This window comes from Arachis hypogaea, chromosome 1 (genome assembly GCF_003086295.3).
Source record: "Arachis hypogaea cultivar Tifrunner chromosome 1, arahy.Tifrunner.gnm2.J5K5, whole genome shotgun sequence".
Classification (NCBI taxonomy): Eukaryota; Viridiplantae; Streptophyta; class Magnoliopsida; order Fabales; family Fabaceae; genus Arachis; species Arachis hypogaea.
Window position 1 is genome coordinate 34,658,861 of NC_092036.1, and position 72,089 is coordinate 34,730,949.

General features: G+C 34.4%; 2 protein-coding genes and 1 non-coding gene across 5 annotated transcripts; 1 reads left to right on the forward strand and 2 right to left on the reverse strand.

Moving 5' to 3' along the window:
* Window positions 1–3,416: 3,416 nt before the first annotated feature.
* Window positions 3,417–3,524, reverse strand: LOC112711286 (small nucleolar RNA R71). Its single transcript, XR_003157400.1, has one exon. It is a non-coding gene; the product is annotated as a small nucleolar RNA R71 (small nucleolar RNA).
* Window positions 3,525–18,723: 15,199 nt separating this feature from the next.
* On the forward strand, window positions 18,724–19,954 carry LOC112801956 (uncharacterized). The gene is made up of 4 exons (XM_025844923.3): window positions 18,724–18,882; window positions 18,980–19,255; window positions 19,444–19,605; window positions 19,689–19,954. Exons 1-4 carry the CDS (start codon window positions 18,868–18,870, stop codon window positions 19,752–19,754), a joined length of 519 nt encoding a protein of 172 aa, XP_025700708.1. The 5' UTR covers window positions 18,724–18,867; the 3' UTR covers window positions 19,755–19,954.
* Window positions 19,955–20,014: 60 nt separating this feature from the next.
* On the reverse strand, window positions 20,015–43,618 carry LOC112801940 (uncharacterized). Of its 3 annotated transcripts, XM_025844897.3 has the most exons (35): window positions 43,084–43,618; window positions 42,561–42,654; window positions 42,252–42,346; window positions 41,591–42,108; window positions 41,283–41,493; window positions 40,881–41,192; window positions 40,282–40,432; window positions 39,968–40,105; window positions 39,466–39,547; window positions 38,943–39,217; window positions 38,729–38,842; window positions 36,634–36,893; window positions 35,459–35,695; window positions 35,215–35,370; window positions 34,812–34,949; window positions 34,472–34,711; window positions 34,156–34,283; window positions 33,759–33,882; window positions 32,989–33,150; window positions 32,753–32,900; window positions 32,542–32,642; window positions 32,156–32,317; window positions 31,948–31,995; window positions 31,467–31,574; window positions 30,569–30,643; window positions 30,163–30,213; window positions 29,400–29,543; window positions 29,177–29,307; window positions 28,544–28,631; window positions 28,034–28,093; window positions 27,693–27,933; window positions 26,428–26,579; window positions 26,232–26,302; window positions 25,093–25,249; window positions 20,015–20,408 (listed from the first exon to the last, which is right to left on the reverse strand). In XM_025844897.3, the coding sequence occupies exons 1-35, from the start codon at window positions 43,267–43,269 to the stop codon at window positions 20,244–20,246; spliced, it is 5,523 nt and encodes a 1,840-aa protein (XP_025700682.1). In that variant the 5' UTR covers window positions 43,270–43,618; the 3' UTR covers window positions 20,015–20,243. The 3 variants fall into 3 exon arrangements, with proteins under 3 accessions (XP_025700682.1, XP_029153962.1, XP_025700687.1); XM_029298129.2 differs by lacking the exon at window positions 31,467–31,574 and having other exon boundaries at window positions 43,084–43,576; XM_025844902.3 differs by lacking the exons at window positions 20,015–20,408; window positions 25,093–25,249; window positions 26,232–26,302; window positions 26,428–26,579 and adding an exon at window positions 27,157–27,530 and having other exon boundaries at window positions 43,084–43,576.
* Between the last annotated feature and the right edge of the window lie 28,471 nt (window positions 43,619–72,089).

The following is a 72,089-nucleotide window of genomic DNA, read 5'->3' on the forward strand; positions in this document are numbered from 1 at the left end:
CCAGCAATATATGATAGTCCATACTTTGCCCAAGATTTGATGGCCCAAATCGGCGTTCAAAGTCACCCTCAGGATTTCCAGCGTTAAACGCCGGAACTGGCACAAGAATGGGAGTTAAACGCCCAAACTGGCATAAAAGCTGGCGTTTAACTCCAAGAAGAGTCTCTACACGAAAATGCTTCAATGCTCAGCCCAAGCACACACCAAGTGGGCCCGGAAGTGGATTTTTATGTCATTTACTCATCTCTGTACACCCTAGGCTACTAGTTCTCTATAAGTAGGACCTTTTACTATTGTATTTTCATCTTTGGATCATTTTAGAGCTTTTGATCATGTTTTTATGATTGAACCCTCTTTGGGAGGCTGGCCATTCGGCCATGCCTAGACCTTGTTCTTATGTATTTTCAACGGTGGAGTTTCTACACACCATAGATTAAGGTGTGGAGCTCTGCTGTACCTCAAGTATTAATGCAATTACTATTGTTCTTCTATTCAATTCTGCTTGTTCTTGTTCCAAGATATCACTTGTTCTTCAACTTGATGAATGTGATGATCCGTGACACTCATCATCATTCTCACCTATGAACGTGTGCCTGACAACCACCTCCGTTCTACCTTAGATTGGGTGAATATCTCTTGGATTCCTGATACACGATGCATGGTTGATCGCCTGACAACCGAGTGCTCGCCTGACAACCGAGCCAGCCATTCCGTGAGATCAGAGTCTTCGTGGTATAGGCTAGAACTGATAGCGGCATTCAAGAGAATCCGGAAGGTCTAACCTTGTCTGTGGTATTCTGAGTAGGATTCAATGATTGAATGACTGTGACGAGCTTCAAACTCCTGAAGGCGGGGCGTTAGTGACAGACGCAAAAGAATCACTGGATTCTATTCCGGCCTGATTGAGAACCGACAGATGGATAGCCGTGCCGTGACAGGGTGCGTTGAACATTTCCACTGAGAGGATGGGAGGTAGCCACTGACAACGGTGAAACCCTTGCATAAGCTTGCCATGGAAAGGAGTAAGAATGATTGGATGAAGACAGTAGGAAAGCAGAGAGACGGAAGGGACAAGCATCTTCATACGCTTATCTGAAATTCCTACCAATGAATTACATAAGTATCTCTATCTTTATCTTTATGTTTTATTCGTATATCATCATTCATATCTATTTGAGTCTGCCTGACTAAGATTTACAAGATGACCATAGCTTGCTTCATACCAACAATCTCTGTGGGATCGACCCTTACTCGCGTAAGGTTTATTACTTGGACGACCCAGTACACTTGCTGGTTAGTTGTGCGAAGTTGTGTTTATGCCATGGTATTGAACACCAAGTTTTTGGATTCATTACCGGGGATTATTTGATTTGTGAAAAGTATTGATCACAATTTCGCGCTACCAAGTTTTTGGCGCCGTTGCCGGGGATTGTTCGAGTATGGACAACTGACGGTTCATCTTGTTGCTTAGATTAGGTATTTTTCTTCAGAGTTCTTAAGAATGAATCCTAGTGTTTCAAGGTGATGTTCTTATCATCACCAAAGCTGATTGATCTTCATCAATTTAGCTCTTGAATGCAATGTTCTGCTGAAGCTTGGCTAGCCATGTCTAATTCCTTTAGACTGAAGCTTTAGACTAAACATTGCATGATTCCTGGAATTCTCATTAAGAATTTTGATATCTTTATTTTCTTTTTCCACTTTATTTTCGAAAAATCCAAAAAAAAATTTTAAAATCATAAAATCCAAAAATATTTCTTGTTTAAGTCTAGTGTCTCATTTTAAGTTTGGTGTCAATTGCATACATTCATTCATGTGTCTTAAGGATCTTCAAGTAATTCTTGATGATTTCTTACTATGGTCTTTGAATTCTCTTGACTTGAGTGTCTATGTGTCTCATATGCATTAGTGTCAGTAGTATACAAACTGCTAAGTTTGGTGTCTTGCATGCATTGATATTTGATTTTAGTTGCATTTTGATTATTCTTCATTAGTAAAAATCCAAAAATATTTTTAATTTGTGTCTTTTCAAGTCAATAATACAGAGAATTGAAGATTCAGAACATACAGCAGAGGAATTATACAGAAAAAGCTGGGCGTTCAAAACGCCCAGTGAAGAAGGACAGACTGGCATTTAAACGCCAGCCAGGGTACCTGGTTGGGCGTTTAACGCCCAAAAGTGTAGAGTTTTGGGCGTTAAACGCCAGAATATTTTCAATGCAAATTTTTTTCAAGTTTTTCAAAATCTTTTCAAAATCAAATCTTTTTCAAATCAAATCTTTTCAATCAAATCTTTTTCAAAATCAATTTCTTTCTATTTTCAAAAATACTTGCTCTCAATTAATGATTTGATTCAACATATCAAGTATGTTGCCTTTTCTGTTGAGAAAGGTTTAATGTTTGAATCATATCTTTTCTTGTTGGGCAAGTCATTACTTTTCAAAATCAAATCTTTTTAAATGTTTTTCAAATCATATCTTCTCAATCACATTTTTTTAAAACCAATCATATCTTCTTAACCACATCTTTTTCAAAATAACTTTCAATCAAATCTTTTTGATTTCTAATTTCAAAATCCTTTTTCCAAAAATCACTTGATTTCTTTTCCACCCTTGATTTTCGAAAATCACTTAAGGTTTTTCAAAATGTTTTCAAAATCTTTTACTTAATTTTCGAAAATTGCTTCCCTTCTTCTCACATCCTTCTATTTATGGACTAACACTATTCCTTAATGCAAAATTCGAACTCCATCTTCTTTGATAAGTTCGAATTTTCTACTTATTCCTTCCATTTTTCTTTTCCTCTGACACCTCAAGGAATCTCTATACTGTGACATAGAGGATTCCATATTTTCTTGTTTTCTTCTCTTTCTTATGAGCAGGAGCAAAGACAAAAGCATTCTTGTTGAGGCTGATCCTGAACCTGAAAGGACCTTGAAGCGAAAGCTAAGAGAAGCTAAGGCACAACTCTCTGTAGAGGACCTAACCGAATTCTTCAAAGAAGAAGAACACATGGCAGCCGAAAACAACAACAATGCCAACAATGTAAGGAAGGTGCTGGGTGACTTTACTGCACCTACTCCCGACTTCTATGGGAGAAGCATCTCTATCCCTGCCATTGGAGCAAACAACTTTGAGCTTAAGCCTCAATTAGTTTCTCTAATGCAACAGAATTGCAAGTTCCATGGACTTCCATTGGAAGATCCTCATCAGTTTTTAGCTGAATTCTTGCAAATCTGTGACACTGTCAAGACTAATGGGGTTGACCCTGAGGTCTACAGACTTATGCTATTCCCTTTTGCTGTAAGAGACAGAGCTAGGACATGGTTGGACTCACAACCTAAAGAAAGCCTGAACTCTTGGGAAAAGCTAGTCAATGCCTTCTTGGCAAAGTTCTTTCCACCTCAAAAATTGAGTAAGCTTAGAGTGGAAGTCCAAACCTTCAGACAGAAGGAAGGAGAATCCCTCTATGAAGCTTGGGAAAGATACAAATAGTTAATCAGAAAGTGCCCCACTGATATGCTTTCTGAATGGAGCATCATAGGTATTTTCTATGATGGTCTCTCTGAACTGTCCAAGATGTCTTTGGATAGCTCTGCTGGAGGATCTCTTCATCTGAAGAAGACGCCTACAGAAGCTCAAGAGCTGATTGAAATGGTTGCAAATAACCAATTCATGTACACTTCTGAAAGGAATCCTGTGAACAATGGGACTAGTCAGAAGAAAGGTGTTCTTGAGATTGACACTCTGAATGCCATATTGGCTCAGAATAAAATATTGACTCAGCAAGTCAATTTGATTTCTCAAAGTCTGTCTGGGATGCAAAATGCACCAAGCAGTACTAAGGAAGCTTCATCTGAGGGAGAAGTTTATTATCCTGAGAACCCTTCAATGGAAGAGGTGAATTACATGGGAGAACCCTATGGAAACACATACAATCCTTCATGGAGAAATCATCCAAATCTCTCATGGAAGGATCAACAGAGACCTCAACAAGGTTTCAACAATAATAATGGTGGAAGAAACAGGTTTAGCAATAGCAAGCCTTTTCCATCATCTTCTCAGCAACAGACAGAGAGTTCTAAGCAGAATAACTCTGACTTAGCAACCATGGTCTCTGATCTAATCAAAACCACTCAAAGTTTCATGACTGAAACAAGGTCCTCCATTAGAAATTTGGAGGCACAAGTGGGTCAGCTGAGCAAGAAAATTACTGAACTCCCTCCTAGTACTCTTCCAAGCAATACAGAAGAAAATCCAAAAGGAGAGTGCAAAGCCATCAACATGGCCGAATTTTGGGAGGAAGAAAAGGCAGTGAACGCCACTGAGGAGGACCTCAATGGACGTCCACTGGCCTCCAATGAGTTCCCAAATGAGGAACCATGGGAATCTGAGGCTCAAAATGAGACCATAAAGATTCCATTGAACTTACTTCTGCCATTCATGAGCTCTGATGAGTATTCTTCCTCTGAAGAGGATGAGTATGTCACTGAAGAGCAAGTTGCTAAATACCTTGGAGCAATCATGAAGCTAAATGACAAGTTATTTGGAAATGAGACTTGGGAGGATGAACCCCCTTTGCTCACCAAAGAATTGGATGACTTGTCTAGGCAGAAACTGCCTCAAAAGAGACAGGATCCTGGGAAGTTTTCAATACCTTGTACCATAGGCACCATGACCTTCAAGAAGGCCTTGTGTGACTTAGGGTCAAGTGTAAACCTCATGCCTCTCTCTGTAATGGAGAAGTTAGGGATCTTTGAGGTGCAAGCTGCAAAAATCTCACTAGAAATGGCAGACAATTCAAGAAAACAAGCCTATGGACTTGTAGAGGATGTTCTGGTAAAAGTTGAAGACCATTACATCCCTGCTGATTTCATAGTCCTAGAGACTGGGAAGTGCATGGATGAATCCATCATCCTTGGCAAACCCTTCCTAGCCACAGCAAAGGCTGTGATTGATGTTGATAGAGGAGAGTTGATCATTCAAGTGAATGAAGAATCCTTGGTGTTTAAGGCTCAAGGATATCCCTATGTCACCATGGAGAGGAAGCATGAAGAGCTTCTCTCAAAACAGAGCCAAACAGAGCCCCCACAGTCAAACTCTAAGTTTGGTGTTGGGAGGCCACAACCAAACTCTAAGTTTGGTGTTGAACCCCCACATTCAAACTCTAAGTTTGGTGTTGGGAGGTTCCAACATTGCTCTAAGTATCTGTGAGGCTCCATGAGAGCCCTCTGTCAAGCTACTGACATTAAAGAAGCGCTTGTTGGGAGGCAACCCAATGTTATATTTTATCTATTCTCTTTTGTTATTTTATGTCTTTTGTAGGTTGATGATCATGAGAAGTCACAAAATCAATGAAAAAAGCAAAAACAGAATGAAAAACAGAAAGAAAAACAGCACACCCTGGAGGAGAGCTTGCTGGCATTTAAACGCCAGTGAGGCTAGCTGTTGGGCGTTTAACGCCCAGTCTGGCACCATTCTGGGCGTTTAACGCCAGAAAGGGGCACCAGACTGCCGTTAAACGCCAGAAAAGGGCAAGAACTTGGCGTTAAACGCCAGAAATGGGCACCAGCCCGGCGTTTAACGCCAGAATTGGCTCAAAACGCAATTTTGCTTGCCATTTGGTGCAGGGATGACTTTTTCTTGACACCTCAGGATCTGTGGACCCCATAGGATCCCCACCTACCCCACCACTCTCTCTCTTCTTCACCCATTCACCAATCACCTCAACACCTCTTCCCCAAAAACCCTTCACCTATCAAATCCCTTCTTTCTCTACACCACTCACATCCATCCTTCATAAAACCCCACCTACCTTACCATTCAACTTCAAACCACTTTCCCACCCAAACCCTCCCTCACTTGACCGAACCCTACCCATCCCCCACTCCTATATAAACCCTTCTTCACTCTTTCATTTTCACACAACCTAAACACCACTTCTCCCCCTTTTGGCCGAACACAAAGCCACTCCCTTCTTCCTCATTTCTTCTCCTTCTACTCTCTTCTTTCTTCTTTTGCTCGAGGACGAGCAAACCTTTTAAGTTTGGTGTGGTAAAAGCATTGCTTTTTGTTTTTCCATAACCATTTATGGCATCCAAGGCCAGAGAAACCTCTAGAAAGAGGAAAGGGAAGGCAAAAGCTTCCACCTTCGAGTCATGGGAGATGGAAAGATTCATCTCAAGGGTGCATCAAGACCACTTCTATGAAGTTGTGGCCTTGAAGAAGGTGATCCCCGAGGTCCCTTTTTCACTCAAAAAGAGTGAATATCCGGAGATCCGACATGAGATCCGAAGAAGAGGTTGGGAAGTCCTTACCAACCCCATTCAACAAGTCGGAATCTTGATGGTTCAAGAGTTCTATGCCAATGCATGGATCACCAAGAACCATGACCAAAGTGTGAACCCGGATCCAAAGAATTGGCTTACTATGGTTCGGGGGAAATACTTGGTTTTTAGTCCGGAAAATGTAAGGTTGGCATTCAACTTGCCCATGATGCAAGGAGATGAACATCCTTACACTAGAAGGGTCAACTTTGATCAAAGGTTGGACCAAGTCCTCACAGTCATTTGTGAAGAGGGCGCCCAATGGAAGAGAGATTCAAGAGGGAAGCCGGTTCAATTGAGAAGGCATGACCTCAAACCCGTGGCTAGAGGATGGTTGGAGTTTATCCAACGCTCAATCATTCCCACTAGCAACCGGTCCGAAGTTACTATAGACCGGGCTATCATGATTCATAGCATCATGATTGGAGAAGAAATAGAAGTTCATGAGGTTATAGCTCAAGAACTCTATAAGGTGGCGGACAAGTCCTCTACCTTGGCAAGGTTAGCCTTTCCTCATCTCATTTGTCACCTCTGTTATTCAGTTGGAGTTGACATAGAGGGAGACATCCCCATTGATGAGGACAAGCCCATCACTAAGAAGAGGATGGAGCAAACAAGAGACCCATCTCATCATCAAATCCCTGAGATGCCTCAAGGGATGCACTTTCCTCCACAAAACTATTGGGAGCAACTAAACACCTCCCTAGGAGAATTGAGTTCCAACATGGGACAACTAAGGGTGGAGCACCAAGAACACTCCATCATCCTCCATGAAATTAGAGAAGATCAAAGAATCATGAGAGAGGAGCAACAAAGACAAGGAAGAGACATTGAGGAGCTCAAGCACTCCATAGGATCTTCAAGAGGAAGAACAAGCCGCCATCACTAAGGTGGACCCGTTCTTTAATTTCCTTGTTCTTTATTTTCCTGTTTTTCGAAAATTATGCTTATGTTTATCTATGTTTGTGTCTTGTGATCATTAGTGTCTTAGTGTCTATGCCTTAAAGCTATGAATGTCCTATGAATCCATCACCTTTCTTAAATAAAAAAAATGTGCTTAATTGAAAAAGAAAAGAATTGCATGAATTTTGAATTTTATAACAGTTTGATTATTTTGATGTGGTGGCAATACTTTTGTTTTCTGAATGTATGCTTAAACAGTGCATATGTCTTTTGAATTTGTGGTTCATGAATGTTGTCTCTTGAAAGAATGATGAAAAAGGAGACATGTTACTGAGGATCTGAAAAATCATAAAAATGACTCTTGAAGCAAGAAAAAGCAATGAAAAAAAAATCGAAAAAAAAAAGAGAGAAGGAAAAAACGAAAAAAAGAGAGAAAGAAAAAGAAAAAAGAAAAAGAGAAGAAAGAAAGAAATAAAGTTGTGATCCAAGGCAAAAAGAGTGTGCTTAAGAACCCTGGACACCTCTAATTGGGGACTCTAGCAAAGCTGAGTCACAATCTGAAAAGGTTCACTCAATTATGTGTCTGTGGCATGTATGTATCCGGTGGTTATACTGGAAGACAGAGTGCTTTGGGCCACGGCCAAGACTCAATAAGTAGCTATGTTCAAGAATCATCATACTTAACTAGGAGAATCAATAACACTATCTGGATTCTGAGTTCCTAAAGAAGCCAATCATTCTGAATTTCAAAGGATAGAGTGAGATGCCAAAACTGTTCAGAGGCAAAAAGCTAAAAGCCCCGCTCATCTAATTAATACTGATCTTCATATATGTTTTTGGAATTCATTGCATATTCTCTTCTTTTTATCTTATTTGATTTTCAGTTGCTTGAGGACAAGCAACAATTTAAGTTTGGTGTTGTGATGAGCGGATAATTTGTACGCTTTTTGGCATTGTTTTTAGTATGTTTTTAGTATGATCTAGTTAGTTTTTAGTATATTTTTATTAGTTTTTAGTTAAAATTCACTTTTCTGGACTTTACTATGAGTTTGTGTGTTTTTCTGTGATTTCAGGTATTTTCTGGCTGAAATTGAGGGACCTGAGCAAAAATCTGATTCAGAGACTAAAAAGGACTGCAGATGCTGTTGGATTCTGACCTCCCTGCACTCGAAGCGGATTTTCTGGAGCTACAGAAGCCCAATTGGCGCGCTCTCAACGGCGTTGGAAAGTAGACATCCTGGGCCTTCCAGAAATATATGATAGTCCATACTTTGCCCAAGATTTGATGGCCCAAACTGGCGTTCAAAGTCACCCTCAGGATTTCCAGCGTTAAACGCCGGAACTGGCACAAGAATGGGAGTTAAACGCCCAAACTGGCATAAAAGCTGGCGTTTAACTCCAAGAAGAGTCTCAACATGAAAATGCTTCAATGCTCAGCCCAAGCACACACCAAGTGGGCCCGAAAGTGGATTTTTATGTCATTTACTCATCTCTGTACACCCTAGGCTACTAGTTCTCTATAAGTATGACCTTTTACTATTGTATTTTCATCTTTGGATCATTTTAGAGCTTTTGATCATGTTTTTATGATTGAACCCTCTTTGGGAGGCTGGCCATTCGGCCATGCCTAGACCTTGTTCTTATGTATTTTCAACGGTGGAGTTTTTACACACCATAGATTAAGGTGTGGAGCTCTGCTGTACCTCGAGTATTAATGCAATTACTATTGTTCTTCTATTCAATTCCGCTTGTTCTTGTTCCAAGATATCACTTGTTCTTCAACTTGATGAATGTGATGATCCGTGACACTCATCATCATTCTCACCTATGAACGTGTGCCTGACAACCACCTCCGTTCTACCTTAGATTGGGTGAATATCTCTTGGATTCCTGATACACGATGCATGGTTGATCGCCTGACAACCGAGTGCTCGCCTGACAACCGAGCCAGCCATTCCGTGAGATCAGAGTCTTCGTGGTATAGGCTAGAACTGATGGCGGCATTCAAGAGAATCCGGAAGGTCTAACCTTGTCTGTGGTATTCTGAGTAGGATTCAATGATTGAATGACTGTGACGAGCTTCAAACTCCTGAAGGCGGGGCGTTAGTGACAGACGCAAAAGAATCACTAGATTCTATTCCGGCCTGATTGAGAACCGACAGATGGATAGCCGTGCCGTGACAGGGTGCGTTGAACATTTTCACTGAGAGGATGGGAGGTGGCACTGACAACGGTGAAACCCTTGCATAAGCTTGCCATGGAAAGGAGTAAGAAGGATTGGATGAAGACAGTAGGAAAGCAGAGAGACGGAAGGGACAAGCATCTTCACACGCTTATCTGAAATTCCTACCAATGAATTACATAAGTATCTCTATCTTTATCTTTATGTTTTATTCGTATATCATCATTCATATCTATTTGAGTCTGCCTGACTAAGATTTACAAGATGACCATAGCTTGCTTCATACCAATAATCTCTGTGGGATCGACCCTTACTCGCGTAAGGTTTATTACTTGGACGACCCAGTACACTTGCTGGTTAGTTGTGCGAAGTTGTGTTTATGCCATGGTATTGAATACCAAGTTTTTGGATTCATTACCGGGGATTATTTGATTTGTGAAAAGTATTGATCACAATTTCGCGCTACCATGTACACTAACCATACTGGTCTTAAATATCTACTCACAAAGCAGAATTTAAAGCCCAGGCTCATAAGATGGGTGTTGCTTCTGCAAGAGTTTGATAAAGAAATAAGAGAAAGAAAAGGGACAGAAAATCAAGTAGCTGATCACTTGTCCCGGATAGAACCAGTAGCAGGAGCGTCCCTCCCTCCTACTGAGATCTCTGAAACTTTTTCGGATGAGCAATTGTTTGCTATTCAGGAAGCTCTGTGGTTTGCAGACATTGCAGACTAGATTAAAAGCTCAGTAATAGTCAGCTAAAGACAGTAAAGAAGTTCTTGCTAGGAGGCAACCCAGTCATGAGTTTATTTTATTTGTAATTTTAATTCTAAATTAGATAATACATTTCAGTGAATGATACAGAGAAATAAAGGTTCAGGATATAAAGCAGATGAATCATAGAGAAAAGGACATCACTAGCACAAAAATGCCAATAAGGAAGGTTTCTGGCATTTAACGCCAGAAAGAAGCAGCAAGTGGGCGTTAAACGCCCAAAAATAGCAAGGACTGGGCATTAAACGCCCAAAGGAAGCATCTCCTGGGCGTTTAATGCCAGGATTGTGGGGAGGGGGTAATTTCGTTTTCACTTCAAATTTTTTCCATTTTTCATGTTTTAATTTATGATTTCTTGCATAAACATGTTACAAATTCTCATCTTTCAACTTCAAAATGCAAAAAAAATCTTAATCCTAAAAATATTTCTTCATTCTTCTTCAATCTCTTTTCAAATCTTTTTCAAAACTCATCTATCTTTTTGAATTTTTTTCAAATCCTTTTAATTTCTTCTCAAATCTTTTTCAAACTCATCATATTATCTTTTTATATTCAAAGTTATCTTTTTCAAAATCTCATCATATCTTTTGAATTTTTGAAATTGCCTCTCCTTCTATTCCTCTCCTTTCCTTTTTTTGCTTGAGGATAAGCAAACCTCTAAGTTTGGTGTGTTTTTCCGTGATCACTGAGCTAAAACTCATCAAGATCATGGCACCTAAGGGAAAACAAACCACTTCAAGAGACAAGAAAGAGAATATTCCAAAACTACTTTGTAATCAAGAGAAGTTCTTAACCAAAGAACATGCAGACCAATACCACAAAATAATGGGTCTGAAATCAGTGATCCCGGAAGTTAAATTCGATCTGAAAGAAGACGAATATCCGGAGATACAGGAGCTAAAGTGCCAGAAGCTGTCTCTTGAAGGACCAGACACCCCACAGGTTGAAGGAGCACCCATCATCTCCCAAACTAAAAGTTGTTGAGTCCTAATCTTAACCTTAAATATGCGATACCTTTTATTTTTAGGAACCTATCTGATTATTAGTAATTAGGATCTTTATTTTTATCTCCAAATAAGTTATAATCTATTTCTCTCATCATCACTAAACATGAATAAAATAATGGATTTTTTAGAATAAAGGAAGCAATTTTTAGTATTTCGAATTCTTAATAAGAAAAATTAGAATTATTTATATGTGGTTGCAATTCTTTTTATTTTCTGAATGAATGCTTGAACAGTGCATATTTTTTATAGTAAAGTTTATGAATGTTAAAATTGTTGGATCTTGAAAGAATGATGATAAAGGAGAAATGTTATTGATAATCTGGAAAAATTATGAAATTGATTCTTGAAGCAAGAAAAAGCAGTGAAAAATAAAGCTTGCGAGAAAAAAATGCGAAAAAGAAAAAAAACAACAAAAGAAAAAGAAAAAGCAAGCAGAAAAAGCCAATAGCCCCTTAAACCAAAAGGCAAGGGTAAAAAGGATCCAAGGCTTTGAGCATCAATGGATAGAAGGGCCTAAAGGAATAAAATTCTGGCCTAAGCGGCTAAATCAAGCTATCCCTAATCATGTGCTTGTGTCATGAAGGTCCACGTGAAGAGCTTGAGACTGAGTGGTTAAAGTCGTGATCCAACACAAAAGAGTGTGCCTAAGAACTCTGGACACCTCTAACTGGGGACTTTAGCAAAGCTGAGTCACAATCTGAAAAGGTTCACCCAGTTATGTGTCTGTGGCATTTATGTATCTGGTGGTAATACTGGAAAACAAAATGCTTAGGGTCACAGCCAAGACTCATAAGTAACTGTGTTCAAGAATCAACATACTGAAATAGGAGAACCAATAACATTATCTGAATTTTGAGTTCCTATGGATGCCAATCATTCTGAATTTCAAAGGATAAAGTGAGATGCCAAAACTGTTCGGAATCAAAAAGCTACTAGTCCCGCTCATCTAATTAGAATATGAGCTTCACTTAAAACTCTGAGATATTATTGCTTCTTGATTTCTTTTTATCCTATTTTATTTATCTAGTTGCTTGGGGACAAGCAACAGTTTAAGTTTGGTGTTGTGATGAGCAGATATTTTATACGCTTTTTGGAGGTATTTTCATGTAGTTTTTAGTATGTTCTAGTTAGTTTTTAGTATATTTTTATTAATTTTTAGGCAAAATTCATATTTCTGGACTTTACTATGATTTTTTGTGTTTTTCTGTGATTTCAGATTTTTTCTGGCTGAAATTGAGGGATCTAAGCAAAAATCTAATTCAGGCTGAAAAAGGACTGTTGATGCTGTTGGATTCTGACCTCCCTGCACTCGAAATAGATTTTTTGGAGCTACAGAAGTCCAATTGGTGCGCTCTCAATTGGGTTGGAAAGTAGACATCCAGGGCTTTCCAGCAATATATAATATTCTATACTTTTCTCGAAGATAAACGACGTAAGTTGGTGTTTAACGCCAGTTCCATGTTCCATTCTGGCGTTAAACGCTAGAAACAGGTTACAACCTGGCGTTTAACTCCAAAAATAGCCTATGTACGTGTAAAGCTCAAAGCTCATCCCCAGCACACACCAAGTGAGCCCCAAAAGTGGATTTATGCACCATCTATCTCAATTTACTCATTTTCTGTAAACCTAGGTTACTAGTTTAGTATAAAAACAACTTTTAGAGGTTTACTGGGTACCTCATGACATTTTAGATCTAAACTTTGTATCTTTGATGGCATCAATCTCTAAACTCCATTGTTGGGGGTGAGGAGCTCTACTGTGTCTTGATGGATTAATGCAATTATTTCTGTTTTCTATTCAAACACGCATGTTTCTATCTAAGATATTCATTCGCACTTCAATATGATGAATGTGATGATCCGTGACACTCATCACCATTCTCAATCTATGAACGCGTGCCTGACAACCACCTCCACTCTACCTTAGATTGAATGAGTATCTCTTGGATTCCCTAATCAGAGTCTATGTGGTATAAGCTAGAATCCATTGGCAGCTTTCTTGAAAATCCGGAAAGTCTAAACCTTGTCTGTGGTATTCCGAGTAGGATTCAGGGATTGAATGACTGTGACAAGCTTCAAACTTACAAGGTTTGGGCGTAATGACAGACGCAAAAGGATCAATGGGTCCTATTCCAGCATGAGTGAGAACCGACAGATGATTAGCCGTGCGGTGACAGCGCACCTGGACCATTTTCACTGAGAGGACGGATGGTAGCCATTGACAACGGTGATCCACCAACACACAGCTTGCCATAGGAGGAACCTTGCGTGCATGAAGAAGAAGGCAGAGGGAAAGCAGAGATTCAGAAGACAAAGCATCTCCAAAACTCCAACATATTCTCCATTACTGCATAACAAGTACTAATTAATCCACGCTTTTTATTTACTACCAATTAAAACTGAGATTTATTATTATCCTGACTAAGAGTTACAAGATAACCATACCTTGCTTCAAGCCACAATCTCCGTGGGATTCGACCCTTACTCACGTAAGGTATTACTTGGACGACCCAGTGCACTTGCTGGTTAGTGGTACGAATTGTGAAAAGTGTGATTTACAATTTCGTGCACCATGTATCCTCTTCTCTTGAATTCTTGGCCCCTCAGCGCAAAGCTCTAGTTGTACTCCCTTCGGTAGGACCCTCAGCAATCACTCTCTGCCACAACAGCCTTCCTTGAACATTCTTCTGCAACTCTTCTCTTGTTTACCAACTCTGAGAAAATCGGACCTCCATAGGACCCACAATACTCAAGATATCACTCCGTAATCCACCCTTATACTTTATGCATTTCCATTCTTCGAAGTCCTATAGAGCACCCAGACAAACCTTAGAAAACTAACACAACTCCTCGAACTTACTGGTGTATTCTGCCACAGACATGGAGCCATGCATCAATTGTAGCAACTCTATCTCCTTTGACGTCCTGACTGAGTTAGGAAAGTATTTCTTATAGAATTTGGACTTAAAGGCATTCCAAGGTATCACAGCGTCTTCTCGTTGCAAAAGACGTTGGGTTCCCTACCACCAATACCGAGCTTCACCCATCAGCTGGTAAGTGGCGAACTCCACACACTGGTCCTCCGGCACTTGTTGCGCTTGAAGGCTCATTCCATTGCTCGAAACCCATTGTCAGCTTCCGTCAGATTTGTAATCCCTTTAAAGATCGGTGGATTTATTTTTAGGAAGGTCGCTAAAGTCATTTGTCCATTGCCACCATTTCTGCCATTACCATACCCAGCTTATTGACCAAGTACCTCAGTGGTAGCTTGTATAGCAGAAGCCATACTCTCTAGTGCAGCCATGAAGTTCACGGGATTATTTTCAGTCATTTCGGGTCCCTCACTGTCTCTCTGTCCTTTCCCTTGATCACGTCTGCATCCATGAATCGTCATTTGGTTCCTGTTCATACCAAACAAGTGATATCCAGGTGATCAGTCTCAATATCTCAAGTCTAGTACTTCAAAGTCTCAAATGCATGCTCATGAACAAATATGCCACATATATCTGTCAAATATCCTAATTAGCGTATACACACTCCCAAAGTATGCTCAGAAGCATAGTCAGTCCGTCTCTCAGGCTTTACAGAAATGAACTACTCTAATACCATAATGTAATGCCCTACCACACAACGATTTATGCCTAGGACGTAAATCAGAGGTGATGAGGCACTACGACCTCTAAGAGGCAAAAAATACGCATATAAACACGCATCACACCCATCCGAATAAGCGCTAAACGGATATACAAGATTGAAAGATAGGATAAACTATAAATATATAGAATAGAATTTCAAAAGATACAAATATCAAGCTCCAGACTGGACCTATGAAACAAAGGCCGGTCAGAGTATATATATACATATATATATATATATATATGTATATATATATATATATATATATATGTATATATATAACCCAAAAGATTAACTCAAACTCCAAAATAAATACCCATTTTTCCAAGTCAACCTCTAAGAGGGACAAAACATAATATATACAAAGTGGAGAATCTATTTACATATATATACATAAACAAAATACAACACAAAGTCCCAAGAGTTCTTCACTTCCAAAGAGTCTTCAGAATGCTCAATGAGTTGCCTCCATACCTGCACACACAAAAAACAATATATTTATGGAATGTGAATCGAGGGTTCTCAGCATAATAAAGGTGTCCGCATAGTTAATATAAAAGGTTCCGAGAAAGTCAGAGGCATTCCTAGAACTCCAGCACTCAAACTTAAACTTAAAGTATACTAAACAGAAATTAGGTAGGTTATCTAAGGTATTCAAGTTCTAAATCTAACTTCTTCACTTTCTGTCTCCCCCAACCCTCCGAATCACCGGTGGAACTACCCTCAGCGTCACCTTTGCCAGCATGAGGGATCTCTTAGTTGTATACACATACAAAGCATACAAGAAAAACACGATTTTAAAGTAGATACAATAGTTAAATCAGGTAGTAGACAAATACGGATAATCAATTAGGCAAACCAAAATATGCATACTCAAACAAATCACACAAATGCATATGATGCATGTCTGTCCTATGGCTGATGATATCATCTGTCGGTTATATAGTCAGCCCGACATATCGTAGTAGCTAACCTTGGACAAAAACACCCCATCGCGGAGCAAGTGGATCAGAGCCACAACCCCTCGCATTCTACCCGCTTGACTCGGAGCAAGTGGATTGAGCCACTACTACTGCGTACTATCCAGACGGGTGTTTACGAACTCATCCCAGAGCAAGTGGAATAAACCACTACTGCTACTACGGCCTAGGTGTCTCAATCACTGAGCCGGAACAAGTGCGATGAACCACTACTACTGACAAGGTATCTCATTCAAAAATTCGTTCTTATTATCATTACAATTCATTCATATTCATTCAAAATTCATAATTAAACTTAGTTCTCATTATTTTTCTTTCTCATAACCAACCTCATCATTAATCACACCTCAACTTGGTCACATTTCATTGCTATTATCATTATCTTCATCAATTACTTTTTATTCAACATTATCGACATATCATTATCTAGTTATCACTTCGCAAATCCGTCTCAATATTCCTTTAACTCATCTAATCTTTTTACCTTTGTTCTAAAGTTTAAAAACTTGCTAACAGACCCTAAACAGGTATTAAAGAGGTTTGAAAAATTAGAGAGTACGTTTCAAACTTAAAAATGCCACTTTTCTAAAACAGGGTGGTCATGCGTACGCATGCCACCCCATGCATACGCACGGACTTAGATCTTGCCAATCTCATGTACGCGAGCACTTTCCGCGTACATGGGTTCTCCAAACAGAGGTGGTGGCACACGTACGCATGAACACTGCCGCATACGTACACTTTCAAAACTTGGCCTTTCATGCGTACGCATCTACCTTATGCATACGCGAGTATATGAAACAGAGAAGATTCTCGCAAACGCATGCATGGGTCCGCATATGCATGCCTCAAATTTTCCAGAAAAGCTGTTAAGTCCGCAGAAATCAATTTTACACACCCAATTTCGAATGCGCATAACTTTTTTGTTAGAATCATTTTTAATCCATTTTTTAAACATTGTAAGCTTCACAAATCCAATTTTCATTCAAAACAAATTTTTTATAGTTTGGAAGTCCGAAAGCCAAGTTATGACCCGCCAAATTTAGTCAAAAATTAGCTTTTACCAAGTTTATCAAATCTCTACTTTTCCAAAATCCTCAATCCAAAAATCAATGGTTTCATCCTCAAATGTTTCTTCTTGTCATTGTTTCTCGTTGCTCTTCCATCCTTCCTTTCACAAGCCTTCGACTTTGTGAGCCAAACCATACTCACAAAGTTTTGGGAGCTTCTCCATCTCCTCTTTGTTGTAATTGTTGTTGCTCATGACTTGTTTAGTAGAAGACACAATGAAAAAGAGGAGGGAAAGGAGGAGGGGGAGAAAAAAGAAAAAAGAAGAAAAGGTAGATAAGGAGATTTTTAGTCCCTGCAACTATTTGGAAGTGACACTTAACACTGTTACCTAACTCCTCAATGGACAACTATTTGTCTTCTGGTAGTAGGAGTCGATCTATCCATTTTTTTAATGAGTGGGACTTGGATGAGGTTTAACAATGATTAAGGTATTTACCCGTGTTTGGGAACCCGTTTGAAAGGAAGAAGAACGTTTAAATTTTTTGAAAGCTTCAACTTTTGGTTTGGCAAATTTTTTTCTCATGAACGCAGAAGTGATTTTGCTGCCAAAATCACGTTTAAAGAAGCAACTATTTGTAGCTTCTGTGTTTTCTTAACTGGCTTTTAGCCATAGATACTAATAATTTATTTACCATTTACCAACTTTATCCTTTGTATATGTTATTGTATTATTTATAAAATTTTTGTTAGTTCTATTTATATGAGTTCTATTTTCTATTATTTATTATTTATATATTTTTTCAACTATTTGTTTGACATTATACACTTTTATAATTGTGATTTTTGTGTATTATGTTTGTTATTATCTTTTTATAATATAATTTATTAATTCTATTAGGTAAAGTAAATTAAACAAAAAAATAACTGTAAATTAAAATAATAATAATAATAATAAATTATAACATACTAAAAGATGAGTACCAAAAATACTAAAAATATATTATATAAAAAGATTATCAAAAACTTTTAGATTTGTTTCAATCACTATAAAGTAAATATTTAATTTTTTTATTATTTTTAGTATTCTCTTTTATAATTGTAATTCTTGTGTACTATGTTTTAGTATATTTTTTTATAATATAGATTATGATTCCATTAAAATTAGATAAAAAATTAATCATAGATAATAATAAAATCATAAACGTTGGATTCCAAATTAATATTAAGAATAAGATTATTGAGAGTACTAGAATAAGAGTACGATGTAAAAAATACTAAAGTAATATTTAATACTTAGAAAATGTAACATTTAATACTTATATATATATATAATTTATTTTTTATTTTTATTTAAAAATATATTTTATCTATTTTTATGTTATTTATAAAATGTATTTAAATATCTAAATTAAAATAATAGGATAATATAAAAAAAATTTAAGTGGATGTCCATTTTAGTAATTTTTTATCTAAAAGTGATTTTAAATGGTATAAGTCAAACAACATTTATTTTACTATAATCCATTTTGATACAAAAATTAACAAACATAAATCACTTTAATACAGACATACTTTTAATCAAAATCAAGTTTGCAAAATCAATTTTATGCAAACTTCCGTTTGCAAACTGAAATCCAAACACAAAATTATTGTTGTTGTTATTGATGATTGACTTCTTTTGCTCTATTCATGTAGTAACTAATTTTTATAAAGCTGATATTATGGTCCTCAAAAGTCATTTTTTTTTTTTTTACGATGGAAAACGTTATAATGTAAATAAAAAAGACAAATCAGCTGGCCAAGGGCATAAGAGATCCCGGGTTGTAGCTGAAGGGTCGTTGCCCCCAACATTGCCGATGACAATAGCTTGATTATTACATTATACTATTTATTTAAAACGAAGTATAGTTTGATTCCGATCCACACAAAGATGCATAAATTTGTAACCTTCTCTTTGCTCAACTCCAACAAGTCTTTGGACTGCATCATGCTAAAGCAAAACATATAGTAACTAAATTCTCAAAAACTTTGGCTTCCTTCCTTATTCCAAGATGCCAACCAAAATGGTAAATCTATATGTTATGTTGATCATCAATGCGTTGTGTGTTTTGCACACTTTTCAAGGATGGCATAAGGTCTTAATCCCATTAGATCATGTTGTAGGTGAGTTGCAGCAGAGGTAAGGCAGTGCTAGTAAGGGTGTATGCTGAGAAGCATGGGAAGAGGAGATCATCAATTCAACAGCATCGCCACCACCACCACGTCCATCAAACATTTAGACAAGAGGCACATAGTTCTGCAAGTAAGGGATATGATAGAAGAGCAGGGTTGCTTAACTACTCGCATCAATTACGCGCGTCCGCAAAAGGAACATCTGCATCTTCCACACCCTTACTCTCCATGTCTACTAACATCCATGTTCACACAGCTCCAACCAAGGTACCAGTGACATTATAAAAACAATAGATTCACATGATCAAATAAAAAAATTTTAATGGGCTATTAAAATACTCCTTCTGATGTTTTTGTAGGTTCTGGCTTTTGATCATTCTTGTAGGGTATGCTGAAATGTATGTTAAGAATATAATATGTAGTGAAGGAGTTTCCTCCGTGTTACCGTTTTGCAGATGACCTCTCCCAAGAAAAAGCCCAATTATACTGGAACACCAACTTGCTTTGGCAATTGGAAACTATTGATTCCAAGCTTCTTAAGATCATGGTGCAATGCCCCGAAAAAGAAGAAAAAGGTGCATAGCAGATTTTTAGGAAACCGCATGAAAATTTTCCAGGTATGTAGATTAAAATATAATATATAATGGTTACATACATGGTACTAATATATGCCCCGTTTTGATACCTGTTTTATTATCAGAAAAGGAGAGGAAGGAATTTCTTTTCCAATGTGTACTCAATCAGACGGACGCGTGCTTGTGTTTAGGATCAATTTTGTTGTGGCTTTTCACTTTTCTCAATGGTGCAATATCTCGATACAGCTAAGTTTTTGTCTTACCTAACTGCCAATTATTGATAAGCACATTCAAACTGCTTGAATTGCCTCTACATTGTCATTTATAGGTGTGCTGGACCAAGACTCCAATTTATATATCTAGAAATCTTATTCAGTATTTCATTGATTTATAGCTTGCATCTCAATATAAATAAATAAATAAAACACGTCTAATCACGTAAGAACTATCATGGTTAATGGCACTGTTCATTATAACCCGCTCTGTTTCACAATATCTGTCATATTCACCTTTTTTATATATTCATAGGTCAATGTAAGCCACAAAATTATGATAAGCATGACATTGTCAAACGAATTCAATGGGACCAATCCTATAACGCTTATCTAATAACACAACAATTATATTACATGTTACATTATAAAATATAATTCTTATAAAATTATGCTCACAAAGCATGGCTATTGAGACCTCTGTTGTCGAGTATACTCCCAGAGTGCAATAGCGCCACTGACATGAACATTGAGAGATCTAATAACTCCAAATTGGGGAATTTCAACGCAAGCATCCAATATATGAATTATATCCACAGGTATACCTTCTTTCTCTCTGCCAAGAACCAGGACCTAAGTATACAACCACATAGCAAAGCAGCAAGGTATGAAAATTGTGGCACCAAATAGGAAACTAAAAGAACAATGATGTGTATATGTTAAGTGTGGGATATCACACTGACTCGCATCTCACATACGAATATATTAGATTGGATGTGGACACCACTTAAGAGAATGGATCCACACCTTATTCAATGGAAAACAACAAAAAAGAAAAAGATAAATAGAAAGTTTCTTCCTGCTAATAACCTGAATCTATAAACACGGACTTACAAAATACGAAAAAGCAAGAGTACAACATTTTATTCCTATTTGTTTCTTTCCATCATTTCTAAGTTGTATACGTACATTTCAAAAGTAGTGAAACCTGTCTATACATGTAACAGACGGATTGAAGAATGTATTCCCACAAGGTATCATTCTAGGAGGCCGTTCATTGATCAACCATCCAAATCATCCGCTCTTATAAAATACATATTGGAATACAAAATATACATTGAAAATAAGTTAAACAACACATTATTTATTACAAATCTATTCACAAATCCATGATAACTAATTTTTTGTATGAACATAGCATTTTTGTTCATTATTATCATTTTCTTTGAGACGTCTACTCACAAATCTTGACATTGTATAGAAGTGCCTTATCAATAGTAGAGAAATCGGATAAAATATATTTTCTATTTCTAAAGTTTTTAAAGTTTTAAAAATATCTCTAACATTTTATTTGTCTTAGTTTTGTCTATAATGTTTCAAATGTGTCAATTAAATGGCCATGTTGGGAGAGAAGTGACTGGATATGGGAGTATTCACGGAGGCCATGGTTTCGGGGTGATCAATGCCGAGGGTAAAACTATTTTGGACTTCTCCTCAACTTTTGATCTTCTCATCGCAAATACATGTTTTAAAAAGAGAGACGAACATCTTATAACCTATAAGAGTGGCATGACAAGCTCTCAAATCGACTTCTTCTTGTTGAGGAGAGTCGACCGGAAATTTTGCATTAACTGTAAAATTATCCCGGGAGAGAGTTTGACAACACAACATAGGGTGCTCGTCATGGATTTTCGCGTTGAGCAAAAGTTGAAGAAAAGACATCATACGAAGAACCCAAGGACGAGGTGGTGGCGGATGAAAGGTGAGGAACAAAGAAGCTTCCTAAGACGGGTAGGAGAAGAGGCAAAGTGGGATGGGAATGGAAGCGCGGAAGAGATGTGGAGGGAGATGGCAGAAGTTATTAGAAGAACAGCAAAAGAAAGTTTTGGTGAATCTAAAGGAATAGGACCAAGAGACAAGGAGTCCTGGTGGTGGAATGCGAGTATACAAGAAAAGATAAAGATAAAAAGAGAATGCTTTAAAGACTGGTCTTTATGCTGCAATGCAGATAACTGGGAAAAATATAAGGCGGCTAAGAAAGAGACAAAAGTGGCTGTAAGTGAAGCAAGAACAAGAGCATATGAGGGTCTCTACCAGTCTTTGGGCACGAAAGAAGGAGAAAAAGGTATATATAAAATTGCAAAGAGCCGGGAGAGAAGAACGAGAGATTTGGATCAGGTTAAGTGCATAAAGGATAAGGATGGAGAGGTGTTGGCTCAAAAGGAGAAGATTAATGAAAGGTGGAAGAGCTACTTCTACGAGTTATTTAATGAGGGACAGAAGACTCTTCCGAGCCTTGGTCGATTATGCACAAGGGAAGAAGATCAAAACTTTGACTACTATCGAAGGATTCGAGACTTCGAGGTAAAAGAGGCTCTAAAGCAGATGAAAAATGGCAGGGGAGTAGGACCTGATAATATCCCGATTGAGGTTTGGAAGGGTCTTGGAGGAAAAGGCATCAACTGGTTAACCAAGCTTTTTAATGAGATTTTAAGGTCAAAGAAGATGCCTGATGAGTGGAGAAAGAGCACCTTGGTACCTATCTACAAGAATAAGGGGGATATACAAAGTTGCGGAAATTATAGAGGGATTAAGCTTATGAGTCATACTATGAAGTTATGGGAAAGGGTGATAGAACGGAGGTTGAGAAAAGAGACACAAGTAACAGAGAACCAATTTGGATTTATGCCAGGCAGATCTACCACTGAAGCGATATACCTATTAAGAAGGATGATGGAGAGGTATCGTAGTAATAAAAGGGATCTACACATGGTGTTTATTGATTTGGAAAAAGCGTATGATAGGGTACCAAGGGAGGTCTTATGGAAGGTTTTAGAAAAGAGGAGAGTAAGGATCGCATATATTCGGGCAATTAAAGACATGTATGATGGGGCCACAACTAGTGTGAAGACTCAAGGTGGTGTGACAGAGGAATTCCCTATTGGTATAGGATTACACCAGGGATCATCCTTAAGTCCATACCTTTTCACATTAGTCTTAGAAGTACTCACAGAGCACATCCAAGAGCCTGTGCCATGGTGCATGCTTTTTGCCGATGATATCGTTCTTATGGGAGAGTCAAGGGAAGACCTAAATAAGAAGTTGGAGTTATGGAGAGAAGCTCTAGAAGTGTATGGTCTGCGCATAAGCCGTAGCAAGACGGAATATATGGAATGTAAGTTCAGTCTGAGAAGGGAAAACTCCAATATAGAGGTGAAAATTGGAGAGAACACCCTACGAAAAGTTAAAAGTTTTAAGTATCTTGGGTGCATCATACAGGATAATGGAGAGATTGAACATGATGTAAATCATAGGATCCAAGCAGGTTGGTCAAAATGGCGGAGTGCATCTGGTTTTATATGCGACAAAAAAGTGCCTTTAAAACTTAAAGGTAAATTCTATCGCACCGCTATAAGACCGGCTATACTGTATGGTACGGAGTGTTGGGCGGCTAAAGGGGAGCACGAACATAAGCTGAGTGTGGCAGAGATGAAGATGTTGAGATGGATGAGTGGTCATACGCGATTGGATAAAATAAGGAATGAAGATATAAGGGAGAGAGTTGGAGTAGCACCTATTGTGGAAAAGATGGTTGAATCGCGTCTCAGGTGGTTTGGACATGTGAGAAGAAGACCGATAGAACATCCAGTCAGGAGGGTGGATGAGATGGAAGATGGACAAAGGGCGAAAGGCAGAGGAAGACCTAAGAAGACCATCCATGAGGTGGTCAAACGAGATCTACATGTAAACGGTCTCTCTGTAGACATGATACATGACAGAGCACAATGGCGTCGTTTGATTCATGTAGCCGACCCCACTTAGTGGGACAAGGCTTTGTTGTTGTTGTTGTTGTGTCAATTATACCCTTGAGAGTTACCACCATTATAAAATATGATAATATAGCAATTCAAAGCTGACATTGCAATTCTAAGCTGACAGGCAAGTGACACTGCAGTATACAATATGGTTGAATCGCGTCTCAAGTGGTTTAGACACGTGGGAAGAAGATCAACAAAACATCCGGTTAGGAGGATAGATGAAATGGAAGATGGACAGGTAGCGAATGGTAGAGAAAGACCTAAAAAGACCATATATGAAGTGGTCAAAGGAGATCTACGTGTCAACAGTCTCACTGTAGACATGATACATAATAGGGTGCAATGGGTCGTTTGATCACCCCACCTACTGGAATAAGGCTGCTGTTGTTGTTTACTCCTAACATTTTAATGTTTCAAATATACCGCCGGTAGACATTGACCCTCATCACATGGCAATCATCTGTTAACATGTCATTGATACGTTAGCCTAAGATTACCATTTGCCAGGTTGTCATGTTAATGTAATCATTAACAACTCTAAACTCTAAAGGATATATTTTAAACTTTTCGAAAACTCAAGCGACAAAAAACATACTTTATCCTAAAAAAGGATAAATTATCATTTCTATCCACGAACCCCCCCCCCCCCCTTTTTTTCTATCTTTAGTCATTAGATGAATAAATGGGTTCAACCATTTTGATTGGCATATGATGATGAACTAGAATCGGAGTTTCCTCATAATTATTGATTTATTCGCTACCTCCTATGTAATGTTAAGTTGTCTGGTAAACAAATCTTTATGTTGATATGATGTCAAAGAGAAGGAGTGAGTTTTAGGATTTCTGAAAGTTAATGAACAAGAACTCCAAAGAAAAAAACCAAATCCCTACATTATATAAAAGAATTTTCATTTTAAGAATGGATCGTACAATTCTAATAAACCTTTGTTAACATGAACTGGTTAAACCATCCTTTAAAGAAAAAGAGAAAGGGTTTATCTGGCTTAGGGTCTTCTCGTCTGCTATGGTAGCATCTAACCTTATTGACCAGCAATCTAGAGCCTAAATACAGTCAATCGTCTTAGTTGACTCACTTTGACATGAACATGTTAGAACTGGTGGTGGTGGTGGTGGTGGATTGGAGATTGGGGTTGGAGTAGGATTAGAATTAGGATTAGGTTAGAGACTAATTTGGAGATTTTTTGATAGTTTTTTAGTGTTTGGATATTTTGTCAAGAGAAATCCATCTTTTATGTGTACAAGGTTAGTTTTGTTTTTCTCGAAGATAGATTTGTCAGTGTCCTAAACATTTATGAGTAGAAATGGTAGTTTATCACCCTAAGAAATATAAGAAAATAGTTGGGAATAAGGAACCACAATAGAAATCAAAAGTAAATCAGGTTTAGGAGGACACTTGAGTTTGCAGTGGTTCCTGTTGAAATCCCCTCGATCATACAGCAAATTTAAAGCGGAGGGACAGAACTAAATGGACAACTTACAGTATTTTTTGGAAAGGAATACTTGTCCAAGGGTATGCTATTTGCAGTTTGTTCCAAACCCAAGATGGAAAATCCCTCCCTCTTCTTTTTCTGCAAGTAAGCCTTGATGCTATCAACTGGGACTTCTATGATTGGAACCCATTTTTCAGCTGTCACACTGTAAAAAAGCAACTTTTGGGAATGATTGACAAAATCATATTGCAAAATAAATTAAATATATTATATGATACTATATATTTAAGGATAATGCTGTAATTTCCCCCACTTTGCATTATCCATGAAAGACAGTAAATTCAACTTAAAAATGAATCTACTACTAATTAAATAAACAAAGAAAATATCGAAGCAATATACCTTGCATTATCAATACACTAAAGAACATAATATATAAGCACCAGAAGAGAATAGCCAATTTTAAGCAGACGCAAATTAACGATGTCGCATCTTGTGCAATTGTGAAACATTAAGTAGAAAACCTTAATGGGATTCTGCATAACTTGGAATTCCAATATGCATTTGAATTACATGTACATAAATCCCATTTTTTGAAAAATAAGATTGAGAAGTAGCCTGCCTCCAACTTTATCATTTCAAATTAGCTATGCAAATCAGTGAACTCCACATTTTTCAAATTACATGTACATAAATCCCATTTTTTGTAGATGCAAATTAGTGAATACATATCAAGAACAACAAAACTGACTTTCATTTGGAAATCTTTGGAATGATAATTCCATGCAAGTGAATAGTTACAGGCATATTAAAGTGCAAGAAGTTTGCGTGAGCTAAAATTAATTGTGGTTGTTGTTCCCTCAGAAAATGTTACATTGTTTCACTATATGCACAAAAGATGCTTATAAGAAATGTAATATCTTCAACTATTCTTACCCCTCCTTCTGCTCTGTTACACAGGTGCATATAAGCAGTCTAATACATCATCAAAAATCATGCTCTCTAAAGATTTGATCATTTTGAATTATTGGTTGTCTTAACAGTAATCCTATTTTTGAGCTCCAATAACCCAAGTAGCAAATCAAGTTTGTATGTGAAGTATGTGACACACATAAAACAGAAGTAAAAACAAAACAAAAAACAAAAAACAAAACAAAATAAAACAAAACATTATACTATCATGAAACCTGATCAACTGGAACTGCTTGTCGCTTATGATGTTTGCATCAGCAACAGCCAGCCCTGATGCTCTAAATACCTGCTTAAAACAAAAGCTTGTTTAAAGAACAAACCATTTTTTCCGAAATGCACAAAAGGAAAGAATGAGAAAATGAAATTGTAGGATAGATACTATGGAGAACGGGAGAAAAATTAGTTACTTACCTCGCAGGTCCGCGCCAGACCAGCAAGATTGGGTATGCGGTCAAGCAAGGATGCTACAAAGATAAAATGTTGTCGACTTTCAGTTAGTCGATTGAGAGAAGATCTTCTTGACTGCAGTAAATTGTCCAGAAGGAGATCATCCCTTTCCAATTCTGTTACATTGATATTCAAATTAAATTACGTTAGATCTAAAACATGAACTCGGCGCATTATCTGGTCAGTGTTTAGAAATTGAGGCCATGGCAGTGTCATGGCAAAATGGAGTGGCACACATTGGGCCCACCACCATTTGGGTGAGGCTGCGTTGCAGAAATAGTGATGGTCACCATAGTGACAGCCATCGTGGTCCGCAATGTGAATGGCGGGGCTGGGTGTAATTTTCTTTTTTTTATTGCATTTGAAGGTTGTTTCAGTCAACTAGAAACTCCTAAATCCTAATAGCTATTAGCTAATGTTAGTGAGGTCACATTACCCTAGTTACAGCCTCTTTTTCCCTCACCAACCCAACAATCTCTTTCCTCTCTGTTGAGCTCCCTCCCTCCCTCCCTCCCAGCATGCACAAAACCGTCACTAATTGCAGGCTCTAAAATGTCTCTAAGATAATTTAGTGAGCAAGGTGAAGAATAAGTGTGAACAGGTCTTTGCATGGTCAAATTTGACCAGAGGGATTTATTACCCTCGTAAAAGTAAATTTGACTCATTCATTACCTTATTTATTATTTATTTCCCTTTTTTTCATCTGGGCCCGCCTCACTAAATCATGATGAGTCGTGATTCTTGGGTTTTGCGAAACAAGTCGCAAAGTAGCCGAAAATCCAGTTTACCAGAAACCGGGTCCTTACACTAATCATTTTATAGTTTGAAAACATGATGAGACAATGTTTTTGGTGTTTCTTTTGGGGTTTTGGTATTTGAATATGCCATAGTTGACATTTGGACTCTAAGTCTTATACTTTTTGGTGTGTTATGACTTAATGTCCTGCATTTTATTTTATTTTACTTTTGCACATAGATATATTTTCAGTCCATCCACCATTTCTGCCATTTCCCATAATGCCATACACCATATGGCGGATTTCTCGGCCTCCACCATGAGCCACCATCTGCAATCAAAAGCTATGTATCTAGTACTCAGGGCGTCTACAACTATGCAGTCTAGAGTTGATCATTGAAACCCCCATTTGTCTTTATAGAAGTTAAATTCCAATTTTAAGGTATGGTGAATCATTGCATTGACAATGATTCAAACTCAACCAAAGACATACCAGTCATTTTTCTGTAGGTTTCGTTGTTGCCATAAAGGAAACCTGCTTCTATCTGCCCCTCGTCATGTTTGGTAACAGTAACCTTTTTCTGGAAATCTGAAGCAATATATTTAAGTTGGTTTCCTTTGATGGCATCAGAGAGATGTTCCAACTGATTCTTATCCCCATTGAATTTTAGAGTCTCATTCCTGATGGTCACCACATCCTTTGCCATTGAACACCGTAAATCTTCTCTAGCATCCTGCAAAAGTTGTTGGAAGAGAGATAAAAGGGTGGGATTCATAAATGAAACAGAAATTTTGACTCTCCTTTTAGATTAAGAACTTTGGCAAATTACTTACATTTAAAAAATTGAGTACTTGCTCCATGAGAGAGGTTGGAACACACTCAAAATCACCTTCCTTTAAATAACAAACAAAAAATCAACACAACTATCATCTATAAAAGCAGAAGTACAAGCCTATAAGTGAGAGATGTTGAATTAGAGTTTCAGGCATGCAGGTATCAACATGTACTGACGATATACACCTAATAGAATAAACAATACATCCACAAAGTGATGAAGCCTAAATCAAGTACAAGTGATGCCATCTCAATGTAGCTAAGGAATCGCATGTTATAAAATACATAAGCAATATGACTATATAAGGATATAAAGATTGTGTCCATATCTAAAGAAACAAAAGATAAGTACATGGTAATGCCATAATGGATTGTAGCCATTGGATCAACGTTTAGTATCTGTCCATCAGATCAAAAATTGAAAAAACAGAAATATTTGGTTCGGAATTTAAATTTGAATTCCTGAAAGGATAGCATCAATATGATTTTTACACAAATAATAACCTCACCTCAACTCGATTGACGAAAATCCCAGCAGGGGTGGCAGAGCTATTTGGGTTATAAGCATCAAGATATCCTGCCATTGATGTTCGTAAGCTGAAAGATAAATATTAAAAATTCATGAGTGCATCCTTTTCACTAGAAAGTAGTACAACAGCTACCGACACCTAAATTTCATCCAAAACAATCAGAAATAGATTACAAAATATTGAAATCATATCACATAGATAGAGACGCCAGGAGCAAAAGAAAAAATAAAAGAACATCAAAATACCAATGAGTACTACTCAGTGATTTTCTGAAAGAAAGCAGCACAAACATGCCAAATGAAGTCTTTTTTCCTCATATGCAGTCATTTATTTATCATACATAGTAAAATTTCTTATATTATTTTGTTTAAAAATAAAGCACCTAAATCAATTGAAGTGTTTCCTAAAACTCCTTCCATTTTGTGGCATATTAAAATTTAGGTAAGTCAACTTCTCATGCCCACTGCAGGATATATACGTAAAGATCATGGAAAGCAATAACACTGTTTCAGAATGTTTGATACGTGCATACATGACATATCCACTATGGCAGATAAAGATTCATGATGACATATCATGGGATAACAAGAGATACAAAAATAAGTGTCATACCGGGCACAATCAGAATTCTTTGCTAGGTATGTTTTCAAATCAACCAAACACCTCTTCTCTAAAGGTAACATCTCAGAAGATCCAGAATCCAACAGTGGAAAAAGTTTATGAAGAATTTGGTATGCCAGTAACTGCAAAACAATCATATTACAATTCATTTGTTTGAATTTGAGCACAGGGGCACATTGTCCCACGCGCATAAGAGAGAAATTGAAATGCTAACCTGAGTAAAACCACGTAAACTGTGGTGGTGAGAAGTTAATAGTGGAACTAGCGGAGGAAACAATGTATCCAAATGTCTAGATTGAACATCTTTAGATGAATTGAGAATAACATTAGCTGCTATGAATACATATGAAGAAAGTGCCTGTATTTAAACCCAAAAGACAAGAATACAGTATAAGTGATTTGTACAATCCTAACTAATTATATATATACGATAGTAGATTAACTGTCTGTCATAAAAAGATATTGAACTATATACAGACATGCAAGTATAGATAGCAAGATGTTTCATGACTAACTGATAAAGAATATGTGATTGTTAATCAATGATAATTATATCTTTCAGAAATAATAACATGATGTTGTTGTTGGAGTATCCAGCTGGAATGGAATGCTTGTACTTGCAAGAATATCTCTACATCATTACTTATCACAGCAATGGGATAGTATTTAATGCTTAGCTTTTGACTTTTCATGTTTTGCCCTCTCTTATCCATCTAAACCCTATAAATCTTCAACAAGCTACAGTATTGCAATCATTTTTTGTCTTTGCTTAACATAATCACAATTATGCCACTGAAATTCAAAAGAAACACATAAGAGAAGTCATGGAATGCATTCTACAATTGAGTTATTACTGTCGGTTTAAGCAAACTAAATTTACATGTGTAGTGTACTGACTGCAAATTAAGGACAATTAAAACCTGCTACCAAAAGATTCATGTCATCTAAGAAAATATCCAATAGAAAACTACATTTACCTGTGGTCTCATATCATAATCTCGCAATATCAGGACCAATTTTTCTTGAACCTACAAGTTGAACATTAGGAAAAGCGTAATTGAGAAGAATATGAAACATGAACAAGAAAGCAACTAAATCAATCTAACACCAAACTTTCGGACAAAAGGAGGAAATTCAGGATGTATATGGTGTAAAGATAAGATACATTAAAAAAAGGCCGCCCGGTGCCCAAGCATCCCGGGTTAATGTAGGGTCGGAGGAAGGGCCGCACCCAAAGATAAGATACATTAAAAATAATTGAAAGTGTGAAATAACATCTCATTTCATTTTATAAGAAACCCGCTTGATGAACTGTACTTAAGTGAAGTCTAAACATAGAGACAATGGGCGAAGCAAAACAAGGGAAAAGAAAAGTCTTCTTACAAGAAATGGAAACTTCAAGTAAATGTTGATTGCAAATGTCTCTAGGTACTGACGAACTGCTGGTAGGTTATTTCTCTGCGATTAAAAAATTAACATAGTTATTTCGGTCTAGTGTTGAATTAATACAGGTTGATAATAGTATAACCGACCAGGGTTTGTGCCATATTATAAAAGATAGTTAGATTTATAGCAATTGACAACTCTAACAATCAACCATCACCAAAGCCTTCTCCCACCAGGTTACTTTAGCCAGATGGATCAAACATTGGCATATATTAGGCTCCTATTAGTCTTCTCACATGGCTAAACTGTTTAAAACGACTTTTTGTCATCTTTTCCTCAATAGATATACTCATGTTTCTCCAACACAATTTATCTTTTCTAGTTTTCTTTTATCTCCACTCTTAAATCTCATTATTCTCAGCTCTGAAAAATTAACTTATACTCTCTTTGGCAGTTTAGTGCCCAACATTCAGTGACATAATTGTTGGTCTTATGCCATTGCGATAAGTTGATTTTGGAGCTTGAAAGGCACTTTTGTAGTCACAGATAACAATTGAAACATTTTAGGCTCTACAATTGCTGTAGTACATATCTTTTGTTGGTAAGTCATTTTCCTTTGATATGAATAGTTAAATACACAAAAGCAAATATAGTAATAAAAAGAATTCAAATGCAGAGATAGATATGGTGACTGTCTTTAAAATCAAATGCAAGGAAATCATAACTAGAAGTTCATCGAGAAAAGGATGCTATGAATAAATTGGGGGTGCACTTGCTTAGTTGCTTATATAGAGACCACTAACATATGTTTCCATGGAAAAAAAGGTCAACAGCATATTAAATACTAATATCAGAAATAAATACTATTGAGAGATATGATGTAAAATTTACTTACATGGAGTGATATGTACAAGTAATCTACAACTTTCCCCACTATATCTTCATCAACAAATGGGGACAAGACACATATTATTTGCCAAACACGTATTTTGCGTCTATGGATCTGAACATAAATGTAAAGAATTGAAGACAAAATAAGTAAGGGAAGACTGATATTAGCAAAAAATTGCAATAGCATCACAAACTACAGTCATCATGCCATAATCAAAATATTTAAAGCGGGGATAACACACCAACCAAGAGCTGGAACTCTGGAAGAAATTGTATCCTTGTAGGATTAATGTCAATATGCCAACAACTCTCTAAAGATTACACTAATTTAAGAGTTACAGTTCCTCTACTGTCTAAAGGTTTCACCAAAATGATTAAAGACACCAATACTTCTTCAAGGTCATCTCAAATTATAGAAGACAGGACACTCTAGTCAATTGCATTTAATCAAACTAAAGAAGTGAATGGAACAAAGGGATACTTACAGCACTATATTTTTTGTATAACTCCTTAGCGAGATCTTTATCATTCACCTACATCAATAGATAGTGAACATAAGCGTTCCAGGATAAGCATAAAGCATCTGAACATTATCAAAAGTAAAAACACCTTGAAAAGGAAGAGAAACAGAACCAAACTTGACATAACAAACAACAGTCAACCCTTTAGTATCAATTAACAGTAAGTAACTACCGCAGAGTCAAGAAGCTCTAGAAGAAATGATTTGCCAGATTCTAGAGCCGCAATGCAGTCTGCATCTTCACTTGGTGATCCTACCATCCTAGCCTGGTCTGCCAACTTGTAAAACAAAACAGCAACCGATACACGTGCATACAACTCTGTATTAATAAATGCCTGGTAAGAGAAGTGGCGAATTACTACAAAGTTACGAGCTTCAAGAAATTCAAAGAAATAATACACTTATAATAAATTGCAAATCAGTATGTTCTTCTATTATCATAGAAATATCATCATGTTAAGGACATTTTTTTGTTTTGGGGGGGGGGGGGGGGGGGGGGGGGGGGGAGGAGGAGGAGGACAAACTATAAGCCAACTTGTTCAACTGTTGAGTTACTAACTTCAGTCAGCTCTTGGTCAGGGCTCCTTGCCAATAGAGACACTTCCAGTCTTGCATCATTGTTGTCAGCTAGTTCAGCTTCAAAATCTTCATCAAATGCAACTGACAGAGGTGATTTCAAATTCAGAATGATATATTGAAATTGATATTGTAAAGCAAAAGATAGATAGCCAGGTAAATCAATTATACAGAAAAATAATTAAGTTTTGTACCTGAACCATAGAGAGACAGAAGCTTTAACTCCTTTAGGTAAAACTTTATAATCCTAGGATTTAAGAGCCACAACCCTGTTAAGTGCAGTGCAGCCAGACGAATTGTACGAGGACTCTTTGTTCCTTCCTCAAGAAGATTTTGAATAAACTGTTTGCCAAGCATTAAAACTAATAGTCACTAGTTTCATGAAATAACATAGCAGAAGATCAGAAAGCTTGTTGAAGAGAATACAAACCCATTTCAGCGGTCCGGGTGCATTGCCTATTTGGTGCATTATTTCATCATTAAAAAACACAGGATGCAAAACAGATGACAAAAGAGCAGCAATGGAAGAAATTCTTCTCTTGTTGCAGCTTATATGCAGTATCCAAGAGGAACGGACCAAATTCCATATCGACTGATAAGATAGAAAGTCATTAGATCAGTGAACACTGCTGGTGAGATGCAGAGAAAATAAGCTCGCAAAAAAAATACGTGGCACTCCAATAAGCCATTATGAAGCAGAAATTGTGTGCTTTCATGCTGGTTAAAAAACAAAACAAAACCAAGTTCAAAGTAATGCAATGAAACACATGTCACATTTATCAGCCACATTTGGCATGGTGATTGTTAATTAACTTATATTTCAATGCAAGCTGATGTTCTTATCATTCAATAGCAATGTTCAATATTTTACTAAGACAGCATCAGATTAGTGGCTACACACATTGGCCATCTAAGATAATAACAGGAGATATGCCATCAATATAATATAAACAACATGAGTGTCATGCTCATGCATCCTTCATGCCTTCAGTGACATGCTCATGCATCATTCATGCCTTCAATTTCAAGCCAAAAGACTTTTGCATGAGGAGTCTATGCGAGATATGCATCTGCTTAGGCATTAAGAAAAGTCAGTTCTTGATATCCTTGACATCCTCACACAAGAAAATTAACCATGCATATGTAGTAAATTAATTCAATCAAAAGTACCATGGAAATTGAACATATGAAAAAACATACCTCTGTGTCAATTATATTAGAAATAGAAACAACAGCATTTGACCTCACATTGCTGACTAGCTCTATTAACATTCGGAGTGATCTCAGCATGGGTAAAACAGAACTTTCCCCAGCATTTTCAAGGCTGCAAAACACACCATTAAGTATGGTTAAGAATTGTAAAGAAGATACAAGGCACAATAAGATAACAGAAAAGAAAGCTAAAAGATGTCCATTTTTGTAATGTGTAACAGTAATTTGTAACTAATAAATTGGAAATATAAAAAATACTGTTGAAAAGAATTGTGGGTCTTCACCAAGTTTAATTGTCAATAAGATAACCCTAACTGCAACCATAGAAATCCTACAAAAATCTTACACACACACACAGGTGCATAGAAATCATTCTGATGCTTACCTTTCAACAAGATCACGAAAAATGCATTCAAGAGTCCCTTCTGAAAAGGAAGCATTGTTTTCCTCCAAATGAAACCCATTCCGGAAAGCTTGAGAAGGGATTGACAACAAAGATTCTAGGCACACCCACTGAATAAGTAACAGATCAGTTAACATTTACTAGTTTATCACTTCAGATCCAATCCTACAATTAGTGCGAACTTAATTGTGATATGATAGGACAAGGGTAACAAGAAAAAAAGGAAAATAAGCTTGTAAAGTTCAGATTCAATTATTGCAATGAAGACAAATGCCTAATGTGAAAGCGTCACTAGAACCTTTATATCCAACAAAACTGCTCTTCGAGTTCTAGCCAAAACTCCTGTTCTAAGTAGATCATTGATATTTTGAAAGAATGCTCCACACATAGAATCTAACCAGGGCCTTCCTTCTGTGTCTGAAAGAATGTTCTCATTTTCCTTAATTAGATACATAGATCCAGGAAAGCATGGGGATGCTAGAACTTTGAGCCCAAAAACAAGTGCTTCATATGCTGCAAGATGAATTTCAGCTTGTGTCTGCATTAAAATGCATAGCAACCAAAGGACATCATCACGCACTTCAATCATGAAAAAGGAGCAATGCTTTAACAACAGAATTCATGTAAATGCCAAGCACCTCTGAGCAGGAACAGGGAGATCTGGTACTCCTCCAGAAGAATTGCCATATAAATATAAAAGCAGAGTTTAGTGGAGCATCACTTCTTATTTGTTTGCACCACAACAAGATTAATGATAATGCCTTCACAGATATAACCTGCTTGATTAAACACAACAATCAGATAAAGTTGCAAAAATAAGATATCCCTTAATCAAAGCAAATTGAACAGATTTCATATATAAAGTATAATTTTTACCTAAAAGTTAAGCAAATCAAAACAAGCTATATATATGTATTTCATTAGGTTATATCTAAAATTTTATGAGCTAGGATACCACCTCCACAAAATAATTTTCTTGTAATAACTTCTTTGGAATAAAGCAATCAGCTAGTGATAACAGAAATCTTAAAGAGTACCTACCGCCTGCAATACAGCAGTGGTGGTAGAAATTGACAATCTTCGTTGACTAGGGCCTCCAAGTTTTCCTTTCACTGCACCTGGCAGGGTAGAGTCCTCTGTTACAATGCCAGACCAGAAAATGGAGCTGGCCTGGTTTGCAACCTGAACGAGATCATCCTGAAAGCCAATACATTTAAGGACTGTATAAGTCATAGCAATAAACTAATTAGCATATCATAGAAGGAAGAGGTTTATGAGAAGTTACCAACAAATAAAGAAATTTATCAACAAGTTTCTTAGAGACGCCTTCTATTAGACTAAGACCATCAACTATTCCAGAAAAGGCATTTGCTACATCAGTTCTGGCTTTATTACCATATTCAACAGCTCTTTCCTTTGCTTTATGAAGCTCCAGAACTAAACTCAATGCAAGAATCAAGAATTTTACATATTTGGTATCCTGTCCTTGATTCAAAATATCAGCACCACTGCTTTCAAGAAACTGCAAAATACGTGCAATGGATCCACTATTAAAGTCATACCAGAGTATTGATGCAGGGATACCAGTCAGTACAGCAATATAAATTGCAAGTAAGAGTTTAAAATAACTATTATGGGCTTAACAAAACTAATATATAACTCAAACTAAAATATGCTGCATCCAGTATTAAGAGTTCTTTTTAACTTGTCTTATTTATTTATTTACTTTTTGTGAAAGAAGAATACATTAAATGGAGAGAAGAATAGTACAAGAATGGAGGAAAAAAGCTCCTTCTTACACGAACAAAAACATACAAAAGAAAGAGGAAAGCTATCAATAAGCATATGTTTTCACCGTTCACTAAATACAGGCCAAACTTCTAGTCCTATCCCATAAAACTAGTTTCTCTGAAAATCTATTGTTGAAAGTGCATGAGTTGTGCTCCAACCAAATACTTCAAGCAGTAACACACATTGCTCATTGCTACAAAGGTTTTGCCCCTCTCCTACTCCCAAAACCAGCAAACATGGTTAAGAAAAACTAATTGAAGCTTGCATAGCAGACCCAATAAAGGGATCAATGAGTAATCCTAGCTCAAATTGAGGGTGCAAAATAGAGTATTCCCAAGTTTAGTTGGAATGTAGCAGAGCACTCTATCTCTGATGTAACTGATACTAACTGCCTAAGAGTAGTTTGACTATTGTACCCCACCTAAAAATACAATCAGAATAACAGAACATCATTTTGACTCTACAATATTTTCTCTTTCTAATACACAACACTCACCAAAGATACAAAATATTCCCTGATAATGCAAAAACAGATCTGATACTGATTCTAAATTTTCCCAAACTTAAATCAAGATAAGATGATGACTCTATTTTCATTTTTACTTTTTCTTTTTCGCTAAAACAAGGAAGCAATTGTAGAAACTACAACAGAAGAAGGAGAAAACAAACCGTTAAAATAGGTTCAAATGGATGTTCCTTCTTGATTGCAAGGAGAAGTACCCTTGCCCATCTATTTGCTTCAAACTCCCAAGCATTCAAGTCCTCATCATCATAATTAAGGGAGGCACTGGAAAGATGATTACTGACAAAGCTCAGTGGGAAGTCACAAAGACTTTCCCAGAGCTTTATCTCATTACTACAGCAATTGCCACAACAAGCCTTTTCACCGCAACCTGAAAGCCATCTTTTTATAGTCGCCCTTAGCTGACCTGGGGAGAAAGAAGAGAATAATCAAAATGTACCAGCTGAAATCATGTATCATCAGATTTTATGCTCCAACTTTATTGGGGAATTGCTAGAGATACAAGTATTGGAAGTTTATGTTGATGAGAAGTCAAATATAATAAATAATCCATAACCAATGAAGCGCACTACCAACATGTCCACATGTCTAACAAGAGTGGTATACCAACACGAAGTGGGCATTCACATACTAGTCAAACACATTCATAGGTGTCCAACTAAAAGGTTTTTTCTTCTTTTTTTCAAATTTAGACACACAGGATACAACTCAGACATGAAAAAAGCAATATGGATACATTAGACACATGACTTTAACATTTTTTTTTTATCTATTTAACCAACTTAGATATTGGAAGTGCAGCCCAGCACCCAACTTGAGACCAACATCATCTGTTTGGGTTTGTTCCAAAACTTATTCTAAAATTATACACTACATTGGGTGCCATTGTTTCTGATTTTAAGAAAAGTGAGTCTATAATTGTGTGAAAAGGCTACTTTGTTTAGCTTTTGAAAAAAGTTGAGAACTATTTTTTTTAATTCTGATTATTTTATAAAATACAAATATGGCAACTGATTATTTGTAAGAGAAACGCTGAAACAATTGCACTCTAAAGGATCAATGTATTAAAAACTGATTTTTTTTTCATATATTAAAGTTTAATATATCAAAAACTGATTTTTCCAATGGACTAATATTAAGAACTAAAAAGTTCATCAAATAAAAAAAAAAAAAAACTAAAACTGTTATGAAATATAATTTTATGACAAGTTTTTTAATATAAAGGATATATTGTAGAAGCATTCCTTCATTTACCTTTACTTGTCTATTTTAAACTCGTGAACAAAGACTTGAAGATTCTAAGCCCTTCCTTCACTTTCCTTATTAAAACTTTGAAAATCTGTAGATAAAGGTGTATCTTTTCCTATTGGAGAATCCTGATATATTCATGGAATAAGGGCAACCCGATGCACAAGCATCCCACAGGGTCCGGGAAGGGCCGCACCCAGTGGTTGTTTCCATGGCTTTGAACCCGTGACCATGAGGTCACATGAAGACAACTCAACCATTACTATACTAATTACATAATTACAGATGCAAAACCCACATAAATATATAATTACAACTGCACATCCCACATAATTTGATTACATAATTACAGATTCAAATCCCGCAGAATTTATAGATTTTAATGATCAAATATTCTGCTGGAATATCTGCTAATATACAGGCAGATATTCTACCATAATTTTCCAATTAATTCTATTGGCGTTCCTTTCCTTCCTTTCTAATACATTCCCCTTTGTTTCCATCACAACTCATAAAAATACCCGTAACAAACAGTCAACCAAAATATATATGAAATCATTATGCACACCAGAAAGCTGAAGGATGAGATCATCACAAAATATTCATCTAATCAGGCCCAAGAAACAAGGACACAGCTCGTATGTGACGGGTGATTAGTAAAATTGTGATTGGAAAATCATAAAACATCTTTTATGCATATACAACCAGTTCATCATTGAATTTATGCTTGATCTTGTTTGTGATATGCTGCCCACTACACATCAGAGCAGGGAAATCTTGTTTCATAAGAAAAGAATTTCAATTATATTTATCTAATCCAGTTTCTTTGGATGAGTAGACTTGAACAGGATGAATTGGTTCATCGAGCTTTCATGCATGTGCAAAGAGAAAATATTGTTTGGCAATATCTTTCCTATTTCCAAAAATAGTGTAGAGATGCAAGTTCAGTACAATTAGACCATAAGAAAGAACTAGAACTTAGATTCCACGTACCACCATAATCTGTAAATTCCCTTGGAAAAGCTGAAAGGAAAAGCAGAAGAATCTCAAGAGGAATATCAAATGTACACACCACCAAAACAGCTGCCTCCAAAATTTTGCTACAAACTGTAACCATAATCAAGCTTTAAGTTGACTAATACTGCAATCTACAAACAATCAAATCAATTTTACAAAAGATCTAGAACAAGCAGATTGAATTAAGAACCTTTAAGACGGTAACTGGGATTGAAATGTTGTTTGCTGCTCTCAACAACATATCTAAAAATATCCAGTAATTCTTTTTTATCAGTTTGATTTGCTACTCCAGAAACAAAATCCATCGGAACAATGTGTTTAGATGATTTTGTACTGGCCTCAACAGTTGTTCCAATGCCTGCAGCAGCTAATGCAATGCATTCAGCAAGCGCCATAAGTCCAGCTCGTCCGAAGGAATGGTGTTTAGCTGTGGATGCTAAATTGCACAAAAATGCAATGCGTTTCCTGTAGCCAACTTTAAGACAATAAGAAATGCAAAGCCAAAGCATTTTATCACGTGTTCACAAATTCATGATGACTGTGCAATTTATCCAGGACATGTTTCTTTTTGGTAATAAGAAGGCATTTATTCAAGAGCTTTTGCTAAAAATAAGGCATTTATTCAAGACATCCTTTATACTCCCCAACCAATATAACCCAATTTCACGGGGAAAAGTACTGTTCTACTTACCAATATTGGTATCTATGCATACCTTGGAATCAGGAAAGTAACATAATGGTGTATAAACCGGGCAGCACCTTCAATTACCCTTGACATGAAAACTCCCTTTATGCCTGAAATGCAATTCAATCAGAAGCAGCTATAAGCAATCCTTTTCTGTTTACCCCCATTTTTTGGAAGTATTCAATCTAATCATTTTAACAGAAAACCAGATTCAAGAAATTAATTACCAATATCAAATTATTGCCACAGGAGATCGAAAGCTTAACACAAAACACAAATCTGAATAAAACAAAATTCATTTGAAAAGCTTAGTTATCAGAGCCGGACCGAATTGGACGGTTCGACTGAGAAAACTGGTAAATCAGTTGTCCAGTTCAATTTGACCTACGGACCGAACTTACAATCAATCCGATCAAGAAAGGTCAAACCCATTGAACCATTAACCTAGTGTCACAGTAGCTTGAACTAGTCGATTACCAGTTTCGGTTTTGAGAACTATGATCCTAAGGTTAAAAGTGTGAAGCACTAACCAAATTCTTTGTGGTGTATTGGGTCATTCAATCCTTGCATAAATGGACCAAGAACAAAATCTTCAGGCACTGAGTTTATGTAGTTTCCATAATCCTCCCAATTTATGTCCAGAAAAGACTGCATGATCAGGCACCTTACTGCATTATTTGGTAAACACCAAAGAATGAAAAATGATGAGTGGAGGTGAAAGGAATAATTTGGTACAAGACACAAAACTCGGACAATGGTATTGATGCCATGTCTTATGAAGTTTTACTAACAAAAATATTCATTGGGTTGTACTTGTTCATGATGAATTGAAAGGTAAAAAAACCTTGTGGATTGCCATGATGAAGGCCTCGTTCCCATAGAATGGGCAACCAATTGAAAGTCTCACCACAGATTTCAAGTTGATCTCGATGAACGTCACCAATACAACTACTAGCATTGTGATATGACCCAGAGAATTGAAGCAACAAAGAGACCTGTATAACAATTATTTTAGCACGTTAGATGCACTATGCAGAATTTCTTAATAAGCAAAATATAGCTAGTCCTTGAGAAGCCCAAAAAAAAAAAAAAAAAAAAAGACCCAAGTCCTGACTAATTGCTCATCTATTCAGCAAAACAAGCATTAAGCAGCTGGAAACCTATAAGCACACAAAGCATACATGTCGAAACAGACCCCAAAAACAAGAATAAACGTTCTAGGAAACATCAGATCCAGAAACATCCAAATATTGCCCGCGAAAAGCAACATTTCAACATGTCATATTCCAAAAAGGACTCTATCTTTCTGCAACTTAGAAGGATTCCCAACTACTCCAACCATGTTTAATTGGAACATGAAAAAGTATTTCCGACCTAGATAGGGACATAACCCTAGAGGCCTAGATATGGGAAAGAAGATAATGCAAACCTAGTACAACAAACCTGATTATTCCAAGCAGCTTCAACTAAGTGAGTCCCATATTCTTCAAGCATCTCATATAGAAGGACAAATGCATCCCAGAATTGTTTGCTGTCGAAGATTAAGTCATCTGAAGTCAAAAGTTTCCCAACACCAAGTGACTTGGCTTCCTTGTAAGCCCAACGTTCTCTCTTTGTCACAACATGAGGTGCAGAATGCTCTACGTTGGTATTATTTTTTGAAATTTTAGAGATGGAATTGGCTCCCCTTTGCACATTCAGAGCCATCTTCAATATATGTAAACTCTGCTTTCGCACTAAATTTTCCTTGTCAACCTGACCAGGTTCAGTTTGATTCATAACAAAGAAAAGAACTAACAAACTAAACAATCTTTAACGGAAAATTACTAAATAAAGCTGAAATACCAGCCCCGTCTTTATTTCATCCCAGAACTGCTTTTCTGCTCTTATGTCAAACTCTTCAATTCTAAAGATTGAATCAGCATCTTCACATTTTTCTACAGGCAATAAAAAGGAAAAACACAAAGAGAGTACATTATATGCATCTCTTCTCTCTAACTTTCCACCTGAAAACAGTGTAATGCAGCAGTTCCAAAGTTTGATGAAGAAATGCTCCCTGAAAACCAATGTTAAACAGGATGCACTTAGAAAACAAAATAGCATGTATACACCATACAAAACAAACAGACGTTAACGAGTTTAACTTATTCTACCGAGAAAAGTCATGTCTCTGCCCACGAATTGAGATTTCAAATTTGTGATTCGTAGGAAATGCTTTGTGAACAATGGGAAGAAAGAAACCAACAGCACAAGACCTGTGATCCAGACTATGCAAAAGCATCCGCTCAGTCATATTACACAAGTCCCAAATCAAAGTTTCAACAAATTTAATGGCAATACACCGTTCCTCTCCTGCTGACTTAAAGAATGTATGTGTTTGCGCACATTGAAGGGCGCCTTCCATAACTAGAGACAAAACATTGCATGCTGTTTTCAATGTAAAAGTACTTGAAGAAGACAGCAATAATTCCTTGTCCTTTAGTGGATCTATTATGACATCATATGAACCCTGGAAAGATGGTTTGCTACTCCATTCATAGAAATCTAAATCACCGCTATGAAGCATGCCCATGGAAAGACCAACTGATTTCAAAAAATTTGGCACCAATGCTTCTTCGAAAACACCCCAGGCACCCGTTTCCACCACAACATCCATGAACCATTCTGTGATCTGACATAAACATCAAGCATATCCAACAAGTGGAGAGGAAAAAATACAGAAATTAGGTTATGAGAAGCTCCCGAAGTCCAATAATTACCTAAAACTATATGAGACAATATCCTGGTTATTGGATAATAATATTGCAACTATACCTGACTAAGCAAGTCATGCTGAGATGTTTGTAGCACCACAACTAAAGGAAGGAAACATCTATACATAAAAGATTTCATCGCACCATAATCAGCCCCTGGAAATAAAAGAATTAGAGAGCACTGTTCCTAAAAAAAGATGAAACTTGACAGTTTTAAATGCTCCATTTCAGCATAGTATTTCAGTTTCCTAGAAATGTACTTCCACATGAAGAACATAAAAAAACCGTGTATGTAGTTTACAAATAGCATGTCTGGGAAAGTTCAAAACAAAAAGAATTAAACAAATCCGTAGATGGGATGACAACTCACCCATTTTCTTCAGTAGATGACAAAGAGCACTTGACAATGACAAAAGATGGAGATGTTTATCAGAATCCAAATTTTCATCCTCCAACATAATACCCTGTTATATTCAAGAATAACGAACAAACCATGAAGACGAAAAAAGTAAGAAATAAATAGGGTGTTACATACAATAATATTGATAGTATAAAATATTTTGTTGAGTTGGTTAGAAGTTAGTTACAAGTTAACTTATCATCACTAGTCTATATAGCGCACATTCATCCCCCCACCCCCCCACCCCCCACCCCCTTCCCCTCCCCTTCCTTCCTTCATTTTAATTAATCGTCTTAGTTCTGGCCATTTTCCTCAACACAATAAGCAATAAAATGGTCCCTATTATTCACATCTACGACATTTTCTTTCTCTTTTAAAAAAAGTTTACTTCGTTTTATTTTGGTTCCCTTCATATTACAATAAAACATGAAACAAATATGCAGATTCTTCGGTTAAGAACAAATTGACAGGGATGGAATTACAATACTAGAACCTTCAGAAGATTAGGAAAATCGTCCAGGAAAGAAGCGAAGAGTGACAGCGGTGGCAAGCCAGTGGTGGCGAGAATACAATCGAGCGTAGCGGGAACCGCGGAGGGAGGCACTTGGTGGAAGCTTCTAGAAAGCGAAGCAACAACGAGAGCAGCCATGGGAGCAGCTTCTGCTTCTGGTTTGGACATTGGTTGCACCGATCAGTGATTCAGTGATCAACTTGCACTCGCTCTCCCTCTTCTTCCTTCTGCGGATTCAAATTTCAGAGAATGTTGCTTGCGTGCGACTTTCGCAGATGTTCTGGAATGGTTTGGTTGCAGAGGTGGAAGATGAGAAGTAATAAGACTAAAACCTAATTTTGGGGTCGATAAACCCTGAAGATGTAGATGACGAAGTATGGGTCTACCGCCGCAACGTCTATCGGCAAATTTTCGCGCCCTTTTGTACTTATATAAGTGAAATTATTCCGTCCACATTGTTTGTTCTCTCATTTTTAGTTGGAGTATTTTCCGATTTGATCCCTAAAGAATTTTGAATAAGATATTTTAGTCCTCAATAAAATTAATTATTCGATTAGTCTTTAACAATAAATTTTATTAGTTGTTTAAATTTTTTGTTCCGTCAATTCTAACAAAAGATAAAATAGTTCATAACAATTTTAATAGAAGATAAAATGATCTCTGACCCTTCTATTTAGAAACGTTATTCTCCCTGATTTTCATCATATCTCGCATAACCCCAGTCAATGTTCATAAGAAGAAAAATCTTTAACTTTTTCTCAATCAATTCATACTCAAGAAATTAATGACTATGTCTCTCAAGTACTTGTTGTCTTTGATGGATCCCATGAATTTGAATCTGGACAACAAATCTGGTTTGTTAAGACCCGTCATCGTCATCGTCATCTCTATCCTCCTCTGTCCTATCATCTTCATGGCCACATTGTCCACCACTCCGATCGCTTCCTTCTGCTTCTTTTCCGAACAAATGTTCAGTATCGCTTCAGTTTTCATATAAGCAACGACGGTGATATTACTCGCTGTACTGATAGTTTGGATGCAAGGTCGAGGTTGTCTGCCAGCTTAGACTCTGGGAGAGAATGAATAAAGCACTTGAGGTCTATTCTAAATGAGAATTTGCATATAATGTCGAAGGAGAATCTTCTCATGATGTCCTAATGTCCAACAATCTATATAACTTGCCGGAGAGTGAAAAAAGGCGTGCCCTTGGGATAGTTGTGGAACTTGATCTTGAGGATGTGGTGGACGTTGTCGGGGTTGGAAATGATGTTATTATCGAGGACGTGGACGTGAATGCTTCTGGTGAGTGAAGTGCGGAGGATGTGGGTGTACCAGTCACAGAGATTTGAGAAGTATGTGGTCCATGACATATTGAGGTAAGTGTGATATGCGTGATGGTTACACCGTGGCTTGATCTTGAAGAAGAAGATGATGATGGAGAAGAATAATGTGAACGTGTAGAAGGAGAGTATGAATGTTAGAGTTATGCAAGATACGATGAAAATTAGGAGAGAACAACATCGTTTCCAAATAGAAGGGGCAGGGACCATTTTGTCCCCCATTAGAGTTGTCAGGAACTATTTTATCCTCCGTTAGAGTTGACAGAACAAAGGACTTAAGTGACTGACAAAATTAATTGGTAGGGACCAATTAAATAATTAGTTTTAGTTATGGACTAAAGTATCTAGTCCGAAATTTTTTGGAGACCAAAATGAGTAAATACTCTTTTATTTGAGACATAATGTTTAATCCATTTTGCTAAAAATCGAATCAAATTGGACAGTTAGACAAGAAAAAATAAAAAGTTTATATCTGATTCGGTTCGCTTAACCATAAAAATCGTAAATCAGTCACTTCTTGCCTCACATTTTGCCACTTTCCTTGCTCATTGTTCATGATTGATATGGCATCAACGTTAGACGAGGAAAAATAAAAATAAAATTAGAGAAAAAGATAAAAAAAAGAAGACAAAGAAACTACAGAACAAGGAAATGCAACAATAACAGTGCTGGGTTTCTCAGCAATTTGGACATAAAAAAAAAAGATAGAGTGACCATGGTCAAGTTTGTGAAGTTTAAGATTCAATGAGCACACAAGAGAGTTTTGAAAGTTCTAGCTTCTTAGCCATTATTATCACCATTTGAAGAAAAGATGAGTGAAGAATTAAAAGCAAAATTATCAAAATCGGAACTAGCTAGTTCAACCAGAAAATTAATAAATCAGTGGTTCAATCAATTCGGTTCTTTATGAGAACCGAAAATATTAATAATCCGATCAACAACGGTCAAATTTGTTAAAAATCGGGCGATTCTCATGAACCAATGAACTAAGGTTCGAACCAAAGACATTTTCCTCAACACTCACTCTCCTTTCTACCGAGACACATTTGCTTTAATATATTTTGTGCCTTTAATTATATATTACCCCATACTTAATTTTTAATTTGATACGTATCATATTAATAGTATGTTTTAATTAATACATCCAATTAAAATAATTTTATAAAGAAGATTGAATGATAATTATTCTAAATAAAAAATAAATTATAATAACCAAAGATATCATCGTATTTCATTTTTCATAATTATACGAATACATTATTTAAATTATAATTTATATATAATTTAATGATTCTTTCCTTAATATTATTGTATTATAAGTTTATCATATTGTAATTATATTAAATTATAAAAGTATTATTTATTTTTATTATTTAAATCTTTATTTTATTATAAGTTTATATATTTATTTAATTATTACCAGGTCAAACGGTTCGACTACTAATTCATCGATTAAATCATTGATCCAATGATTTAAAAGTTTGACCGAGTTGATTATTGGTTCATTTCTGATAACAATGGTTGAAAGAGACTTCATATTAGGTTAACCTATTTGGGTTGGTGAGTTTGTTCATTTAGGGCCTATAATAAATGTTTTTTACATTTCTAACAATCAAGTCCAGTTGCACAATTTTACTCTTTTGATTTTACTTCTCTCTTTACCTCTCTTATAGTTTACTTAGGCTGTAAAATAAGCTTAAAACAAAGATTTCAAATATGAATACTGTTTGTAAATTCGTTAGATCGATTAGTGAGGAAGTATTAGGAATGAAGATCGGGACCTAAATATGGGGCTAAGGCAAGATGTTGCGCTTGCGAATTGTCGATTGGTTGGCAGGTGGGACCACCTGCAAGGACGCTCCGATACTTAAGTTAATGTTCGTATAACTAGGAGGCTAGGTTAGGGTTATTGTGACGTACCTAGGGAGAGGGGTAGGTTCCCCTCACTTATCCTTATTCGTCTGGGTGGGCCCCTATCTCCTTAGGGCCCCGCCCCTTTTCCTGTTGTGCCCAGCTATCAAATCCCTCATTATTTGTGTCACTTGGAGGATGCCTGTCGGTACGGAATGGCACAAGCATCCATTTGTTGGGCCATGTATGGGTCGTGTTGGGTTGGGCCAAAACAGTGCCCACCAATGTGTCAAAATGTGATATGCACGACTGTCGCATTCGTCTACTTGGATTCCCGGGACAATAGCCCTTACCCAACGTGGGTCAATTGTCCCGGACTTGGAATTATAGAGGCTTCCTCGTGTGTAAGGGTTTCCCCCAACACTCGTCTCAAGAGCGTTGCTTCGAGGATTGCACTGGAGCATTAAATGCATTTTAAGAGTGATTTAAAATTGCGTAGAAAGGTTTATTCTACCATTGACCTTTCGCGCTTCTCCTTCTTCAGTTACAGTTACTTCCCCTATTTCATTCTATCATTTCTCTTTCTCTTTCTTTATCACAACTATCACCACCATTCTTGTTGTTCCTCATCCTTCCTTCGCGACTGCGACCACTGATACTCCTTGGGAGTTTTACCCTGTCATCGTAGGAAATTTACTATTTTCCGCTTCCAGCATTTGTCTTCATCATAAATACTGGTAAGTCATTATCTTTCGTGCCTATCTTACTTCTTTTTTTGGCCATTGTTGCTATATCTCCTTTTACTGCTATTGCTTCTTGCTCTGGTTAAGTAGTTCGTGGGGGTACCATTGGTGTCATCAACGTGGTTTATCTATGGTGGTTTTAGGTCAAGATATGGTGGCTTTAAGCTAGAATAGTTTAGTATAGAGTGACTTAGTTTAAGGTTAGGATATTCCTTCCTCCCGGCAATTAACGTAAGTGGTGTTCCCACTGTAGGTATGGCGATGCGACCTCCCGTGAACTGTTATGTGTGCTGCACGTCCGACATGACGGGTACCTCTTCTAGGGTGATCGCAGAGGACTTACAAGAGCTCTGTGACTCAGGGGCGATATGCGGAGGCGATCTCGAGGAAGCTAACTACGAGCTTCTAGTGTCGGGCCCCTGGGAATGTGTCTGCCATCTTAACCTTGATGCAGGGGCGGAGCTAGATAAAATATTAGAGGGGGGCAAAAAATATTTACATAATAAAATAAGACTAAAATAAAATTTTAAGGGGGGCTAAACTGAAATTTACATATAATTTACATGTAAAAAATTAAAATTAGGGGGGGCCGTTGCCCCCCTTTCCTTATACCTGACTCCGCCCCTGCCTTGATGCCCTCCGTGTCCCTGACTAGATGTGGGTATACAAGCCCATGTTTACCGACCTAGGTGTTTGATTCCCCTTTTCTCCCTTTATCTTAGCTCTTGTAAATCAGTGTGACACTGCCCCCTTGCAATTTCACCTGAACAACTGGGCTGCCATCCGGTGCTTCAAAGTGGTCTGCAAGTACCTGGAGCTCCCAGCCACTGTCGAAGTCTTTCTCTTCTTCTTTCTACTTACGAAACCTTCCCGAGAGGGTAAGTATAAAAAAGGATACCTCTCTTACCGGGCTGTGCAGAACCAGACGATCTTCGACCTCTTCAAAGATTTTTTCATGGTTTAAAAATTTTTTTTTCAAAGTAAGGCCAGCCCAAGGTTGACACCCTTTCTGGCTTACCCTTGAGGGGGAGAGGCGAATTTTGACCTATTGGAGCTTCGGTGCTGGCTCCAAATACTTGATCAAAGTGACCTATGATGGTTTAGGTCGGGAAAACCAACAAATTGTGGACGTCTTGCTGGCCATATTTGGTTCTAATCCCCTTAACCCTCATCTTCTGATGGGTGATCAAGACTCCAGTCGGAATTGTGTCGGTAAGTGTAGGGCATTCTTCTTGCTATTATTCTTCCCTTTTTCCTGATTTACACATCGTGTTATTATTGATTGCATTATTATTGACGACTTCATAACTTGCCTTTTTTCTTTGTAGTTGCAATGGCTGCTAGGAACACTTTCCTGAGTCGCTTGATGACTCATTTCTTTCCTGACGCGGACAACGACTTTGACTCCCCCACTCTTCAAGTAGAGATTCCTCAGTCTGAGAAATCGAAAACTCAATCCGTGCCCCCGTCTAAGTCCCACCCCGGTCACAATGCGACAAGCGGGGTCGACCAGGGTATTTCGATGGATATCCATATGCCGTTGCATAGGGTTCTTTCGGGTTTATTAGTCCTGGGAAGTCGTATTCGTAACTTGGTAATTATTTTCAATACAAAGTAAAAGTAATTTTTCAAAAATGCGCCTTATCAAAACCCGTTGACGTTGTTCCGTGCTGATGAAAAAGGGACAGAGTACCCCTTCTCTTATATATCACGATAGTATAAGTAGGTTTGCAAGATTAAAACAAAGTAAATAAAAATGAGCACAAGGTATAAGGAAGAAATGTAACCAAAGCGTGATCAGTAGACAAATGTGATCGGAAGATTGCCTGGGCGTTAGAAGTAGAATCTCCTGAGGTTTGCCGTGTTCCAAGTTCTTGGTATTTCCTTTTTGTCTAACCGCTCCGACTTGTATGTGCCTTTGCTTTAGACCTCTTTCACCATGTAGGATCCTTCCCAATTGGGGGACAGTTTCCCTTCCCACAGGGTTAGCGGACCGATGTCGTTGCACTGCAGTACCAGGTTTCCCTCCTCAAACTTTTGCTCCTTGCAAATGTAACGTAGTGACAACCTCTACTTCAATACTGCTTTCGACAAATGAGCCATTGTCTTGGGCTCATCTACTAGGTCTTTTTCACTCGCCTCATCACCTCTTTCTAATAGCAGCCTTAGGTTAGGTTCCCCTATCTCGACGAGGATTATGACATCTATGCCATAGGCGAGCTAGAAAAGCATGTTTCTGATAGCAGATTGTAGCGTTATCTTGTAAGACCACAAGACCAAGGCTAACTCGTCTGCCCACGAGCCTTTTCTTTGCTCCAAGTGCTTCTTCAACCCTTTCAGGATGACCTTGTTTGCCGCTTCTGCTTGCCCGTTACTCTGGAATTGCTCCATAGAGGAGAACCTTTGCTTGATACCAAGGCCTAATAGGAATTCTCCAAACTTCTTATTGGAGAACTGTGTTCCATTATCTAATATTATGGTCTGAGGAAGTCCGAACCTGACAATCACTTGCCTCCACAATAATTTCTGGCAATTTGCAGACGATATACTTGCCAATGGCTCTGCTTCTACCCACTTGGTATAGTAGTCAATGACCCCGATTAGGTATTTGGTTTGTCCCGGGGCCATCGGAAATGGGCCTAACAGGTCGACTTCCCATTGGGAGAAAGGTTGGGAAGCCATAATGGTGCATGAACAGTGCCCTCCTTCTCTTGCTTCTCTTCTTTCACGTGTTCCCTTTCATTGGTTGCCACTATTTGATCTTCATTCTCTTTGCTAATGAACCCTTCCACAACCCAAACTAATGGTCTTGCATTCTTTTCTTAGATTGGGAATTGTGTCACTTGAAAAAATTTTGGATGGCCTCTCTGTGAGTTGTTTGGTAAATTGTCCTATTTGTACTTTTAAATTTTAAATGGATGCACCTTGATTTTGAAAGTTGGCTCTTGTCTCATCCATGAAACTTTGAGTTTGTGTATGAATGTGAAGGTGGATTGAGCTATTGTGGTAATGGCTTGGGATAGTTTTTCAATGGTAGTTTCAAAGGAGAAAATTTTGGTTTCTAGAGAAGAGAATTTGATTTCCAAAGAAGAAAGTCTTTGGTAAATTTGTGGTTGTATGTGTTGAGGTGCAATAAATTTCTTTGGCTCTTGATTGTCCCAACTAAAATTGGGGTGGTTTCTCCATCTGGAATTATAAATTTTTGAGAAAGGATCATTGAATGGTGGCTTTTAAAATTTTTCACGTAATTCACTTGCTCCTTCTTGAACAACCTACATTTTTCATCCTTGTGAGCTCCTCCACACAAGTTTTAACTCACTTGTGTAGCCACTGATAAGCCTTGCATGTGTCCCAATTGCTTGTGAGTGAGAAACTTTGTTGAGACATCATTTAATTTTGTGCCAAAACAATATCCAAAGTATCTAACTCCATCATATTTCTCTTCATTGTACTCTCAGATGAATATAAATATTGATTGTTAGCTACAATCTCAATCAATTTTAAGGCTTGTTTAGTAGTTTCGTATGCATGAATCCTCCAACTGAGGAATTCAATAAAGTTCTGGAAGCGGGAGTGAGCCCATCATACAAAATTTGGAGTTGCATTCAATCAGCAAACATATCTTGGGGACACTGTCTCAATAATTCTTTGTACCTTTTCTTGAGAGATTCTCCATCTTTCTAAGTGAAAGTTTGGATATCATGTCTCAGCTTTGTCAATCTCTGTGGCAAAAAAAATTTGGTTAAGAACTTATTGACCAAATCATCCAATGTTGCAATGCTCTCTTTTGGTTGAGTTTTAATCCACAGCTTGACTTGGTTCCTTACAACTAATGGGAACAGCATCAAGCGATAAGTTTCAGTAGAGATGCCATTAGATTTGACTGTGTCACATATTTGTAGGAAGCTAGAGATGAACAAATTGGGATCTTCTTGAGGGCTCCCACTAAATTGGCAATTCTATTACACCAAAGTGAAGAGTCGAGGCTCCAACTCAAAGTTGTTTGCCTCCATAGTAGACCTCACTATGCTACTCCCACAACTATTACTTGAAGAGTCCTCCTTGCATTGACATTGTTGTTTGCCATGCTTTCTTACTCAAACTTGTAACAACCTAATTTTTAGTATATCTAGATCATACTGGAAACTGAGCGCTACCAATTTGTTTTTCTAACTATTATCTATTATTTATTATATGAGCCTAATTCGTTGTTAAAAGCATAGTTATTTTGCGAGGAACTTTTTTTTGAAAAATGTTTGGATTAATAAATGGAATCACTCATAATCAATTCACAAAACTAACAGATATAATAGATATAAACAACCACAATTATATACATCCCAAGCAGTTAACAACATTCAATTATCCAGTTGTTATCAGAGTATAGATCCTAGTTAGGACAGCCCTAGATATAGCTAGATAATAACTATATACTTATATGTACTTACAACCTCCCAGACCCTGACATGTTCAAGAAGTCCTTAAGCTGGCACCCAGGCTAGCCTAAACTCTATACTCACCTAATCCCTCTAAACTACAAAAGCGAGGAAATGTACGTTCTAGGTCATCAAAACTCGAGTCAGGTGGAAAGTCATCAAAAGGCAAAAGTTCGTCTACTCCTCCTCTGCACGATCATACGTCGTTAAAGAGCATCTCACTATTACTTTATTGAGTGGCAACAAAACAGTGACATCGTACGAAGGACTTAGGCCAAAGTTCATAGATAAACGGGGTGCAAATATTGGCTGGTCTCATAGCATATACATATAAACATATAACAGAGTTCACCCTAGACACAGAAGACTACCTAGAGCAGAATTCTCTTTGCGGAACAGTCACCAGTGAACTATGAAAGGGTACTCATGCTTTCATCTGAAGGGGGAGAGAAGGGGGCAAGAACTTGGGAGTTCTTGGTAAAGTCAGGTTAATTAGTCATGTTAATTGGCTCCATCGTTCTTTTCAGACAGTAATATACTTTACAGAAGATAGAGGAAAACAAGTAAAGCAGATAAACAAAGAAGCAAAAAAAACAGAAAAGTAAAAAAATAAAAAGACAGAGAACAAATAGAGAACTACAAGAATAAAGCATAACACAGAGAATATGCAACAGAGAATAATTTGCACACAAGAATGATGCATGTATATCCTTAAAGTAATGAGCTTATCTGTCAATTACTAACCGCTCTCGATGTTACCCAGCAACTTCTGTCTGGATAAGGCTTTCTTGTTGGTAATACCCACTGCAAGCAACCTTTGTCTTGTAGGGCGGCACTTAGCCTATATACGCCCAACACACTCACTATAAGCAACCTTTGTCTTACAGGAGCACAACACACTCACTATAAGCAACCTCTGTCTTACAGGAGTACAACACACTTACTGTAAGCAACCTCTATCTTACAGGAGTACACTTTAACTGTGTGTATCTCGAGACCTTTGTAAGCAACATTTGTCTTACAACATAACATTAAACTAGGTATCCCAGGAAAGCATTCTCAGGGGTTACACCACCATCTATCTGACTACCTCTACCACGCAGCAAATGAACATACAATAGATGATCATATCACAAGAATCAACTCATTATTCTCATTTTCTTTTTTCTTTGTCTCTTTACTCTGATTACTCTTTTCTCTTTGTCTCTTTACTCTGCTCTGATTACTCTTTTCTCTTTGTCTATTTACTCTACTCTGATTTTTCTGTTTAACGTATGTATTTATAGCTTATGTAAATTTCGGTATGAATAGTTAGCTTGTCCCAAGTATAGGTTCATTAAGTCTATACTGAAATAGTTTAACTTTTCATATTATACCCAACCCTAGGCGCAACTCAAATACTAACTATGTTGTTCCTAGTTTGCTCACTAATCACCATTTATTTCTGTCATTACAACTTTACCGACTTTTTCTTTGATTTTTATTTTTTCTTCAACTTATTATCTTTCCTTTGTCTTTACCTCACTAATATGTTATTACTATTCCCTAAGTATTTTATGAAGGTAATTATGAGATTCTGCGCTTAAAGTTGTCTTTCTACAACTTTTACGAAAAACTGTTTTTTTCGCATTATTTTATTATTTTTAATAAAATATTATTTTTAATTAAACAATATTATTTAATATTTTATTATTATTTATTATTTTATTAATAAATTTTTTAAAATTAACTTACTTTTACTTTTAACTATATGAATTTACTTTTTACAATCCGTAACTTTTAATATTTTTAATTTAACCACCCTAACTTTTAATACTTACTAATTAATCCCCCAAACACCAAAATAATTATTTTCTTGCCCTTTTTAAGATAAAAAGGTGTTCTTCATTTTTTTTCATCATACTCAAAGTGTTCTTCATGTTCTTCATAAATTCTTCAGATTTTTTTTTCTGTTTTCACCCATTTTTCAATCTTTTCGGTAACTGATTTTTACCATAATTCATAACAAATTTGCAGCCACTAAAATCCCATCTTTTCCATTTGATTTCAACACAAAATTAACCCCAATTTAAGGATTAAAGGTTTGAAATTCTAGCAGCCACAAGAACATGCATTTATAGCTTGAATATATTCAAATTTCATCAATTTTCACCAAAATTTCAACAAGAATCACCCATATAAATAATTAATTTCAAGAATAGTCAAACCATATCATAATCACAAAACTCAAATACAATTAATCAAGATTAATTTTACCAAACTCTACCTTGATTTGCTGCCTCAAATTTGGTTATGCTTCTAGGTGTTCTTTAAACACTTTTTCCTCCCAAATCACATCAGGAACAACTTTAAATCCATAAAACCTCAACTGACTGAACCTTAATCAACATGTTAGGAAGAGATTTTTCACCTTAAACGTGCTGAAAATTGAAGATTCTTGGCTCACAAGTCAATCTAAGCAAGAGATCCAAGGAAGAACATCAAGAAAACACATGTTCATGCATATTTTCCTTGAAACCGAAGCAAAAGGGAGAAGAAATAGCTAACTCATCTTGATTCCAATCTTGATTAGGCATATGATTGTGAAGAGAAAGAAGAGAAAGTCATTTTGGTGTAATTGAAATTTTGATTTGAGTTTTAGTCCAGAAGAAATCAAGTTTTGAAGATTAAAGTGTCATGAAAGTTTCTCTCTTTTCTCTCTTGTCATTTTTGGCCAAAAGGAAGAAAATGACAGCCTTGGAAGGTCTTGGGGGGGGGGGTAAGGAAAGTCGTGGTTGATGGTGATTGGATAGTTAGGAAGGTGGTTGAAAAATATCTCAGACGTATAATTACTAAAACGAGATGTATTAGAACACAAGTAAAAATACATTCAGAGATTCTTTTTTGAGCTACTAGCAGATATGACACTAGTAACATGTTTAATGTAAAAATATAACATATATGATGAGGTATTAACATTGCTAAAGTCATCAGAGAGTGCTGGTATTAAACTGCACCAGAAAATTGTGAACCTGGTTAAACCGATCTCCTAATTTTAACTAAAACAGATCAAATAATAATAATAATATTATATTACCATTTCTCTTCTCTCATGAATCGAGTCTGGTTCGTCAAACTGAGACTAATTACAAAAACCAGAATAAAAAACTCCTAACTGATACGGCTTAAAAACTAGGTTCTTTGTGACTGCGTTGTCGAGCTTGTCTAAAAAAAAGTTCTACCTTAGAGATAACATAATGACAATGAGGATTGAGATACTTGATGATACAATAGAGGTGTTTCCTTCATGATCTTCTGGAGGACTCTGTATCTTCAGAAAAGATCTCACATACCCAAAAACTAGGTTGTTACAAAACTTCTCTTGAATTTCCTCCTCTAGAATTTTAGATTTCTTCCTTAACTGATGAAGAATTCTCTCAATTTCTGGAACAAACAAGAGAGGTTTTTTGTCTTTGTTTTTCTGCATCCAAAAGTAAGAAAAACCATAGAGAAACGATAAAATTTTCAACGTCAATGTGGAGCGAATTCAGTGAGTAGCAAAAGAAAATAAAAAGACCTAATTTAGAGAATCGATTAATGTGGTAGTTATTAATCTCAATTAATCTCCGACAATGACACCAAAAATTTGATACGAATTTTACAAAACTACAACTCAGCAAGTGTACCAAATCATATTAAGTAATATCATGGTAAGTGAGTTATCGTTCCCACAAGAATTAAAAGACTAAGCAACAATAATTAATTAATTATTCTAATTAGATAAATCAAATAAACAGAGGAGTGAATGAAAAATTTAAAACATGTAACAAAGAGCAATAAAATAGCAAATATTGAGTGAATGAAAACAATAATGGTGAGGATATTAAGGTTTCAGAGATATTCACTCTTTAGGAATTATCAATTTCTCTTTAACCTAATTAATCGCTAATTCCTTAGCCAATTACTTAAGAAAAGAGGTGAAGCACAATTCTGATTTAATTTCAAATAAGATTCAAAATTTTGTCTAAACAATTGAAACTTATAAGAAAGGATGATTTCCAAGAGTTGTCTAATCCAAATTTTATGTCACTTATTCAAATTAGAGCAATTGAAAATCAATATGTGTGGCACACTCTTTGAAACACTATTTCTAGTAAAATAAAAAAGTAGTGAGAAAGAGTTTTCAACCTAATTCTGATATTACTTTTTCCAAAACAATATTTAGAATCCAAATGGAGTTAGAATATTTTCTAACAATTCTAAATCTTTAGGGATGAAGAACGAAAACTCAATCATGAATTAAATCAAAGCATAAACTTCAATTAAAATAAAACACTTAGATTAATAAATCATAAAAAGATGAACAGAGCTCCTAACTAGTAACGGACCCAAAAAATTTTTATAATGGAGGCAAAAATATATTAAAATAAATTTTGTTAAACATCAATATATTTATAATTTGAAAGACACAAAAAAATCTTTATAATTTGAAACTAAAATTATATATATACATAAAAAAACTAATAATTTTACTTATATTTATAATAATTATGTATGAGAGTTAAAACAAAGAATATAAATTAGAATTCAATTAAAGAGGTAACTTTTTTCAATTAATTTCAATCAATATCAGTCAATTTTTTTTTGAATTATATTATTTATCTTAAAATTTAAGCCATCAAGTCTCTAAAAAATTGAGAATTTTTATAATTAAAAAAATAATTAATGTTAGGTAACTAAAAATTAACTTTTAATAATTTGTTATTATTTAATATATAAATAATATTTTTTATCTTAACCAATTTAAAAAAAATAAAAATTTTATTTATATTTAAAAATTAAGTATCAATTTAGTAATTAATTAATTGACTATTTTAAAAAGAATATTATCATTATTTATTATTTTTTTATTTTTAGTTTTGATATTAAATTAAATTTAATGCGATATATATAATTGCATATTAAATTTAACAAAATATTTTTTTAACATAATTATCAAAAAAATATTTTATAATTTAATATAGGAACAAAGATAATATAATAATAGGATTAAATATATTCATTTATATGTAATTATTATTAATTTTTCATTACTCAGTGGAGGCAAGTGCTCCCTCTCTCTCTAACCTAGGTTTATCCCTACTCCTAACTTAAACAAAGGAGATTAGTTGTTCATAATGTAAAGAAAAACTTCAAATTATCAATTGTAAAACGGCAATTAGAAGAACATTACATATGTGTCTTTTTTTCATACTAATTCTAAAAATTAATTCAAAATTCAAACTAATTCAAAAAAGAAACTAGATCAAATCAAATCTAATTAATTAAGTCTTAATAACTCTTAATTAGCTAATGGTCTTTTTTGTAATTCAAATTCAAAACTTGGTGCCTTATTTAATTAAAATCATGGGTTTAAAACTTGATCTTGGATCATCCAATTAAGTGCTTGAATAATCGAAGAATTAGTGAAGGAACCAAAGTCCAGAAAAATGGCCCAATGCCATGTGTTATATACCTAGACTTTGGCGTATAATGCATGGGCTTCATGAGTGCTACTGGAGGGGCCTTCTTGTGTGGTATAACGAATGGGAGGTGGGGTATAAAATATGGGGAAAAAAAAATATGGGACAAATTGGTTCCTGGAGAGTGCATGTATTGGTGCACCATCTCTGTGTATAACGCAGGGGCAAAGTTGGCCCCTAGATGGTGCACTTTGGCTTTGTTCGTGGTTTCCTTCAATCTGGGAGGAGGCCAAGAAGGGACCTACATGCAATAAAGAGAGGGCAAAAATTTTTTAATATATATATATAAATGTATTTGTCCCTTGTTATATTATGTTTACTTCAAAATAAAATATAAATAATTTTCTTGTATTTTATGTTAAAATTTTGTTATTAAACTTAACATATAATAATAATAATTATATTATTAAATTTGAGTTAGTATAATAATACAAAATTGTAATAATTAATTTTATTATATTAATTAATTAGTTGATAATTAAATTAAAATTTAATTTTTTAATTAAATACAACTTAAATTATTAGTAATTTTTAAAAAATTATTTAAGATAAAATATATATTATCTATCTATATATTAATATTTAGTATTAATATTCATTATTAAAATAGTCTTAATTATAGTAATGATTTTAGTTAAAAAATTTATTTATACCATAATGACTATAATAAATAGACTTAACAATTAAATATGAGATAACAAAAAAAAATAATTCTTTAAGAACATATATAGAAAAATAATATTGTCATGTTAAAAATAAAAAGAAAGCCATTATAAGTGATTGTGTGTATATTTTTAGTTTTTATCAATATGTATAGATTATAATTTAAAATTTTAAATATATCTAAACCAATTTGGGTTGGTCAAGTGATTAGCTTAGTCGTCCTCCCGCTTAAATAAGTATTGGGAGTTCGAATTCCATCTTATATGTATAACAACTTATTGGCCAATTGCACACTTTTAAATAAAATTTAAATTCATAATAGATTAGCCCTTAACTTGTTGGGTATTGTGAGAAGCCAAAAAAAAAATATATCACCTAAATTTTATTATATTTTTGTCCTCATTGCAAAATTTTTCTAGATCCGTCACCGAAGGAGGTTGTATTAAACGCAAGTCCAATATAGACTATCATATATCGTTGAAAAATCCTTGATGTTATCTTTCAATGCCGCTAGAACTGCTTCATTTGGAACTTTCTAACTCAAATTATGCGTGTTGGAGTATGAAAAGGTGAGAGGGACTTTTTGTTGTGGCGTATATATGCCAAATGACATGCGTATAACTCATGGTTGAAATGGACTTAAGATGGGAGCTTCGTTCAACGCAGGAGAAGGCTGCTTTAGACGCATGTCCACTATAAACTATTATATATCGTTGAAAAGTTTTAAAAGTTGGCTTTCTAATGTCGTTAGAACTGCTTTATTTGGACCTCTATATCTCAAGTTATCCTTGCTGGCGTATGAATATGTCAGGGTTGCAAATTCTCTTTAAACTTTCCTGGGCTTGTGTTTCAATTCATGGTTTTCTGAGGGGTTGCTTCTTTTTGTATGCCACCTTTCTTGGTTCTCCTAGGAACTTTTTTTTATTATCCTTTTCCTCCTTTGGTCTTATCTAAAATCTTTGACAATTTTCTATACATATCAAAGTTCAAAATAACTCCAAAAAATATTGATTAAAGATCTAAAAAATCTCAATTATAATAAGGAATTCACTAATTTTACTGAAAGAAATACTAAAAAAAACAACTACAGATACTTATGCATCAACCTAATAACTAGTTTTTAAGCTCTGGAAATAGTGTGAGCGATTAAATCTAATGAATTAAAGTGATTAATTTCTGAATAAAAATTTAGTTAACCAGATAAAATATTATGGAGATGGAGGTTTGTCCCACCTGTAGTGAGAACGGTGGTTTCATCCCACTCACAGAAATATAAAGGTGATTAGTAATGAATGAATGGGGTTATGTATGTTAGGTTTATCTTTCGAAACTAGATGAAATTTTGAATTGGTTTTAAATGTGATATTGATTTTTTGTCTAATGGGCTGCGTTTGTTTCTGAGAATAGGATATGACAAGACACTGATAGACAGAGACACAAAATTTTGTGTTCTTGTATTCTGTTTGATGATAAACTATAACAAATTATGAAAATCTAATTTATTCTCATTTTTTTTAATTCAGAAAATTTGAGATAAAAAATATAATAATAAAAATATATAATTATAAAAAATTAACAAAAATAATGAAAAAAATAAAAAATAAGTTATGTTTCTTGTTAGTATCCCTGTGTCTTTTCTGTCAGGATGTACATAAAATATATTAATTGAGTGTCTTTGGACATATTGTCTCTATCTATGTCTTTTCTGTTAAACATAATTTTATGTCTCTGTGTTCATGTCTCAATGTCTTATCTCTATAAATAAACACAACTATAAGAATGGTGATATCATCTCACTTACTCAGTACGTAATTTACTGTGTGAAAATAGTAATTTATTTTACTCACGATTAGAATAATAGTATTATCCCAGTTATGAGAGAACGAAATTGAATATTTTATAAAGAATTGGGTTTAATGAATTTAATAGCATATGAAATTGATTAAAGTAAATTATTATGATTCATTATGGTTTGAATGACCGATTCGACAAGGACAGAAGACAGAAGTCTTATCCCGTTTACGTATTTAAAAGATAATTACTAACGATTGGCAAGGACAGTGACGTATTGAATTTAGGATTGATATTTGTCACTTCCCTTGAACACATACTGCCATTTCTAAATATATTTCATGGGAAAGTTTTTAGGTGTTACAGTTACTTTATTGGAATTTCAATGTTTCATGTATCGTAAGTTGATTTTTTGTCTTGTAGTTTTGAGAAAAAGATAAAAATAACCCTTCAATCATAAAGTAAAAAGACAAAAAGATAACATATTATGAGTTATATTGTTTGTGAAATCTCATAAAAGAAGAAAAGAATTTTGTTTACAAGATGTTTAAAAATAAAATTACTTGCAATAGTTTGAGCTAAATGTATATAAATAATAAATTTATTAAAAAAAACAACATTTTTTTATATTCCAAAAATTATATATATCATGTTATTGTATATTAATTAAATAATTATGTATCTATTTTATATATTATTTCTTAATTTGTGAAGTTATGATTTATATAATTAACACATTGATTTTAATTAAAAAAATTAAAATAATAAACTTTAATCTTGTTTCATTCATGATACATGACAAATTATTAAATTTATAAAGACTTAAATTTAATATTTGTAATATGATAACATTATGTATATTGTTACAATTTACTTCTTTATTGCTCAAATAAAATTATTCAATTTGAGTAATTTATTTTTTATTTTTAAAGGTATAAATTGTAATTATTAATTATGATAAATGATATGCCTAGTAAAGAAAATAATTAAAACTTATTTTACTTCTATTTTTAAAATCAAAGTATTATTGATTTTTAGAAAAATTAAATAATTTTTTTTAGTAAAAAATTATCTTTTAAATGTATCAAATATGTTTAAAATTTAATAAAAATACTTTATTATTTTAAAAAGTGTTTTTTCACAAAAATTTCTAATCCAAATAAAATATTTTTTAGTAACGCTACATATCCAAGTTTTTTTATGAATAAAATCTAACCAAGTTAAATAATAAGATTTAAAATAATACTAGCTATAACTGATATTTTATACTAATTTAATTATACTAATTTAATTATACTTAGTTAACAAAGATACTTAGATGTATAGCATTATTTTTTTTTCTCTTTAGGTTATTCAATGTATTTAATATTAATATTATTTCTCTTTAATAAGTATAGATAAACTAAAAGGACAATCATACTTACCTTGCATATAATGACTTCTTTCTTATATAATAGTATTTAAATATAGCATAAACATATCGATTTAAAAATATTTTTATAATATATTATTAAAATTTGTCTTTTACTATATTTTAAACAAGAAAAACAAAGAGAAATTGAAAAAAAACTGGTAATAAATATTAAATAGATATCTATAATTAAAAATAATTTTTTTCTTTTTATTTTTTTCATTCTTTTTAAATTTTCTATTTCTTTGCTTTTGTTTATCTACTTATTTATAATATATTAAAAGTGAAATTAAATATTGTTATCTTAAAAAACTAACACACAATATAGGTAAAAAATATTGCATATATATCTTAATAATAAAGTTGATATATTTTTTTCTATTTAATATTTTCTTTGTCCATCTTTAATTTACTAATGTTAAGATCTTTTCGTTTTGTTTACTTTTCTTAATTATCATAGGATATGAAAAAAACCATTAACAATAATGCTTATTAAAATCTAAATTAAAAGATGATTATTCTAAATAGATTCTAAAAAATCACAACAAAAAAGTTTATATGTGCTCATTTATTTTTTCATAAGAATTATCATTAATTTTTAAAATGTTAAACTAAATTTTATCATAAAATAAAATAGAAGAAAAGAATCAAACAAAAGAATATTAATTTAAGACAATTATGATTTTAAAATTTTTTATCTAATCAATTATAAGTAGCATAAGTAACTATTCTTAACTTACAAGTGCAAGCAATTTGTTAATAAAACTTAGCGAAAATATATTTAATATTAATTTTAAATTATTTATTAAATGATTTCTTATACACAAAAAATTAATTCATTATGGCTTTATAAAATTTGTGAGTCTATAATTCTAGCTTTTTTTTTTTAAATTTGATTATGATTTGGTTTAGTAAAACTTTTTGAAGAGGTGATTGTCTTTTTAAAAGCACAAGCTCTTTATTTTGTGTTTGGTAAATCAAAAAGAGTATGTGATTATGTTTACAGTTTTTAAAAGATCAGAATATTTTTGAAAGCAACTAAGGTGAAACTTTGTGAGGTATCAAATTTTTTGAAAAGAAAAACACGAATCAGGTAAAAGAAGGAGAAGAGAGAGTTAGAAAGTGTGTTGAGATTTTTAAGAATGATTATTAGATGATTATACTTGAAGTGATACTGAGTTTGTAATATATAAAGTGACTTTAATAGAGATTTCTGGAAGAGCTAATTGGCTCTTCTTCTAACAAACCCTGCTGATCTACATCTAACAAACTCTGCTGATCTGGCAAGTCAGTTCTAACTAATTCCGATCCTTTTTGCTACACATGCTTTTATGTGTGTGCAATTTTCTGCTGCAGTTCTGTTATTGGGCTCTCTTTTTTCATCACAGCTAACATCAACTCTACTATTTAGATTTTCATTTTCTTGCTCTCTTTCAATAGTGCTACTTGGATTCCATTACTCTCTTTTAACAAGTTTTTTAAAGTTGGCTTGTATTTTTTAAAATTTAAAGGTCTAATATAACTTTATATATTAACTAATTTTTAAGTTTAATGTTTAAATTTATGTCTTTTATAGTATTTTTAAATTTTAAAAATTATTTTACCAAACGTAATTGTTGTTGTTTGTGTTTATTAAAAATAATTTTTAATTTGATTTACCAAACATAAATGTTACACTTTTTAAAAAGTAGAAGTTTTACCAAGGATTAAGTACTAAGATAGGGGCTAAAAATTTATTTCGTCCCCGACCTTTTTTCGCTACAAAATAGTCCAAAAGGTTTAACTTAGTTTTAAATCGTCATTCGGATTAAAATACTCTTCCCCTTTCCCTTCTTCTCCAAAATCAACCAGAATTCCCTCCCCTTCCCCTCCTTTTCCAAAATCTACCAGAAACAAAGAAGAAGCAACAACAACAATAAAACAACAACAACCAGAAGTAGAAAAACAACAACAACACTAGCAGCAACAATAATAAAATAAAAAACAAAATCAATGTAATCAGAAGCATAAACAGAAAAAAATCGGATGACTATCTGGTGGTACACAACAGCAAGGGGAGTTCTTTTTAATATTTAATAAGTTAACTTTCAATATATATTTTCTAATTATCTTCTTAATATTTAATAAGTTAAGTTTCAATATATATTTAAAAAAAAACCAAAACGATAAGAAATTTAAAGTTTTTAATTTAAAAATTAAAAAAATAATTAAAATAAGTTAAAATTTTTAATATTTTTCAATTAATAAAAGCAGTTTAATTATAATTGCAGATAAAAGATAACATTTATTATGAAATTAAGATGGATAAATAGATAATTTTTTATTAATACTGATGTATGTCCAAAAAGGAATAGATAATTTTTTAATTAGTGTTCTAATTCGTTATAATGACCCCAACAGAATACATATATAGGTTATATAATTAATTATTTACCTATTCTAAAGGAAACAATAATTAATTATTTACTAGTAAATTCGTTTTTAAATTTTTTTGGTCGAAATGTTTAATTTTCAGCAAATTTTAATTATTAAATCAGTTACTAAACTTATTACACAAATTAATTTTTTTTAATGTTAAATTCTGTAACAAATAGATAAATCAATCTTCATTATTATTTAAGAAAATGTTAAAAAGTTATCAAAATTTATTATTTTTTATCATTACTTAACTATCAGTTTAATTTTTTTAGTTTAATCTTTTTAATCTAATAATCCAAAAATATATTTTATCCCATACTTTTAGACATTAATAATTAAGTGATGACTAAAAATAATAAATTATGATGATCTTTTAGTATTTTTTTATTATTTAATAAAAATTTGAATATCTATAGAGAACAAATAACTTAATATAAAAATTAATTTTTTAACAAAATAAAAGTTTAAAGAATGATTTGATAATTAAAATTTATTAGAAAACTAAAATAATATTACATAAAACTTTTCTTAAATATCGATCCAGTCATAAATTAATTAGCACTAACTTACTATGATTAAGACTAGTAATTTTGTTTAATTTAAGGCATGATGATGAATAATTTTGCATTCTAAATAAAATCAGTTTAATAAAATTTTGTTGAATTAAAGGTTATATTTCAGTAAGGTGAACTTGTTCTATCTATGATCATCAACGTGAACAATGTTTATTTATTTTCGTTAAAAGCAAGTTTTTAATTGTTTTTAGGATCTCTTCTACTGCTAAGTGAAATAGATACATTGATAATGAATTAAATTAATCATGATATTAATGAATAATAAAAATTTCATAATAGTATTAAATGACATTATAATAAGGGATAAGTATTGTTTTGGTCTTTAACGTGGAGGGTCAAAATTGAAACCGTTCCTAACGTAATTTTAGGTTTAAAATCATCCGTACAATGTGCAAAAAGAAAAAATAATTTATAATATAAATTTAAAAGTATTATATTATTTATAAATTAATTAAATAATATATAAATTAATATTAAATTTAAAAATATTGTATAAAGTATTAATTTTGTGATTTGTATATAATTCAATATAATTATTCAATTAGAAGAGAATATAAAGTGAATATTATATATTAAAAAAAAAAGATATAGGTGTTTGATATTGTAATAGTATAAAATTACATATTAATTTTTTGTTTTTATTTTATATTATTTGTAGTTAACAGATTTATTAATTTTCTTATGTGGTATTTGGTTTTTTTTTCTTTCTATTAAAGTTGTTTATTTGTTTTTTTTTCTCATATGTTTTTGTAGAAATTAAATATTTTATAATATTAACTTGTTTGAGTTTTGTACTATTTTTTTTACCTTTGTATATATTTTTTATATTTTTTTATATTTTTTTAAAAATATTAGTATTCGTCTAATTAAAATCTATTTATAATAATATAACAATATTTTTTTATCAAATACTAAATACATAATTTTTCTACACAATATCTAATTTTTGGTATATGAACAACATGATTAAACATTAATATGAGACACATTAAAAAAAACAAAAATAGAATAAACAAAAAACTCCTAACACGACTACACTTCAGCCGAAACCATATGGTTGGGGTGGCTTTTCAAACTTACAGGAAGAGCGGAAGGCAAATTGAGAATTTCAACATAAAAAAAACTTGATAAAGAAAGAAACGGTTATATGGTATACAAGCATTCTAAATCTTTATGTCCATAGTATATTTTATCAACAAATCTGAACCTTACATTTTTTTTAATATTATATCTCAACAGTAGTCACAACTGGAATTTCAGACTTCCAAAAAAGTACATGGCATACCTGAAATTCTTCCTATTTCATGATCAACTCTTCCTCAAATGGACAAGCGGGAGAAACTTATTCAAAATCTTAAACCAGAATGGGTTATTTCATCAGTTTTGACACCCAGACCTACTTATCCAAGTCTATGTATTCGTAACTGATTTCAAATACATCACAATTACATTCTCTAGTTGATTTTTTATATAAATAAAATTCCTAATAATTGTATTTTTATTTTGTGTATTAATATCTTTTAATTGATTCCAAACTTGCAAGATTTTTCCTGCTCTCCTTAAAATAATATAATTTTAAAAATTATATTTTTTAGAATATTATGTTTGGAAATATTATACTCAAATATTATAAACAAAATTATATGTTTAATGCTACAAATGGTTGTAGATTGTTTTTAATATTCTGAAGAGTAAAATAAAATAACTTTGTTTTATTATATATTTTTTCAAAAATATTTTTTAAATTTTCAAAATAACACCAATATGAAAAAAGAATTATATGTTTAACAACAAATCATAATAATTAAGAAACATAATAATAATTCTATATCTTAATTTTGATTCCCTTTATATGAGAATATCATATATCCACATTTTCAGATAAAAAAAATTATATTTTTGACGAAAAAGTTAGTCTCCAAAATTAAAGTTTTATAGACAATTTATAAAAAGTTAAATAAATTTAAAATTTCCTAAGATAAGCGTCTAATTAAAAATGTATATCTTCGTATAATTATAAGGGAGATATGATGATGTAGAAGGCAATAAACGTCTATACCTGAGAATCACGAATGCCATGTGGATATCTATGACTTTGATAGTGCAGCAATGGCAAAAAGAATTGATAGACTAAAACTTGTTGTAGTGTTTTGGAACATGTAATGTAATTACAATCGTTAACCTTATATGGATTCTTTGGAATGATACTAACATTCAGATAACTAAAAGAGTTACTTAGTTGCAATTCCGACGATTGTGTATGGAAGTCTGATGGAAGGGAAAGGAAGCAAGCTTGAAATATTTTGAAAGAAATTAAATGGCAAATTCAATAAAGCAAGAATAGATCTTGATTAGTGACTTTAATGAGATTACGGATCCATGCGAAAAGAAAGGTGGTGCAGCAGCAATAGATCTATCCAAATGTCAGAATTTAATGAATTGGATTAGTTTTTGCAACTTCATTGATCTTGGATCAAATGGAACCAAGTTTATTAAGCCAGAGCATTTTATAATTTGAATTGGAGAAACAATCACCCAAATTATACCAGTTCAGATCACCACCCACTTTTACTAACTTCAACTTAAGAATTCTCTAATGAGAAGAATCGTGCATTCAAATTTCAGGCTATGTGGATGTCTCATTAATCTTTTGCTTAATTTCTTAACAAAAACTGGATAAGGGACACACCCGCCCACATAGTTTTGCAGAGCTTTGTTGAAAAACTAAGAATATTTTGGTAACATCTTCATTTTCAGCCATTTTCTATAGAGTATTGGATGATAGTTACAGAGAATTTTCAACATGAATTTTACTCTGTGGGATAAATCCCATCTTATTAAAGATGTCAATCATACTCTTATAGTTCTTATTGTAAAGGTGGATAAGCTAGAATCTATTAATCAAATTAGGCCTATCTCCCTATATAATATGACTTATAAGATTCTTTCTAAACTCATTGTCAGTAGAATCAAACCCGTATTGGAGTATTATATATCACCTCATCAAGCAAGTTTTATTCTTTGGAAGACACATTCAAGATGATATTAAAAGTGAATGGAAACTAATGAATGCTAGAAGAAATAGACCATTAATTTCTCACTTAATTTTTGTAGATGACTTTATTTTGTTTGATGAGGTTTCAATGCCCCAACACAAACATGAAACAACAGAATTTTAAAGATTTTTATAAAGCTTCTGGTCATAAGGTCAACCCCAACAAGACTACTATTTACTCCTCTCGTAATGTGGCGATTCTATTCAGGTTTTGAAGAATGCAATGAGATATGAAGATTCCTTGGGGCACACATCATAAATGGGATGAATTAAAAAAAACAATTGGTCATATTATTAACAAGGTTTAAAGAAGACTTCAAGCCAATGTCTCTTAATGGCTGAGAGGATTATACTAGCAGGATCAACACTCCAATGCCTATTGTTTTTTTCTGTAACAATGTAGAATAAACAACCATGCATGTAATCACAGATTGTTCCAAAGTCAATAAAATTTATAAGTATATAACAAATAATAATTTAATAGTAAAGTTTATTATATTGGATCACAAAAAATAATTTAAAACTAATCATCAATCAAATCGGGAGAGCATAGGGCAAACTTACATTAAAGATATTTTATTCATAAGATGGTGGCAACAACAACAACAAAAAACAACAACAAAGCCTTGTCCCACTAAGTAGGTCGACTACATGAATTAAACGATGCCATTGTGCTCTGTCATGTACCATGTCTACAGAGAGACCGTTTACATGTAGATCTCGTTTGACCACCTCATGGATGGTATTCTTAGGTCTTCCTCTGCCTTTCGCCCTTTGTCCATCTTCCATCTCATCCACCCTCCTGACTGGATGTTCTATCGATCTTCTTCTCACATGTCCAAACCACCTGAGAGGCGATTCAACCATCTTTTCCACAATGAGTGCTACTCCAACTCTCTTCTTTATATTTTCATTCCTTATTTTATCCAATCGCGTATGACCACTCATCCATCTCAACATCTTCATCTCTGCCACACTCAGCTTATGTTCGTGCTCCCCTTTTGCCGCCCAACACTCCGTATCATACAGTATAGCCGGTCTTATAGCGGTGCGATAGAATTTACCTTTAAATTTTAAAGTTCAAATCTATTAGAATGTCTCAGTTGCATACATCACTATACGTCCACTTGACAGTTATCATTAATGAAAAATGGCTCATCTTTTCGTGAACTTCTCTTGAATTTACTCGAAAAATAGAACTTCATGATTTAACACTCCTTATGAACAAAATCAAGCAATTTATCAATATAAACTGGAAGGTGAAATTCAAATATACTTGCAAGACTTGGCTTGGAAGGAGTTTTTAATTTGATAATTTGGGAGAGTCCTCCAAATAGAATTGCCATGGAGCTATCGAAGGATATGGTGAGAGTAGTGCTTAATTCATGTCAATCACAAAAGGGATTAAGGTGATGTAGTTTTTTTTTTATATGGGTTTAAGCCCTCTAATTTGACCAAAAAAATTACACTTAAATTTTATGTATGCTAAAACTATTTTAAATATTAAAAATAACTTCACCCAAAAATTATTGTAAATTATGATTATAAAAACTTACTTATATTTTGTTTTATAAAACAATTTTTAAGAAGATATATTGAAATATATATAATATTTTTTTATGATATTTCTTAACTTGACATACTAAAGATTAATTCGTCCTAAATTTGAATTCATTTAAAAATTTATTGCTAGTTAATAGATTATTACATAAAAAATAATATTTAAAATCTTTTAACATTTATTTAAATAAACGAGTGATCAAACTATTCAATAAACTCAAGCTGAATCAAAAACATATACAACTTGTGCAAATCGCAATGTTTAAAACCCTACACTAAATATTAAAATAAAAAAAATTAAAATACCAATCTTTTCGCTACTCATTTGTATTTATTTTCTACCTGTGATCTTATTCTTTTATAGCGTTATTCACATTGCTTTTTTTATTGTTTATTATCATTCATCTCATTTTAAACATTTTATAATATTAAGTTGTGGCATGCGTACGCATGGACATGAATTCTACTAAATTCTTCCCACACTTAAAAATTTGCATCGTCTTCGATGCATTTAAAGATGAACAAAGGGATATAACGACTTCACGAATTGTCACCTTCAACTAGTAGATCAACTGATTACTGCATATTCTTTCTTCTACTTTTCTTGTATTTATAGTGACTCATAACCCTAAACCCTAAACTGATTACTGCATATTCTTTCTTTTACTTTTCTTGTATTTATAGTGACTCATCCTAAGAAATATAAAACAGACTAAAGTAACATGAGTAAATGCAAAGGCAAAAAAGCATAAATGATTGGAATGAGGTAATAGTCACTAAAATAAAGTGAGTTAATAAGGTTGTGACATTAATGAAAATAGTGCATGAATTCTAAGTTGCGCGCGGTATAAAACTCACACACTAGCATTTAAAAGTTATGTCACAACTACACAAAAGAGGTATGTACTTTACTCATTTTAGTGTGCTTAAAATATTTCAAAGAAACTTTGTAGGTTAAGACAAACAAACAAGTAATAAAGAAGCATGAAAGCACTCAAGCATGATTCAAGTGATTGTGAAATGGATAATGAATGGAAATTAGTTGATGTACAAAAAATTTAACGAACCAAAGAAAATATGGAACTCACACATCAATCAATGACACTTTAAATTTTTGTTCGCATCACCTAATTGACATAAAGTGGGACACATGATTGCTATGCAACTTACGAAAAGAGATATATAAGGTAAAATCAATCACATAACAAGTAGCTTGAGAATTTCAAAAAGATGTCCCTAGATGAGCTTACAATCCAATTTCATAATTTCAAAATTTCAATGCATGAACTAGGTGACGTAAATAAAGATAAATGACAAACAAGCATCACCTAACAAGAATTGCATCGATTATACACAATTGCCGAACAATAGATAATGAATTCAAATTACATGATAGCTAGCAAAAACATGCAATTTAAAAATCTAAAAATATTCATGAGGACTATGTCACAAGTACTTGGTATACACAAATATCCAACAATCAAATTCAATACAAAGTAACAAAGTATAACCTCAATAAAGAAATTCAATAATAAATATCCATAACAGTTATGCTAAAATAGCATCATGTCGATAATCAGCAGCAATATCTCAACACAATCAGTAAATCAAATCAATAATCCAACACTTATTATTATCTAAAACAGAAAATTAAGCTAACTAACTAACTAAAGGAGATTATGGTGGATGATAAATAGTGGTGGTGGATGATAGTTGAAAGAAGGCAAGAAGAGAAGAGAAGAGAAGAGAAAATAAATGGAAAAAAGAGAAAAAAAGAGGAGTGGGTGAAGCAGGGGTCAAGTGTACGCGTGGATCACGTGTACGCATGAGAAGGGAAAAATGGGAGGCGACGCGTACGCCTGGAGCACGCATACACGTGACGTGCAATCGTGCTTATTGCACAGTACCCACATGGTCCTGGCACAACTCTCTGTCCAGGCCATGCGATAGCACAGTCCACGCATCATTCATGCATAGTCAAATTATGGGGGTTATGCGTCAGGCGTACGTGGGACATGCCCTTTTTTTTAAGCATAAGCCAAAATTTAAAATTAACAAAATCTTTAAACATGCAATGCAAAAGAAAAAGACAATTCAAGACAAGATTATTAACTATTCAAATATGCAACCTAAAACAAAAATTTACCTAAGCAACTAATCATCTAAGAGCAATATATCCAGGAATGATATAGAAAAAGGAAGTACCTAACAACGGAAACTCAATTTATTCATCAACTATATACAAAAGACAAAATAGAAAGAGTTTACCATAGAGGAGTGTCTCCTACTTAACACTTTTGTGTATTGTCCTTAAGTTGGACTTTTGGGAAGCTCTAATCAAGGAGGCTTGTGCTTGAATTCATCCTTAAACTTCCACCAATGTTTGGACTTTAAATGATTTCTAGAATGTCCAATCAAGTGCACCAAACCTTGGTGAAGTTTCACACAAGTTAGAAGCTCCCAAAATTGATCCTCCTCTTGTAATCTAGAATCCCAAATCTTATTTTTACACCCGTCTTCAAATTGATCACCACAATTCTATCCGGGTGGTATACTCACCTTAGAATTCTCATATAAGCATCCAAACATCTTCCTAGGCCATATCAATTGAGTAGTACACCAATCCTTGCACCTAAACTTTGATGCTTCAATCTTAATGAGCCTTGATTTACAATGCTGACCACTAATCATCTATCTTCTACTCTTTAACCCACAAAGCATCATAAGTTGACTATCCATTTTTAACAAGCCATATTCAAGTGGAATAAGAAAGCTAAGGGAAACGAATTTTACCCACTCGAATGATATAATAGTTGATGGTAACTTAGGAGGAGATGTCTCCAACAACTTGGACAAGGCAATTTTCACTCCCTTGTGATCTTCTTTGATAACATCCACCTCTTGACAACTTTCTTCAATTTTCACTTCTTGCCAAACTTCCTCAAATTCTAAGTCTTCTTCACCAACTTCTTTTAACTCTTCCCCATCACTTAAGTCATACCTTGGAGGTTGCATAAGATCTATGTCAACACCTCTTTCAAATTCAATGGGGGAAGGCTCAACATGTTCATCAAGAGAATCGGTTAGTGTGGACAAAAAATTACTAATGATGGAATCTGCTTCTTGATCAATTTTCCTCAATTCTCCAACCACTTTCTTAATACCAATGATCTCGACTTCCTCCTCTTGTTGCAATTCTTGCTTCAACTTATTTTCTTTTTCTTGAAGCTCTAAGTTCTTCTTCTTATTATGCTCCTCAGTTAATCCTCCACATTCATCAATGAGAGTGTCTTGATTATATGAACATAATGATACTAAATAGTTCACTCCTTCGATTAAGCTAGTCACGAATTTTCCTAACATATTTTGCTCTTCTTCTTGCTTTTGGAACCAAGCTAGAAGTTCTTGTTGTTCTTGCATTAGGAGTTGGAGAAATTCGTTCAATGGGGGCGGTGGTAAAGAAGAGAGCTCATTGTTTGGGAGAAAAGTTTTATAATTGGGAGGTGGTTTATATTAGTGAGTATATTGAGGTGGTGTATATGGTATTGGTAGTTCTTGGGAGTATTGGTGTTAGAATGGTGGTGGCTCTAGCTATGGTTCGTATGGTTATTGGTATGGTGGATATGTGTTATGATCATATGGAG

What these genes read in the sequence shown, in the direction of transcription:
- LOC112801956 (XM_025844923.3), top strand. An exon ending in TTCACACAGCTCCAACCAAG is followed by an intron (nt 19,256 to 19,443) that starts GTACCAGTGACA and finishes ACCGTTTTGCAG; the next exon opens with ATGACCTCTCCCAAGAAAAA. An exon ending in ACCGCATGAAAATTTTCCAG is followed by an intron (nt 19,606 to 19,688) that starts GTATGTAGATTA and finishes TTTTATTATCAG; the next exon opens with AAAAGGAGAGGAAGGAATTT.
- LOC112801940 (XM_025844897.3), bottom strand. Translation starts at nt 43,269, where the DNA reads ATGTCCAAACCAGAAGCAGAAGCTGCTCCCATGGCTGCTCTCGTTGTT. An exon ending in CTCCCTGTTCCTGCTCAGAG is followed by an intron (nt 34,712 to 34,811) that starts GTGCTTGGCATT and finishes ATTTTAATGCAG; the next exon opens with ACACAAGCTGAAATTCATCT. An exon ending in TAGAGCTTCTTGACTCTGCG is followed by an intron (nt 31,996 to 32,155) that starts GTAGTTACTTAC and finishes CTATTGATGTAG; the next exon opens with GTGAATGATAAAGATCTCGC.